General features: G+C 42.0%; 3 protein-coding genes and 3 pseudogenes across 3 annotated transcripts in view; 2 read left to right on the top strand and 4 right to left on the bottom strand.

Annotated features, from left to right (window-relative positions):
- Window positions 1-11,788, bottom strand: part of LOC118850943 — a 25,320-nt gene extending 13,532 nt beyond the window's left edge. The window contains exons 1-2 of the mRNA XM_036760556.1: window positions 11,656-11,788; window positions 11,243-11,324 (exon numbers count right to left, since the gene is read on the bottom strand). Of these exons, the coding sequence (XP_036616451.1) occupies window positions 11,243-11,324; window positions 11,656-11,788 (215 nt within the window). The remainder of the gene's footprint in view (window positions 1-11,242; window positions 11,325-11,655) is intronic.
- A 6,069-nt stretch (window positions 11,789-17,857) lies between these two features.
- Window positions 17,858-19,252, bottom strand: LOC118850942 (GTPase IMAP family member 4-like). Its single transcript, XM_036760555.1, has 2 exons — window positions 19,249-19,252; window positions 17,858-18,867 (listed from the first exon to the last, which is right to left on the bottom strand). The coding sequence occupies exons 1-2, from the start codon at window positions 19,250-19,252 to the stop codon at window positions 17,858-17,860; spliced, it is 1,014 nt and encodes a 337-aa protein (XP_036616450.1).
- A 3,677-nt stretch (window positions 19,253-22,929) lies between these two features.
- Window positions 22,930-50,939, bottom strand: LOC118850941 (stonustoxin subunit alpha-like). Its single transcript, XM_036760554.1, has 5 exons — window positions 50,838-50,939; window positions 48,871-48,935; window positions 29,158-29,282; window positions 25,157-27,196; window positions 22,930-22,934 (listed from the first exon to the last, which is right to left on the bottom strand). The coding sequence occupies exons 1-5, from the start codon at window positions 50,937-50,939 to the stop codon at window positions 22,930-22,932; spliced, it is 2,337 nt and encodes a 778-aa protein (XP_036616449.1).
- Window positions 50,940-51,879: 940 nt separating this feature from the next.
- On the top strand, window positions 51,880-59,122 carry LOC118850940 (annotated as a pseudogene).
- Window positions 59,123-60,616: 1,494 nt separating this feature from the next.
- Window positions 60,617-61,161, bottom strand: LOC118849742 (annotated as a pseudogene).
- A 2,704-nt stretch (window positions 61,162-63,865) lies between these two features.
- On the top strand, window positions 63,866-70,302 carry LOC118850939 (annotated as a pseudogene).
- The last annotated feature ends 1,352 nt before the right edge of the window (window positions 70,303-71,654 follow it).

Here is a 71,654-nt window from a genome sequence, read left to right as displayed (position 1 = left end):
GAGCTCAATAATAAAAGCTAGGTTTTTACCTGTACAACATCTGCCTCGTGGTAAATATGTATTTGACAGCAGTTGTCCACAACAGGAACTCAGAGAGCAGATATTTCTCCCATGACTCATCCCAATCTTATGAAGACTTTAGGAATTTAAGAGTAGGTTTGCAAGACTGTGTTCAAACGTTGCTTGACACCCGTGTATGTGTGCAACCAGCCTGCAGCAAATGGTGGTCTAGAAAGGTGCATGTTGTTAACTTGTACAAAAAATCAGACCAGCCAGTGATCAGTAAATAAGTGAGGCCTTTTATTCAGGGTGGAGGAAAAAGAATCAGGCAAAACTTTTCTCCTCATATGTCTCATCTTCCTGAAATTCTCTTCCTGGTAGGGCATTCTTTTGGGTTAAGCATGGCCTTCTCCCTGACTTCCTCTTTTAGAGAACAAATGATTTATGGGCAGGATGATAATACTGCAACACTGATACTTCTGTAGGAGTTACGGGTGAGCGTTTTAGATGACTTTATTTTCTGACTGTAGAAATGGGACAGCATTAGGACCCTGGGTTCCTGTTGAAGAAGGGATGCTTTCCTGGCCAAAGTTCATGGAGAAAAGGACAGAAAGAGGAGCTTGGGGGCACCAAAGGTAAATAACTCAGGTGTCAGTTTCACTGGGACAGTGACCGTGCTGGGGAGATGACACTGTATAGTCAGAGAATCCCCTTGGGCCCTACTTTCAAATCCCCAGGCATGAGGCCTATGCTGGTAAATGTTTCACAACCAGCTTTTCAGGAACGAAGTACCTTTGATAGACTTTTAAATTTAATCTACATTATTAACATTTTCTCCATGACTTTTAGAAGTCTATACAAACAACAAAACAATAAACCAAACCCAGAATTTTAGGGCTTCCTTGAAAAATTAACACCTGGCTCTGGGGAGCTGGCTCCAGCATGCACCTCTGCCAGGCACAAGGTAAACTCTTAATAAAAGTTTTATGTCCCTAAGTCAGTGTCTGAGAAACTAGTTCACACTAAAGAGTGAATGACTGGGAACGGTTTCCTGGAGGGTAATTCCCATTCTAGGGGAGGATTTGCTTTGCCTTCCTTTGGAGAAACCTTATTGCTTGAGGAGATTTTAAAAAGTACAATATTTGTGTGTGGGGGCGGGGGGAAAGGGGGGATGGAGAGCAATGGCCAGATCACCCACCAGGAAGGTGAGAGGAAGGGAGAGCAGCCTGAGCTGGCTTTCTGCTCTTCCTTTGGGGGGTTAAGTAAATCTTCCTTTAGGATGAGAATGTAGCCAGAAGATACCTGGAGGAAGCAGTGCTTACCACAAAGAAATGAATGTCTAATGATGAGATAGGGATTTAGAACAGGTATTTGGGGACAGGAAAAGGCAAAGGGGACCTTTTTGGGAAACATTCTGTACACCACCTTTTCTGACTAAGGGTGATGCTGGCTTCCCATTTTGGGGTCACGATTTTGTCTGTGGGTCCCTGTTCCCTTACTAGTGACCAAAACCTCAATCCATAATGATGCTGACCTGACTGTATGGGCAGGAGATTGGTTCGTTCCTTCCTTCAGATTTGCTGATCCAGCGCTCATTTCATCTTCTCTCACCCACCTCCCCTCAAGAACAGCCCTCACTCACAAATTAGGCAAAGTGTGAAAGGACAATCATTCACCTGAGGAAGGATTGTGCTCTAGGAGCCAAACCTGGGGCTCTTACAGGGAGTGTGGACTCAGCCAGCACACATATACTTCTCTCTGTCTCAACAGGAACCAAAGCTAAGGTTTTAAGCAAGCAGAGCAACAAAGCAGGCTGTGTGAGAGGGGCAGGTCAGCCACCTGGACAGTGCAGGGAGCCCACCCTCCCAGAGGCGCCACCAAACTCTTTACCTGACCAATCAAGGCACTGTGGCTTCTTCAAAATGCCCAGCCTTCTCCCTCCGCCTCACAGAGCTGAGCTTTAGGGTCAGTGTTGGCGTGGGGTGTGCCTGGAGTCTGGCTCTGTGTGAGCAGCAGAAGACAGATAAGAGAAACAAAATGACTGCTGGAAAATGAAAGTTATCTGAGCTAGGGACCCCCCCCCATTTCGTGAAAATGGGAAGATTTAGAGAAAGAGATGTCCAAGGTCACCTGACTGATCAAGTGATTGAATTAGCTTTGGTGTCAGAAAGATCTGGGTTTCAAGCCTATGTGTTGATGGTCAAAGACCCTTAACCTTTTTATTGTACTTACAACAAATCCTCAAATTATTGCTGTCTTTACCCTGGGATCTATGACCTTACAAGGTCTTTTTGAAAAAAGAATTTTATAATTGCAAATCAATATAATTGGTTTCTTTGGTAATTCTGCACTTTATTTTATACATTTAAAAACATTATTCTGCAAAGGGATCTATAGGCTTCACCATATTGCCAAGGGGTCCAGGGCACAAAAGACTCCTGCTCTTAACCATTAATTACAAAGGAGTTACTGCTCTCCACAGGAGGAGTTTCTATCACAAGAATTGCCCAAGAAATTGTGTTAATATTACTGGTCCAGACAAAAAGAAGCTTAATATGAAGTCAACTGTCCAAAAAAGTTAACAAAAATCTTAGGTTTCATCAGTAGGAGTGTGATGGTGTTATCATGAGAACTGACACTCTCATGGTACCTGAAACTAGTCAGATCCCATGTACAATCTAATGTTCTGTTTTAGGCCCTTTGTTTTCAGAAGTTTGGGTTTGGGAGTGAGGAAGAATTTGTAAGGTTATATAAGTCTACTCCCCTCATTAGATAAGAGAGGAAAATTAGCCCAATGGCGGTTAAATAACTTGCCCAAAGTCAGGAAGGCCAAAAGAAAGAGAACCAGGCTTTGACTCTACATCCTGCACTTTTAATTCTCATCTTGTTCTTCTGCAGGACCAGCTAGAGCTCATGCTGAGAAGGATGATGAGGATGGTGGAAGGTGTGGACATGCTGGCCTGGAAGGAAGAATTCAAAGAACAAGGGATGTTTAGGCTGGAGGAGAGAAGGCTTAGGAAGGGTATGGTCACTCTCATTGGATATATGGAGGGATGTCATACATGAAAGGAACTGAGTGCCTTCTTGTACCCAGAGAGCAAAGTTGGTGCCTATGGTGTCAATTACAATGAGAAAGATTTCAGCTCAATTAAAAGGAAGAATGTACTAACAATTAGAACTGTACCCACCATGGAATGAACTGGGAGAGAATGAGCTCACCATCATAGGAAGTGGCCACAGTTGTTAGAGATATTATAAAGGGGATTCATTTTTGAGGTAGAATGTTGGACTCTAAAGTTGCTTCCAAATCCTATGATTCTCTGAAGGCCTCAACTTAAAATGTGACTAATGTATGCTATAACATTAGAAATTGCTGCTTTTTTGTTAAGAGGAAGCCTGATTACACATTTTAATTGGGAAGTAGTACTGCTTTAAAATTTGCAAAGTGCTTTACAAATATTGTCTCTGTGGATCCTCACAGCAGTTCTGGGAGGTAGGTATTATTCTAATCATCTGAATTTTACAGATGAAAGAACTGAGGCAGGCAGAGGGTAAGAGACTTGCCCAGGGTCACACAGCTAGGAAGGGTCTGAAACTGCATTTGAATTTGGCTCTTCATCTCCAGGTCCATCTCTCTACCTAATGTGACACTTAGCTGCATCTAAGAAAACTTTGTCTGAGTGCCTCAAGCCCTTTGACCTGGAGAGAGGAATTTTCCAACAGGAGTATCCCTCTGGCCTCCACATAGTTATCGCTACATATGGAGAAGAGAAAGATATCTCAGGCTCCCTTCTTCATTGTGTTTTCCCCATAGACTCCCCTCATGCTGCACTAGCCTAAAAGCCCAATTGAGTCTAAAATTTTTATAACATTATGGAGTGTCCTGGTCGCCTCTGTAGTAAAATATCTTCCTACATATTACTTAATCGATTTTCTAGTTGGTAACACCAAATCTCTTGTGAGCCTGGTTAATAGGCCCTGAAACTCAGATTACACCTGGCTGAAATAATTCAAACCAATTTCTGAAAGTATAACGCTAAAGCCCTGAGTCTGGACTGGGTATTTTCCCTGTACAATGGAACTAGACCTTTTAAGACCTCATCAAAGTATTGTCAGCATCACGTTCTGAATACTACAAGTTAGATGTGAACATTTTACCTTGAAGTCCACCCATTAGTCACCCATATACCATCTGAAGGACCCTCTAAACCTTCAGACAAAATGTATTCATTGACCTAGAATGAGGATACCTTGATAACAGTCATCTAGCATCTCCAGTTGGAATAGTCCACCCAGAGCTGGCATCTTCCCCCTTTTCTCAGATACATACATTCTGGGCTCTTTCTTTTCTCTCTGGTGGTATTCTTCAGGAGGGAATTAGGGAACTCCTTGATACCATCACCACCCTACCCCCATGCCTAAGGAAAAGAGTTTCTTAGAGATCCTTCTAACCTGATTCTGCAACCCTGAGTCAAGTAGCCCATTGTGGACCCAGGTCCACAATGGTACCACTGCAAGGACTACCCCAGACTAAGTCTACACCTGTCCTTGCTAGACAGCAAAATCCACTCTAGGGTATGGGATGAGGTCGAGAGCGCTCCACACCTGTCAATCCAACTCATATGAATGATACGACTCCCACAAACTCTCATATCCCCACTACATATGATTGTGTGTTTTGACATGATTGTCAGTTACTGTACTGTCAAAGGCCCTGCTCAGATGGATGAGTACATAAAATACAAAAGGAGCTGCCAACTGGCCTATAGTCACTAGGAGTCTTCTCCGATATTGAAAACTCTTAGTTTAGTATTTTCTGGGATGCCAGAGATGGAATGGGCAGCTGGGATTTTGAGAGGATGGGTAACCCAGCACCCTCGACCCCACAAATAAATGGGACAGGATTGGAATAGGCAGAAAAGGGAAACCTCATCAGGAGTGGATAGCCTTCAGCTCAGGGAATCTAAATGACACACTCTTTTGGTGGGTATAATTTGCATTTATGGGAATGGTTCTGGCAAGCTTGGTCTCCAAGGGAGTGGGTTCAGGTCTGTCCTGCTGGGCCTCAGGCACAGGTCTTATTTTCTTAGTGTGTCATTCCTGGTCAGTACTTGTTTTCTGCAATAAAATGTTCAGGAGTATTTAGACTTCATGTGTTATATGTAAGGCTGAAAACTTTCCTCTCTTATGCAGAATCCAGTAGGGACCTGTGATCCCTGCAGGGGCTCAGTGGTCACTCACTGAGTTACCAAACTGCCATCTCTGAAACGGTCTGTTCCCTCCTCAAGTTACATCTACCTTAAAATTCCCAGGACCCTGGAGGACTTTATTTCCACAACAAAATGCTGCCTGATTTAACTAAGCTTTTAAGCTTTAGGGGTAGGGAAATGGAAAGAGAAAGAGACAAGCAGGCAGATAGAGTGTGGAGCAGAGAGAGTTGGAAGGGTGTGTTCAGACAGAACTTTGATCACCTGTGCCCCTCCCTGGCTCTAATCCTAAGTAGAGATCAGTGATTTTTATTGCAATGGATATTGTGAATGTTCAATAAATCTGGAAACAAATCATTTTGTTGATATCTCTTGTTTTTTTTTCCATCACAGTGGTTTCTGGATCTTATCCCCTCCCCACCAGGGAGTACTCCCTTATAACAAAGAAAGGAGTGAAAGGAAATTAGTTGAAACCATAACTTGGTCCAATGTGTTCATCCTTTTGCTCTCATAGTCTCTCTGTCGAGGGGAGGACTGCTTCTGTTCACTGGGAAACATGACTATGTTTTGCCGTTACCCAGAATTGTTTTCTTGTGGCCAAATTGACAAGTCGACAAGCATTTGCTAAGCACCTACTATGTGCCAGGTATTGCCTTCAGCCCTGAGGACACAAAAAAGTAAAACCATGTTCTCTCCCCAGAGGGCTCACCTTGTACTTGAGACTACAGTATGTAATGTATGTAAATAAATTAAATAGGAGGTAATTGGAGGAAGAGAGGGAGTGTGGTATAATAGAGAACAAAGCTCAAAGCCAGGGAGACCTGGATTCCAGTCATACCTCTGGTACTGGCTGACTTTGGGCGAGTTATTCTTTCTTCTTTTTTTTCTTTTTTAATTTATTTATTTAACATATTTAGTTTTCAGCATTGATTTTCACAGGAGTTTGAATTACAAATTTTCTCCCCATTTCTACCCTCCCCCCCCCACTCCAGGATGACATATATTCTGGTTGCCCTGTTCCCCATTCAGTCCTCCCTTCTGTCACCCCACTCCCCTCCCATCCCCTTTTCCCTTCCTTTCTTGTAGGGCAAGATAAATTTCTACACCCCATTGCCTCTGTATCTTATTTTCTAGTTGCATGCAAAAACTTTTTTTTTAAACATCTGTTTTTAAAACTTTGAGTTCCAAATTCTCTCCCCTCTTCCCTTCCCACCCACCCTCTCTAAGACTCCAAGCAATTCAACATAGGCCACATGTGTATCATTATGTCTAACCCTTCCACAATACTCATGTTGTGAAAGACTAACTATATTTTGCTCCTTCCCAACCCATCCCCCTTTATTGAATTTTCTCCCTTGACCCTGTCCCCTTTCGAAAGTGTTTGTTTTTGATTACCTCCACCCCCATCTGCCCTCTCCTCCATCATCCCCCCTTTTTTTATCTTCTTCCCTCTTCTTTCCTGTGGGGTAAGATACCCAATTGAGTATGTATGGTATTCCCTCCTCAGGCCAAATTTGATGAGAGCAAGATTCACTCATTCCCCCCTCACCCGCCATCTCCCCTCCTCCCACAGAACTGCTTCTTCTTGCCACCTTTATTCGAGATAATCCACCCCATTCTATCTTTCCCTATCTCCCTCTCTCAATATATTCCTCTCTCATCCCTTAATTTGATTTTATTTCTTTTAGATATCTTCCCTTCATCTTCAGCTCACCCTGTGTCTGCTCTCTCTCTCTCTCTCTCTCTCTCTCTCTCTCTATATATATATATATATATATATATATATATACATAGATATAGATATATACACATACATATATACATACATGCACATTCACTTATATATATATATACATAAACATATATATATGCATATTCCTTTCAGCTATTATGATATTGATGTCTCATGAATCATACACATCATCTTTCTATGTAGGAATGTAAACAAAACAGTTCAACTTTAGTAAGTCCCTTATGATTTCTCTTTCTTGTTTACCTTTTCATGCTTCTCTTGATTCTTGTGTTTGAAAGTCAAATTTTCTATTCAGCTCTGGTCTTTTCACTGAGAAAACTTGAAAGTCCTCTATTTTATTGAAAATCCATATTTTGCCTTGGAGCATGATACTCAGTTTTGCTGGGTAGGTGATTCTAGGTTTTAATCCTATCTCCATTGACCTCCGGAATATCGTATTCCAAGCCCTTCGATCTCTTAATGTAGAAGCTGCCAGATCTTAGGTTATTCTGATTATGTTTCCATAATACTCAAATTGTTTCTTTCTGGCTGCTTGCAATATTTTCTCCTTGATCTGAGAGCTCTGGAATTTGGTGACAATTTTCCTAGGGGATTTCTTTTTGGGATCTTTTTGAGGAGGCAATCGATGGATTCTTTCAATTTCTATTTTGCCCTGTGGCTCTAGAATATCAGGGCACTTCTCCTTGATAATTTCTTGAAAGATGCTATCTAGGCTCTTTTTTTGATCATGGCTTTCAGGTAGTCCAATAATTTTTAAATTATCTCTCCTGGATCTATTTTCCAGGTCAGTGGTTTTTCCAATGAGATATTTCACATTGTGTTCCATTTTTTCATTCCTTTGGGTCTGTTAGATAATATCTTGATTTCTCATCAAGTCACTAGCTTCCACTTGCTCCAATCTAATTTTTAAGGTAGTATTTTCTTCAGCGGTCTGTTGGACCTCCTTTTCCATTTGGCTAATTCTGCCTTTCAAGGCATTCTTCTCCTCATTGGCTTTTTGGAGCTCTTTTTTCATTTGAGTTAGTCTATTTTTTAAGGTGTTGTTTTTTTTAGTATTTTTTTCAGTATTTTTTTGGTTCTCCTTTAGCAAATCATTGACTTGTTTTTCATGGTTTTCTTGCATGCTTCTCATTTCTCTTCCCAATTTTTCCTCTACTTCTCTAACTTGCTTTTCCAAATCCTTTTTGAGCTCTTCCATGGCCTGAGACCAGTTTATGTTTTTCTTGGAGGCTTTTGGTATAGGCTCTTGCACTTCATTGACTTCTTTAGGCTGTATGTTTTGGTCTTCTTTGTCACCAAAGAAAGAATTCAAAGTCTGAGACTGAATCTGGGTGTGTTTTTGCTGCTTGGCCATATTCCCAACCAAATAACTTGACCCTTGAGTTTTTCAGCAGGGTATGACTGCTTGTAAACTAAAGAGTTCTATGTTCCACGTTTGGGGGGATGCGCTAGCTCTGCCACACCAGCACTCATCCTTCCCCAAGAACAGCCAACCAGGACCTGACACAAATCTTAAGCAGGCTGTGCACTCCTGCTCTGATCCGCCACTTAATTCCTCCCACCAGGTGGGCCTGGGGCCGGAAGCAACAGCAACTGTAGCTGCCCCACCTCCGCTATCCCGGGGGCGGTGGCCGAACCTTGAACTCCTTCCAGTCCCGCAGCTTTTCCCACTAACCTTCTCCGCTGTCTTTGGTGTTTGTGGGTTGAGAAGTCTGGTAACTGCCGCAGGTCACTGATTCAGGGCGCTAGGAACCGCTCCGCCCGGCTCCTGGTTGGGTTGGTCCGAGCCGCTCATGCTGGGCTCTGCTCTGCTCTGCTCCCAGCTCTCAGCTCCCAGCTCCCAGCTCCCAGCTCCGTGTGGGATAGACCTCACCCAGAGACCATCCAGGCTGTCCTGGGCTGGAGCCCTGCTTCCCTCTGCTGTTTTGTGGCTTCTGCAGTTCTAGAATTGGTTCAGAGCCATTTTTTATAGGTTTTTGGAGGGACTCAGCGGGGAGCTCACGCTAGTCCCTGCTTTCCAGCCGCCATCTTGGCTCCGCCCCGCAAGTTATTCTTTCAATAAGTGCTAGAGGATATTCTTTTTTGAATTCTTTTAAAAATATTTAAAAATGTTTAACACTAACTTTTAAATTTTTGAGTTATAAATTCTGTCCTTTCCTCCATTCCATATCCCACCCATTGAGAGAACAAGCAATAGAATACCCATTATGGATTCAAAGTCATGTAAAATATTTCCATATTAGCTTTGTTGCAAAAAAAAAAGCAAGAAAAAGAAAGTGACAAAAAAAGCTTCGATCTTTACTCAGAGTTCATCAGCTCTCTCTCCATGGTTGGATAGCATTTTTCATCATGAGTCCTTTGGAATTGTCATGGATTATTGTATTGATCAGAGTAGTTAAGTCTTTAGTACTTAAGTTACGTTTCAATAACCAGTGTTCTGCTGGTTCTGCTCACTTCGCTTTGCTTTAGTTCATATCAGTTCATAGGCTTCTTTCCAGCTATTTCTGAAACCATCTCCTTGTGAGAATTTATTATTGATGCAATATTTTATTTTGCTCTGTAATTGATTTTATTCTGCAACTGTTTTCTATGTAAGAAACCTCAGACTCTTCTTTGTCTTGAAGGGAAGAAACATGAGTTCAAGAGTTCAGTCTTCTTCCCTCACAGTTAGATGTCAAAGTTTATTCTTCTTATTGATTACTTTCAGTTAAAGGAAAACTCTGAGCTAAGTTTAGAAGTACAGTACTCTCATAAAACATTTTACGTCTAAGGAAACTGTTTTCCTAGCACTGCCTGCAATTCACTTTGCCAAGGAAGCTTGTTATCCCTGATAACTTCAGCTTACCTTAGAAACTCCATGACATCTGTGTGCTACCCTTGAGAATAGATAAGCTGACCTTATCTCATCTTAGCCTTATCATTGCCCAATTAAAAGTGGTCATATCTCATTCCCAGGTGCCACTGAGTCTACTAACTCTGGTCCACTATCAATGGCCTTGGGGTGAAGCTGAAGCCTTCATTTAAAAGATAGAAAAGTGGCCCTAGTCCTTTCTCTCTCTCTCTCTCTCTCTCTCTCTCTGTTTAAACTCTTTCCCTCAGTGTAACCAATCATGATTGTTCACATCTTTGAGGCTGACAACCCCATAAACAACTGTCTGATTTTCTCACCAGTTCTTTTCTGTTTTTTTTTCTGTGCCCATAAAAAGGAGTTGCATCTTTGATTCTTTGCCTCTGGCTAGAGACTGAGGCAAGACATTAGACCTGCTTTATTAAGAAGTAGCACCTCTGAGAATGAACTAGTATATTTATAAGAAAGAATTTGCATCAGTCTAGCTTTTGTTGAATTTCAATCATGACACCCTTCCTCCTTTCTGACAGCATAATATGCCACACCTTATTTAGCCATCCCCCAATTTCCAATTCTTGAGGCATGTAAGTTGTAGAAAAGTTGCCAGCCTGCATTGGCAGAGGGAGTTTACTTGTTGACACTTCCCCGTACCATGAAATCACCAGTTCAGTCCTTTTTGCTGTCCTTGAGGAAGGAGAAAACACTTACAGCTTTGAGGGAACAAGGAAGGCCACATGGAGAAAGTGTCACTTGAACTGAGCATTGAAGGAAGGTCAAAGGTGAGGAAGAAGTTTATGCCAGCTCTAGGGGATGACCTGTGCAAAGAAGGGTTTAGGGGGAGGAGCTGGAATGCCAACTTCAGAGGAGAGTAGGAAGGCCATTTGGGTGAAAGGTGGAGTAACTGGAGGGGAGTAACATGAAATACACATGTAACAATAAACTAGAGCAAGGTTATGAAGGACTTTACTATCCAGGGTGAGGAATTTGAATTTTCTCCTAGAGACAATGGGGAGGGTAAAAATTGTAATCTTTATATTGTTTGATGTTATAGTTATAATATGACATGATATGATATAATCTAATATGATATAATCTAACCCAATCTAACCTAATCTAATTATATATAATGTAATATGAAATAATACTATAATGCAGTAGTACATGTAATATGATATGACATAACAAACATAACATAACATTGCATAATGTAATGTAACACAACACAACATAAAATAATATAGTATAATAGAATAGAATATAGTATAATTAATATAATATAATGTAATATAGTGAAATGTAATATAATGTAATATAATACAACACAACACAACACAATACAACACAATCCACTATAATATAATAATAATTCTAGAACTCCAATTTGGAGTCACTTAGGCTAAGTGGTCCTAAGGCCCTAGTGGAAGTCAGATGTACTTCTCCACTGTTCTGAACTCTTGTAACCTTGTGTCAGGCACGCAGTACTCCAGGCTTCTGACTGGATGAAACTTCTGAGCAGCTGCAGCCATAGGAGGGTCTGGGTTCATTCTGGGGGATTTCTCCTGTGTCTGACTCTTTTCTCCCACTCAGAAAACTTGAGCACTGCACCATCTGATACCTCTCTGCAAACACATGCAAAACTCAAAGAAGGAAACATTTACAAGTTAAAGAGAACACATAGAACTTGTATCAGAGCTCACCAAAGAGGCTGCCCCCTGACAGTGGGCCCTTCCCCAGAGCCCTCAACAGCCTCAGCCGCTTACTGTCCTGTGGGGCTCCCAAGTGTGGAAGCTGCAGCTGCTGCTAAATGGAGTTAGGCAGAGGTCTTTGTTCTTCCCCTTGTCTGTTACCTGTGCAGGTCTTCTCAGCTTCCAGAAGCAGTAGCAGCAGCAGCAGCAGCAGCAGCAGCAGCAGCCCTTCCTGCAATTTTCTGTCCACCTTTGTTTTTTTCTGCAGCAACCAGCAGGTGATAAAACTACTCATTTCCCCCCTCTTACCCCTTGTGGGGGCATCTCTGTGCCCCTAGAGAGGCATATTTTAGAGCTTCTTTGCAGCATGAGGCACTGATTCCTGCCCTGCCCCCCCATGTTGCAGTTCAAATATAGCACAGACCCTAATACCTCTGTTCTAAAGCCTCTCACTTGCATTTGTGTGGGACAATAATTCCCCCCAAATGAAATAACAATCAAAGGTCTGTCAAGGTAAAGACAGAGGCTTTATTTGCAAGTCTTGTGCGAGAACTGGGCATCGCCTACTTGAGGGCGGAATGGGGTAGGGAGGCCAGTCATAGAGAGCAGACAGGCAGTTTATATACCACTCTGGACAATTCTAAGAAAGACCCCTAAAACCCCCTTCCAAAACAATTCAAAGAAAAACCCTAAAGTCTGGACATCTATCCCCATTGGTGGGGATAATTGGCCTCACATTCTTGAAACAAGGAAAGATTCTTAATCTAACACTTTAACCCCAAACTAAAAGACAGCAGTTACAGGCATGATGCAGGATGTGGATTTATGTGGTATATGTGCAAGTTTAAGCGGGGAGGGGGAGGGTTAACTCTAAACTTTATGATATAGCTCAGGCTTTGTGGAGGCTAAAATGTTAAGTATTCTTTTCCTTAAATGAGAGACTTTCAGCCATTCCACTCACATTGGTTCCTATATTCTCCCCTCTTTCGACACTTCTCTCCCACCCCCACACCTCACCATGAACTCTGGAGTCAGGAATACATCCTATGCTTTCAATTCCTGAACTGCATTCCACTCCACTTGATATTAAGATGGGACACTGACTCTTGTCCATTTCTCCTTAGGCATTCAATACCACCCCCACACTTCCTTGCCTTGAAGTCATTTCTTTATTTAGTTTTAAATAGTATTTTATTTTTCCAATTATATGTAAACACAAATTTAAACATTTATTTATAAATAGAATCTTGAGATCCTAATTTCTCCCTCTTCCCCCTCCCACCTCCCTAAGACGGTAAGCAACTTTATATAGTTTATGTGTGTGCAGTCATGTAACACATATTTCCATATAAGTCATGTTATGAAAGAAGAAACAGAAAAAAAGGAAAAAAAAGTAACATAGAATGAGAAAAATAGTGTGCTTAGATTTACATTCAGATTCCATTAGCTCTTCTCTGGATGTTGATATCAATTTCCATCATGAGTCTTTTTGAATCATCTTGGGTCATTGTATTGCTGAGAAGAGCTAAGTCAGCCAGTTGATCATTGCACATTGTTTCTATTACTGTTTACAATGGTCTCCTGGTTCTGCTGACTTTCCTTTGCATCAGTTCAGGTAAGTCCTTCTTGGTTTTTCTGAAATCATCCCACTCATCATTTCTTGTAGCACAATAGTATTCAATTACATTTGTATACCACAACTTGTTCATCCATTTACCCCATTTGATGGTCATCCCTTCCATTTCCGGTTCCTTGCCACCACAACAAAGGCTACTATAAATATTTTTGTACATGTATGTTCTTCCCCTCCTCCTCCACCACAACTGATCTCTATGATATACACCTAATAGTGGTAATCCTGGATCAAAGTTTTATAGTCCTGTGGCCATAGTTCCAAATTGCTCTCCAGAATGTTTGGATCAATTCAAAACTCCATCAATGGTGCATTAGCATGCCAATTTTCCCACATCCTCTCCAACATTTATCATTTTCCTTTTCTCTCATATTAGCCAATCTGATAAGTGTGAAGTGGTACTTCAGAACTTTTTTGACTTGTATTTCTCTAATCAGTAGTGATTTAGAGGATTTTTAAAAAATGACTATTGATAGCTTTAATTTCTTCATCTGAAAACTGTCTATTCATTTCATTGACAATTTTTCAATTGGGTAATGAATTGTTTTCTTTTTTATAAATTTGTATCAATTCTCTATATATTTGAGCAATGAGGTCTTCATCTGGGACATTTGCCGTGAAAATTGTTTCCCAGCTTTCTGCTTTCCTTCTAATCTTGGTTTCATCGGTTTTGTTAGTGTAAACTCTTTTAAATTTAACATAATTAAAACAACCCATTTATATTTCAAAATACTCTTTATCTTTTTTGGTCATAAATTCTTCTATTCTCCAACAATCTGACAGGTAAACTATTCCTTGCTCTCCTCATTTGTTTATGGTATCACCCTTTCTGTCTGAATCATGTCTCCATTTTGACCTTACCTTATTGGTAAGGTCAAAATTGGTAAGGTTCTTAAGGGGTAAGATGTTAGCCTACATCTAGTTTCTGCCATACAGTTTTTTTTATTTTTCCCAGCAGTTTTTGTCAAAGGTAGAGTTTTTATCCCTGAGGCTGGAGTCTTTGTTTTTAACAAACAGTAGTTTACTATGGTCATTTACTACTATGTCTTGTGTACCTAATCTTTTCCACTGATCCAGCACTCTATTTCTCAGCCAGTACCAGACAGTTTTGATGATTGACACTTTATAATGTAGTTTGATATCTGGTATGGCTAGGCTACCTTCTTTTGGTTTTTTTTCCCCATCAATTCCCTTGATATCCTTGACCTTCTGTTCTTCCAGATGAATTTTGTTATGTTTTTTTCTAGCTTTATAAAATAATTTTTGGGTAGTTTGATATGGCACTGAAGAAAAAAATTAATTTAGGTAGAATTGTCATTTTTATTCTATTGTCTCAGCCTAAACATGAGCAATTGATGTTTTCCTAATTCTTTAGATTTGACTTTACTTGTGTAAAAAATATTTTGTAATTGTGTTCATATAATTCTTGGGATTCTTTAAGCAGGCTGAATCCCAAGTATTGTACATTATCTACAATTATTTTAAATGAAATTTCTCTATCTATGTCTTGCTGCTGGACTTTGCTGGTAATATATAGAAAGGCTACTGCTTTACATGGGCTTATTTTATACCCTGCAACTTTGCTAAAATTTTTTATTTGACTCTTTAGGTGAGATTCTCTAAATATGCCATTATATCATCTGCGGAGAGTGATACTTTTGTTTCTTCATTGCCTATTCTAATCACTTCAATTTTCTTTCTTCTCTTGTTGGTGAAGCTAACAGTACAGTATTGAATAATAGTGGTGATAATAGGCATTCTTGGTTCACCTCTGATCTTACTGGGAAAGTTTCAAGCTTTTCCCCATTGCATAAGACACTTCCTGATGGCCTCTAAGCTGGGAATGGCTGGGGCCTAACAGAGCATGCTGGAACACTGTGTTAGGGGAGGCACAGTGCTTTGAAGCATGCAGAAAACAAACAAAAACAAAAATTGAAACAAGCAGAGGCACACAGCACGAAACTTATAGAGGCCAGTAGAAAACAGAGGTGTGCATAGTACATCCTTTCCAGAACTGAGTCAAGGGAGGGGCCCCTGAGTTTCCCTTATTAAGAAAGATGACCTCAATCAAGTCTGAGTTCAGGAGATTGGAGTAGGAACTAAAGGAGGAGGACTCAGGGAGGTTGGACCCTAGAGAAATCTCTGGTGGCACCTATTTCACTTCTACTATTATTAGAGAGTCCAATGTGCAAGTTCTGTGTCCAACCTCACTTCCGACATCAGTTAATGTTAAACAGACCAGAACCAGCCTCTAACCTGTGGGTGGTGGGAGTAACAAAAAGCAGGCCAGAGGCAGGAGAGTCAGGACCCAAATAGAAGTTTAATTTCAAAGTGAGGAAACTCTTACAAGCAGAAATCCTCCTGAGGAAGAGGGCTTCACATGTTTGGGCAAAGGCAGTGCTCACATACATGAAGGCTGCAAGTTCGCAAGTTGGGGTTGGGGAAGGGTTCGATTACAACACAATGATTCTTAGGTCTCCAGTAGCAGTTCCCATTGCAGGGTCATGCATGGACAATGCAAGTGTTCCTGGGTCCTGTGGGAACAGTCTCCAGGTTGATACTCTCACAGCAGGGTACAGAACCATTTAATGTGGTGGAGACAAGAGTGCAGTGCTTGGTTTAGTTTACTTAGCAATTACAAGAAACAGGGATTGGAGGTGTAATGGCTGGCTTTAGGCTGTGACACGTTGGTTCTCCTATTCCTGGGAAATAGGGTGCAGTGAACACCTGGTGATGGTCAAAGCAATATACTTTGCCAGAGGGTGAGATCATCCAGAGTGGGAAGGATTGTTGTTATTCCAAGCTCAGGGCACAGCCTGCTTGCTGGGCCTTAGCTCTGTGAAACAGGGTGTCTCCAAATATCTTGACAGGTTAAATTTTGTGCATGACTATAACAGAATGCTGTTAAAAGGGAAAATAATTTGTGTTGCACCACAAGGTTGTAAAACAGAAAAAGAACGCAATAGGGGTGTTGATAAAATGGCAGGATTGTTTGTATAGGAGACCTCATGTCTTTCTTGAAAACAGAACTTCTTCAGTGTTGGGGTCTCCTCTCCTCTGGGGGTCCTTGTCCACCAAGGACCTGTCTCGGCACGCAATGATGAGGTGGGAGTCAAGGTGGGAGGTACTCCGATTTATTGGGAGAAATCATCCAATTTTATAGGGTTTGCACTACATGAGCATAAGCCAGTGGCCAATGGGTATGAGGATGACAGCATGGGAAGGAACAGAAATGTTGCAGAGGGACAGGATAGAAATGTTGCAGTACGGGTATATTGCTGCACTTTCTTTCGGTATGGGTGTTGGTATAGGCATGGGAAAGATCTGGATTGTTGCAATGTATGGTGAAGTATGGTATCTACAAGGGTATGGAAAAGATCAGGACTGTTGCAAGGTGGTGTCTGTAGGGGTATGGGAATGAGGGGGGATGTTGCACTACAGTATCTACGAGGGCATGGGAATGCTCGGGCATGTTGCAAGATGGTATCAGAGCTGTGTGAGCTACGTGAGACACGAGGCAGGATGTCCCCGTAAAGTGTCAAAGATGTTCCGGTGAGTAAAGTAACAAAGCACTGCGTTAGGCAATGGTTCAAGAGCATTAGGTAATGGCCAGCTGGGTCCCTCCTTCTGGGCTTGTGTGTCCCTCGTGGACAGGCTCTGCCTGCATGTGGGGCTTCCCAAAGGTGGAGGCCCTCCCTCTGGGTTCCTGCTGTTCCACTCCTACTAAGCCTGTCTGGTTTACCTAGGAAACAGGCCAAGTGCTAGGGTCCCAACAGCCCCGGGGTCAGCACCAACCCCTTATACTTCAGGATAATCAAAGGACTTGCATCAATGTTATATCAAATGAGGAGCTATGTTTGGTAAAGAGAAGAAACCAGAGTTTGATCAAGAATATGAAAACTGGAGCTATTTAGGGGAATTTTGTATTCTCTCTCTTGGGTTACCTGCAGCTGTATATTCAACCTATACATGGATGCATTCTGGCTACTGCATGTGACAATCAGTAAACTCTTCACTAACTTGAGATTGTTTCTGCTTTCTGATTTTTACCACCCAACAACAGTAAATAAAAAGCATGGGCGGTGTGGGGAGGGTTTCTTATAAGGGTTGACAACTCAAGGAAAACCTTCAGCCTCCAGTATCCAAAGAGCTTACACTATGTTTATGAAAACAATATTTACTTCTGAGCCCAAATGGTAACAGTGACAAGATAACCTATGACCCACAATCTGGTGTTATTGAAGGCAGAGAACAGGCATCATTAGTGTGGAAAAGGATTATAGGTAGGGGAGGTTTGCAGAGAGGCCATGTGTTTGTAGCTGGCTCTTCAAAGGATGAGTATGATGGGAGTGATGGCTAAGAAAAGGGGAAATGCTTCATGGGGTAAAAAATACCCCAACACAGAATGGAGCTATTAGTTCCAAATTGTACACAATGAGTTTTCAATTCTTGCCTTCTCCTGGCTCTTCCTAGCTGCCTGTTCCCATAGCTGAACATAAGAAATTAGGAAGTTATATCTGCTACTGTAAAATACCAGGATACATTCTTCTGAAGGGCATTGCTCTTTAGCAAGCAGTGTGACGGACTAGAAAGAATATCAGACTTGTAGACAGGAGACTTGGGTTCAGCTAATGTCTGCATCCCTTATTAACCATGTGATTTCTCTCACTTCACCTCTCTTTGTATCACCAGCTCACATGGAGGAAACTAGATATGAAATGATTTTGGTTGTCAAAGGAGCTTCTTTAAAATTTGAGCCCCAAAAACCAACACAGGTAGTAGAACCTGTAGCAACTTTAAAACTATCCCAACTGTACTCTCATCATTCTCAGCCTCACTTCGGGCATGTTCACAATTTTCCTCATACTTCTTCCTTGCGTCTTCTTCCTCTTTTTTCTTCATATGCTCATAGAACTTCTTTTTCTTCTCCCATTCTTCTCTTCCCCTTTTTTCCTGTTCTTTTTCCTTTTTGAACTCTTCTTTTTCCTTCTTCAATTCTTCAAACACCTTCTTATATTTCCGTTCCAATTTTTCTCTCTCCCACTCAAACTGCTCCTTGTAGTGTTGTTGACGACCCTCTGTGTTCTTCTGGAGGATATCTTCCACAGATTTATATGTGTCGTTGGTGTAGTGGGTACCTCCGTTAGCTTGCACCATCTCCCCAATCATGGCCATAAGCTCTGAAACTTGGGCATCTCTCTGGACTCCACTAGCTTTATTGTTAAATGCACAGCATCGGTTTTCACACTTCTCCAACAGCTCCTTGAAATAAGAGTCATCAATGGTTCTTACATACTCCCCTACACTTTCTTCTCCCAGGTCTTCTTTACGAGTGAATAAAATGATTAGAAACTTCACTGCTTCTGCTCCAAGAATAAGATAAAGCCGTTCAATGGCTGCCTTCTCCTCCTGGGTGAAAGGACCCACTTTCAACACCAGGAGTATTGCATGTGGGCCTGGAGAGGATACTGTCATGAAGCGAGCTATTTCTTCCAAATTTTTTTTCTCCTCAGTCTCAGTGTCAAAAATGCCTGGAGTATCAACAACAGCAATGTCCCTCCCTTTCCATCTGGTTCTGGCTTTCTTGCAGACCTTGGTGACTGACCCTCCTGAAGCCTTGGACTCAAACTCTCTCCTGCCCAGGAGGGTGTTTCCTGTTGCACTTTTCCCAGCTCCTGTTTTCCCCACAAGGACAATTCTGAGTTCTGGCTCCCTTGAGCCTCCTCCACTCCTGTCTGGGTCTGTAGGAAACAGTAAGAAAGAAGAATGAATGACTGGGTTTTGTAGATGATTGTAATAAAGCCCTGCTCAGAAATCCCAGCATGACAATGAGGTGCCCTAGGCTTCTTGAAGGCTATGACAGTAGATCACTAGCTGAGAGGGTCCTGATAATCTGGACAAGTTTTGAGCATGGCTCTGTATCATCCTAGGGAAATTTACAGATATTTTTCAGCAGAAGGGAGGTTACCACCACCAGGTAACTGTTTTTTGAGGGGTATTAGGAGGTGGCATTTCTTAGATTTACATAACTGCAAATGCAACCCTTCTTCTGGGGCATAGAATGAATGAATTATTATTGCTTGTTGGAAAATACATGCATGTATGTACACAGTTATACATACCCATATTATACCCAACTATTTTAATAATTGAGGCCATTTCCCATGTTAGGATCTTTGTGTGATATTTAAGTTTATTCCTCTGTTCCCTAAAGAACCTGAATTCCTATTTCGTAGTGAGAATCCCAAAAAAGAAAAGCTAAAATCACCTCTGAATTCTGAGGACAGACAGAAGTAAATATTTTTTCAGTGAATCTTACTTTTGCTTTTTCTTTTTTGTTGTAACATGGCTAATACGGATATATGATTTTCGTGACTGCAAATGTATAAAGGGAGTCATATTGCTTGTCATTTCAATAGGTTAGGTGAGGGATGGAAGGAGGTCAAGTATTTGGAACTTGAAACAAAAAAAAAGAATTAAAAATCACAAATATAATTAGGAATTATTTAAGGAATACATACAATATAAAAAAGAAAGTTTATTTCCCATCCCTTCTAGACTCTGAATTAGCAATAAATATGTAGAATCCCAGAAAAATACAAACAAATGTGAGTACTTCTATAAATCTCTAATTCCTCACTTATGGGAACAACCCAAGGCCTTTCTTCTATCACTTGACAGATAATTGGCAAGTTTCCCTTAAGGATTGTCTATAAGTTTTTGCTATTGCCTCTAAAACCAGTCAAGAAGGTCTCTCCATCTTGTCCAATTAATGTCATTGATCAGTGCCCATCTTGACTTAGATGGCGCATATCACCAGACATCATAGATAAGTTTCTCTATAGCTTCCTTGTGAATCAATTTTGAATAAATCAAGGAATCTTTCAGTTTCCTATACTCTTCTCCTCAACCACTTTCTGTGCTCCTAGATTCCAAGACCCAATCCTGGAAACTGAGGTAGCAAATAACACCTTTATCCTCATCTTATAATCTCCACCTTCCTCTCAACTCACCTAAATTAGACTACTCTAGCTAAGATCAGAGCAGGGACTTTTCATATACAATAAAGGGAAAATGAAAAGTCTATTTTGGAGCCTCCACACTACTCCAATTCAGATGCACAACTTTCCTTTACAATGCATAGCCTTCCTGGACCTTGGGAAGCTATATAGGAGTAATTTTTAATAAATCATTTTTGGACATATAAATTTTATGGTTGGACTGTCTTTCCTAGTGTAGACACTTGAGTTACCATATAATCACAGACTAGGAGGGCCATTTAAAACCAAATCAAGGAAAGAAGTAGGGTACCTCACTTAAAAGAAAACAACAAAACACTTCTTCAAACTCAGGAATCCCTTGTTCTAATTGTTGCCACTGAGGAGCCCTAGTTTAGGTCTCCCTCTGTCTCCCCAATTAGGATTTTATGGATGAGTATCCCCATAAGCCCAAACAACTGTCTAGCACCTTGGATTCATAAATGTCAAATGCCACATGCCTTTTCTTAGCTGACCTCAAGCAAGTGAGGGCAACATTCCAGTCCTATACAGCAGGTCTCTTTCACCTATGACAGTGATCGAAGATCCCAGCATATAGATCTAGAAACAAAAGTAGCAGATAGCACCTTTTCTCCCATCAGTCACCACCCTGTAACTTTATCCCCGCCCCCCATCTCAAAAGGAGAGCACATCCCTTACATCCAACAGAAAAGGGATTTTCTTGTACAGAAGGGGAAAAATGGGAAGCTATCTTAGGAGGAACTGCCACTACTACAACTACCAATTTGGAAGCCAAGGTCTTCATTAGAATGTAAGATTTCCCCAGTAGAATATAAGCTCATTGAAAGTAGGAATTGCTTCTTTCTTTGTATTTCTATCACCCAGCACCAAGAACAGTGTTAGACACTTAGGAAGCACTTAGTAAATACTTCTCATTTTATTGGGTTAATTAGCTGCAACTCTCCTTCCCATCTCTAGCCAAAAGTAAAGAATATTACTTAATAGATCTGTTTTGGACACCTGAGTCTCCCATAGCTTTTTCTTCCTTTCTCTTCCTAGAATGGATGATACATTATCACACAATCACTGATTCAGAAAGGCCTTTTCTTCCTGGTGTAATCACTGAAATAGGTTTGAAGAACTGACCAAGCGTCTTCACTTCTAACCCACCTGAACTCAGACAAAGAGCCTTCACTTGGGCTTCTGCAGTGAGTGGCCTGAATTCAGGTCCACAGCAAGTGCAGGTTAGGGCAAGAACATCACCCAGGGGTTGTTGGGGGTCAGAGTAGAGCCATGGACATGGAAGAACAGGGGTGTGTATGTTTCTGGGAAAATAATGGGATTCAGGCGGCAGGAGAGGCCATTCTCCTAGATTCATGGTATCCTCTTTCCAGAAAACAGTTCTCCTTCTTCTGTTAAAATGTCGGGCCACTAGGCAGAAAGAGCCTTGGGCCAAGTCAGAGGGCCCAGAGTTTTGGTGTAGAGGCGGAGGTGGGGCTAGGGAACAGGGCTCCAGCAGATAGAATACATGCTGAGGGTCCCAAAAATCCTAGTGCAGTTTTAAGGGTTGGGCCCAGTCAGAGCATCCAGGGTGGTGGTTGAGTATTGGGAGCATAGAGTGGGAGGGAGGAGGGAAATAGGGCTCCAGTCAACAGAAAAGAACAGACAAAGAACATCTGGACAAATTTAATTCCTGAAATTTGATCGATCATCAGGCTTAAAGGAGAAACAAAGACAAAAATTAGTCTCTGTCCTCAGGGAGAATTCTACCAGATGCAAACAGAGAAATGACAGTTAAGATTAGAGAACTGTTCACAGCTCAGAAGTTTTAGTGGGCTGCCCACTTTGGACCTGAATGAGGCATCAAGAGAACATGTCAGCTGAAACCTTCATGGAATGTTAGGTTACTTAAATAGAATCATAGAGGCCTAGGTTTCTTACCCAAGACATTAATTCTGTGCTATACAGGGTCTTTAGTGATATGAGGTATTAAGTAAGACCTGGTGCTTACAAACTGTCTAGGAACTGGAGGGATAATGTGGGATAGTTTGGGATAATGGGTGGCAGGCCTGCCTTGGAGTCTGGAAGATCTGAGTTCAGGTCCATTTGAGAATGGGTAAAGTCCCTTAAACCTCGGTGTACTTCCAACAAATCTCTCAATTGTAGATGTCTTTACCTGGGATCCATGAACTTGTAGTGTTGTTTTCAAATATACATATTTTGATAATTGCATTTGAATAGAAGTGGTTTCTTTTGTGATCCCCTATTTTATTTTATTCTTTTAAAAACATTATTCTACAGAGGGCATCTAGGGAACCTTCATAATATTGCTCAGGGATCCAAACTCTTAAGAAATAAAATAGTATGAGCTCCTGCTCTGCACAGAAGGAGTTTCCATCGTGGGATTTTTCCATGAAACTGTGAAGATATTACAGTTCTTGGTTGAAGAAAAAAATCTTAATATGAGGTCAGCTGTTCAAAAAGCTAACACAATCTTAGACAAAAGCAGAAGGAGTACAAGGATTTTATTCTGGGAGGTGACAGCCCTATTGTACCTCAAACTAGTCAGGTCCCATGTTCCAATTTAGGCACCACATTTGCAGATGTTTGCCTCCTGGGTTTGGCAGCTAGGAGGAAACTGTAAGGTTGTGTAAGTCCAACCCCTTCATTTGACAAATGAGGAAACAAAGTCCCATGGTGGTTATATGACTTGCTCAAAGTTGTGAAGGCCAAAAGAGAGAGACAAGATTTGACTCGGGATCCTCTTGTTTCTATTCCCTCTCCTCCTACATGACCAGCTGGAGCTTATGCTGAGGAGGACAGTGAGGAAGGTGGAAGGTGTGGAGAGCATGGTCCAGAAGGAAGAATTCAAGGAATAGGGGGTGTTTAGACTAGAGGAGAGAAGCCTTGGATAGGACATGGTCAGTGCCCTCAGGTATCTGGAAGGATGTCATAAAGAAAAAGGATTAGTCATCATGCTTGGCACCAGAGAGCAAAGCTGGTACCAAAGTGTAGGTTATAAGAAGAAAGATTTCAGCTCCTTTAAAAAGGAAGAATGTCTTAACAATTTGAGCTCCCCCCCACCATGGAATGGGCTGGGAGAAAGTGAGCTCACCTGTTACGGGCTGAGTTAGAGCTGAGCCCTGTCCTCCTCGGACCTCCAGGCCCAGGGGCCTGCTGAGATAGACTCAGGGCTTTGGGATGTGGGTGGAGCCAGGAGGAGGGGTCTCACCTTTGTTGCCTCCCTGGCAATTCCAGGTCGGACCTGCCTGACCACGTGGAACTTCCGGCTCTCTGGCAGAGCATGTGGAACTTGGACCACGTGGAGTTTCCGGTCTTTGCCTGGACTGCCTGCCCGCAGGGAGCTTTGGGTAGTGCAGGAAGAGAAGGGGAGGAGAGTAGGCGGAGTCAGGGCGGTCCTAGGACCCAGGTGTATTAGCTTTACCTGTCTTTCATCCACGTAACCAAAGAATGTACCTACGTCACTAAAGGTATAAATGTGCTGCTTGCTGAAATAATAAACGGAGTCATTCACCATCTTGTTCGGCTCCTGCCCTGTACATTGTCCGCGAGATCAGGCCCTTTGCTTAGGCAGAGGCCTGGGGCTTGGGGGGAACCCCGAGCGTAGTCACGAGGCTTTGGAAGTCCGTGACACTCACCATCACTGCAAGTAGCACAATTGTTAGCCATATAATAAAGGCAATTTGCGTTTCTAGTAGGATGTTGGACTCTAAAGTGGCTTCCAACTCCCATGATTCCACGAAGGGTTCAACTTAGCATGTTACTAATATCAGCTATACCTTTAGAAATTGCTGCTTTCCTGACAGGAGGAAGCCTGACTACACATTTTAATGAGAGAAAAAGATGATGGGGAAGTTGTACTGCTTTAAGTTTCACAAAGTGATTTACAACTATTATCTCTATGGATCCTCACAGCAGTTCTGGAAGATAGGTACTATTATGAGCTCCATTTTACAGATGAAAAACTGAGGCAGACTGACGTTGAGACTTGCCCAGGAACACACAGATAGTAAGGGTCTGAAGCTAAATTTCATAATAAGCCTTTTCATCTCCAGGTAAAGCTCTCTATTCACTGCAAGACCCAGTTGTCTCTGGGAAAAATCTGTGTGGGAGCCCAGAGCCCTGTGCACAGGAGAAAGGAATATTTTAAAGGAGTATTTCCTATTGCCTCCAAGCAGCTAATCCTGTGTGTGGAGAAGAGAAAGATGTCTCAGGCTCCCCAAGGAAATATTATAGAGATGAAGTTTGATGCAGCCAGAGGTCAGAAGAGGTGAGGCTCTATGACTCTTTTCAACTCTAGAATATTTGTGTTACACTGAATAGTGTCTTCAAATTCTCAAGTAAAACAACTTAAGCTGACTTTCCTTATAAAAATAAATATACATCAAAGATCACTTTTCATATACTTGGAATAAAAACCATAGCTCATAAAAATGTGGAGAATTACTCTCAAGTGGGTATGATTTTCAACACTAATCATTTCAGGCACTAAATTGAATAATTTGAATTAGTAGATTTCTTATCTACCTGACATTTTATTGGAAGAGTGAGGAAATAATTTCATTGACCAGAGGTGTCTGGATCAACCCCCTCCTACAATAAATGGACCCTTACAGCCTCTCAGAGTCTGACCCCCTGTAATTTCATTGTGTGGCTTGTCATTGGTTGGAGAAGAGGACCATGACATCATGGAGACATGACTTGCAGTTGATGTCATTTGAGTGAGGGAGAGCTATGTAAAGTCACCAGCTTGACTTTTTCCTCCAGGGCCACCTCGGTCCAGTGGTCAGATATATAGATCAGGATGACTAGAGATGGCCCAGGGTGCAGGCGGGGACACCACAGCCTTTTTAAGCTCAGCTCTTTCCAGAGTTCTCACTTGGAGTGAAGCCACACCCATTTGAGTGGATTGTGAAATCAAGGCAAGTCCCCTGATCAACCCCTGAAACACTTCAAATATTCCAGTAATGAGAAACATCGTCACGGATTTTAGTTACTAAAAGGACCTTACCAGAGGTCGTAGCTTCCTCTGTGTAAGAGAGGGTCCTCACTGGGCCACTCTTGTCACTGCTCTCACTGGTCCAGCCTCCATCATACACAGCAGAAACTCGGAACCTGTACACAGTCTGGGGTGTCAGTCCATCAATGTCACAGTACATCTCGTTATTTCCTGTGCTGTGTTCATGCCATTCTCCTTCCTCCTCCTCCTCAGCCTCAGTCTCCTCTCTGTACCCTATTCTATACTCTTTGATCTTGACTCCTGCTCCAACAACACTTGGACCTTCCCAGTGCAGGGTCACAGACTGTGGTCCTACCACAACAGCTTCTGGCTTCCCAGGAGGGCAGCTTGGGGGAAGTGTCCTCACAGCAAGGCTCATATCACTGCTCTCACTGAGCCCTAGCTCCCACACCTCAGCAAACCTGAACACATACTCTGTGCAAGGCTCAAGGCCACTCACTTTGAATACCTCTGGCTTTCCAGACACAGGGATGGTGGTCCAGTCCTCTTCCCCTACAACCTGGTACTCTATCTGATAGCCAGTGATCCTCTCTTTCTTCCCAGATGCTGGGATCAGTGTGAGGTCTACACAGTCATGTGTGACCCCAGCAATCTGGGGAGGGGGAGGTTTGACTGGTAGCTCAAAGTTGGTGCTGACCAGCAGTCCCTTTTCATAGAGGTAAATAGAGACCCCCTTGCTCTCCACATCTGGGACAGATGCCACAATGAATTGTGTTTTCTCAGTGGAATGATTGGCCTTGGCAAATGTTGAAAAGGATTTAGCCATTTGTATTGCTTTTCTTCTTGTCTCTGGGTCCTTGACCCAGGAGGAATAGGTCTTTTGCTCACAGTCAGGACTGAATAATTCTGGATTCCATAGCCACTGTTTCCAATCTGCTAAGTAGGGTTCCTCCTGCAAGGAGGTGAATGCAAACACCAGGACAAATCTGTGGGTAAAGCCTAGTACCACATTGTCCACCTCGTTCTGGTCAGTTATGACCAGCACCTCCTTCAGAATGGTGAGGTAGGAATTGACCACCTTCATCTCCTGCAGCTTCTGATCCAGGAACTCAGAGAGCCTCCTCGTGCTGAATGGGGATTGGCTTTCCCTGATTAAAATCCTGGTTAGCTCATCTTCCTCTGCTCTGCCTGCTCGGATCAGGGGTAAAGCCTTGGCTATTTCCTTCTGTAAAAGCTTTCTGTGCTGCCTATTTAGTTCCTGGAATAGCCTTACCTTTTCCCTCATTGTAGAAAAGACTGAGAATCCTGGTGCCTCCAGCATGTCATTACACCTCTTGTCACACTCAGATAACTTCTCCAGAGTGTCTTGGGTATCCCACACCAAGCTAATGCTAATCCCTTGAGCCAGCTTGGCAGCCTTGGGGCTCAGATTCTCCAGAGGGTACAACCAGACTTGGAGGGGCACCCCACGGCCCCTAAGCAGCTTAGGAAGGGAGGCATAGACTTTTACTGCATCTTCATAAGTCACTGGAGTGGTCTCAAGGACAAAATCCCCATAAAACTTACACCTGAATTCCTTGGTTGATTTTTTCACACTGTCCTCTATTTTCACCTCTCCCCCTACTTTTCCTGACATTAGGGGAATCTTCTTTATTTCAGCCTCCAACCTTCCTTCTATATTCTTGACATTTTCATTGTTGGAAACTTTCTGATCAAACACAAAGAAAGCCTGGGCCCCATAGAGCACTGCAGTGACCACATGGGTGGCTGTTCCATTATCAAACACGTCATGGTAAGCAATATTCTGATATCCCAGGTGGTTCATCGTGAGGTGGGAATACCGTGTAGTCATACTGTACTTGAGGGTGACCCGAGCTTGCTGTTGGGATGTCTTGGTGTCATTTAAATACTTGCCAGAACCTCCTATTTCAACCAGTCCCCCCAGGACACTTGCTTTCAGCTCTGCAGGGATATTCATGGCATTGGTCTTCTCATCAATAGAGTCAGAGGTGATGATGTCAAAGTCAGTCTTGCACTGCCCTTCTGTGGTCACATTTCTTTCGAGGGTCTCCTTGTCCCATAAAGTGATGCCTAGAATGGGACAGAGACATTAGGGAGTAAATGGCAGATTGCAGAGGGACCAGAGAATAGGAGAAGTTATGCCTCTGAAGAAGTATAGCTCCTTCTGTGTTGTCTTGGCCAGGCCCCTTGTTTTGAGACATTTCATGCTGCTAGCTAATAATAACATTACTCCCTAGCATTAATATAGCACTTTAATATTTGCAGAGTATTGGGGAGTGGCTGTAGTATATGATTGTGATGGTATACTACTATAACACAAGATATGAGGAGTGTGATGCTTTCAGAAAAGCCTGGAAAGTCTTACATGAGCTGAGACAAAGTGAAGTGAGCAAAACCAAGAGACCACTGTACACAGTAACAGCAGTATTGCACAATAATCACCTATGAATGACTTAGCTGTTCCAAGCAATACGGTGATCTAAGACAACTTTGAAGTACTTTTGGTGGAAAATGCTCTCCAGCTCTAGAGAAATCACTGACAAAGTATAAAGGAAAGAAATCTTTTATTTTTTAACTATTTTTATTGTATTTTTGTCTGTTTTCTTTCACAACATGACTAATACAAATATATGTTTTCCATGACTGTACATATATAATCTAGGTAAAATTTCTTATTTTTTCTATAAGGAGAGAGGGGAGAGAGGAAGAGATCTTGGACTCAAAAATTTTTTTAAAAAAATGAATGTTAAAAGTTTGTTTTAAAATGAATATTTTATATGTGATTGAAAAAAATAAAATAAAAGTAATAAATATTTTCAAAATATTTTGCAGTATTATCTCATTTGATCCTCAGAACAATCCTGATAGGTAGGTGCTATTAGTATCATTCCAATTTTTTGGGTGAGGAAACTAAGGCAGACAGGGTTAAGTGACTTGCCTAAGGACTTACATAGAGCTTGGATGTGCCTAAGCCAGGATTTGTACTCAAGTCTTGCTGATTTCAGATCTAGTCCATTTGGTTCCATCCATTTCAGCACCCAGCTGCAAACTGCTAGCTGACTCCTGGGAGGTGACTCAGGAAGGCAGTAAGTGGGAGAGAATTAAGTGGCTCTTCTAGATCTTTGTTGTTGTTCAGCAGTTTCTGACTCTTCCTGACACATGAACCATAACTGTGCATGGGGTTTTCTTGGCAAACATACTGGAGTGCTTGCCACTTACTTTTTCAGTGGATCCAGTGGATCCTTTTGTCAGGCAATCAGAGGTTAAGTGACTTGCCCAGGGTCAGACAGCTAGGAAGTGTCTGAGGCTGAATTTGAACTCAGGTCTTCCTGACTCCAGGTCCAGTGCTCTATCCACTGAACCACCAGCTTCTTCTATTCTAGGTGCTGGTAAAGATCAAAATCCAATGTATATTCAAAACAACCTGCAGTGCTTGCCATTCTCAAGGAAAAGTGATAAGACTGCTGCCCTTCCACCTTTCCCCAATCCTTCATTCTGAACCATCAGGTCTACCATTGTACTTCAAGTCTGCCTTTCAACTTAATTTTAACTAGATTGGTTAATACGCACAAACAACTCAGATGTGTGTGTGTGTGTGTGTGTGTGTGTGTGTGTGTGTGTGTGACAATATGCATTCCCCACCTCCCAACACTGTATCTGATGCAATTAAGACTCAACCCCTCTCTGGCTAAAGGTGTTTTGTTTTTTTAAAGCTCAGTCTTCTTCTTGTTTGGTCTTTGGAAGATTACTTCTTTTCTGACCTCCACCCTTCCAGGATGAATGAGCCCCTCTCATCAGACATCTCTCATCACTCCTGGCTAGGGTGTGCCATCACATGGCATCTCCCATCAGAGCAAAGTGATCCTGGTGGGCTCTAACTGGGAGAAAAAAGGTGAGACCCTCTAATCCCTGAGACTTTGTCTGAATCTGACTTTCTCACACTGATCATTTTTCACCTAGAAAGAAGTCTTTTCTAAAACTGCCCTCTCCTGACATCTGGAACAAGGCCACACATTCAAGAGAGTAATTACCAGGGATGGAGGTATCTGAGCGACAGTCATACAGTGTCCCCAGATATAAGGGTCGACCAAGAGCTGGGATCTCCACTGGGGTCTTCAAGGTCAGGCGGCTTGGAAGTTCTTTCTCTGCTGTTTCCCTGAGGAAAGAAAATTGAGGCATAGGGCAGTTATCAGGGAACTCACTTTCCAGGAGGCTCCAACCATAAATGCTCCATTGCTTAGGGACCAAGATTCCCCAATCTCTGTTAGCCTGGAATCCTGCAGAAGGTAGTGACTGTCCTGGGATGGAAAGACATCATTCTTGTATGGAGGACACAAAGGAGCAAGACATCATGGAGTGAGCTGCTCAGCTTAGAGAGAATCTGAGGAATGAGTAGTCAGAGGGCAGAGGCAGAGCTAGAGAGGAGCCCAAAGGACCAGTTTGGTTGAGGGGAATATATACGTATGTGTCACTAGAAGGTTTGCAGAACACTTTACAAATATTATCTCAGTGGGTCCTCACAACAACCCTGAGAGGTGGGTGCTGTTATCATCCCCATTTGATAGTTGAGGGAGCTGAGGCAAACGGAGGGCACATGACTTGGGTCACACAGCTAGGTAGTGTCTGAGCTTGAATTTGAACCCAGGTCTTCCTGACTCCAGGCTCAGCCCTCTAACCACTGTACCACCCAGCTGCTTCTAATGTGAGAGGAGATAAAAAGGCTGAGTTGGGTTCACTTTAAGAGGGGAAGAAGGCTATCTTTGGTGGAGTCAGACTTGAACCCTGGCCTTGCCTTAGTGCCCAAGGCATCAAGTCCCTAGGGTATGGGGAGCTGGTAGAGATAGTCATACTATTGTGTGAGCAGCAGTTCTTGGCCCTTATTAATGGTTTATGAAAAGCTGATCATCAGCATAAGCAAAATGCAAATAGTCCCCAAAGCCTTTGGTTCTTCCAAGCCACCCAATCTTTGCATTCAGACTCTGGAGCCATGGAATTCTGGGATGAGTACTCTAGGCTGGGTACCAGGATTCCCTGTAGCCTCAGATTGTTCTGACTGATGCCCTGAGGATCCATCTACACAAGCCATTGTGGTTTATGGAGGGGAATGGAGGGATCAGTAGATGAGGGCCTGCTAGGCATCTGAATTGGAGCTGCTACCTCTGAAAGATCATTATGACATGATTCCAAGTGATTGTCAACCTGCCTCTGATTAGCAAACCAATGACCTTGGCCTTCTTCCTCCACCTCAAAGCAAGACATGTGCCTAGCAGCAAGGGATTCTTCTTCATTATGTGGCTTTGTGATGTCAATGATGAGACCCCCTGGGGCATCCACCTTCCAAGCCCTGACAGCAGGGTCTTTTTCCTTTTGGGTCCTACTGGACCATTGCTTCTGAGCAGCCCACTCATTTGATTGCAAAGCAGGTCAGACCCTTTCTAAGGGTTTGGTTCAATTATCCTGGGGGAAAGGAATCCTAACATTTAAGAGGGTCCTGAACCACTTCCTAGACCCTTCTGAGGGAGCAAAACCCTTTCAAGGCCCAGGAGGCAGCCTATAGGGAATGGAATAAGGGAGGGCTGCAGAAGGTCAACAACGCCTAATTCTAATAATTGACTCACTGTCATCATATTCCCTGGGCTCTCCCTCTCCTGTCCTTCCCTTGGGCAGCTGGCACCGTTGAATGCTGGAAGGGCCTTTTAAAGCATCATTTCCATCATCATCCCCATGACAATCAGCATTATGTGTCCCAGCTTTGAGAAGCTGTATCTTTGATAAATCAGCACTGCCCTAAGTATGGGGTGGGCTCTCCTTTGTAGCACCATCTTAGATCTGGCCTCCATGAACTCTCCCTCCTTTAGGACACATGGACGATGTTTAGAGTTAGGCCAGTTGACCTTCTGCAGCCCTCCCTTATTCCATGCCCTGTAGGCGGTCTCCTGGGCCTTGAGGTTTCGGCTCCCTCAGAAAGGTGTATATAATCCAGGAAAATGGTTCAGGCCCCCCTTAAAGGTTAGGATTCCTTTCCCCAAGAATGACTCAGCCGGCTGTTTCTTAGAAAGGTTTGAGGGACCAAGGTGTAGACATGTTAGGAAATGTTTTGCTTTTTAATGCTATGGCAGAAGGGAAACCCTTTTTATTCAATTATGGGCAAAGTCAATTCATATGAAATGAAGTGGCTTTCTTAGGTAGAATGGTGGCAATGCTGCATCTCTGAGTGCAGGTAAGAGGGAGCTTTCATCAAGTGTCCAGAGCAGAAGGGGGCAGCCTTTCAGTAAAGCCCTCTATACTGGGGCAAAAATGGGGTATCATTGCCCTGTTGGGGCTTCTAGGGAGACAGGAATGTTAGATGCTCGGCCAGGAATCACTGAGTGAGAGGTGTCAGAAGGTGAGATTGGAATAAGCCTAAACAGGGCAGTTGCTACTGGAATGTCCTTCCTCTCCTCTCTTTATGCTGTTATTGTTCAAGGGTATCTGTGTCTTCATGACTCTATTTGGGATTTTCTTGGCAGACTAAGGAATGCTTTGTCATTTCCTTCTCTAGCTCATTTTACAGATGAGGAAACCGAAGCCAACAGAGAGAACTGACTTGTTCAGGGTTACACAGCTAGTAAATGGCTGAGGCCAGATTTGTACTCAGAAAGCTGAGTCTTCCTGACTGCAGTCCTGGCACTGTAACCACTGCACCACTGCCTCTCTTTTTAGAGCCCTCCAAAGTTTTCCCCTGGGTTCAGTATCTCTACTGGAGTGATTACTCCCCTGGCCTCACACAGTCTCCCCTTCCTCACCATCTCACTCTTCACACTCACCTTCAGTTGGTAACTGGTTCTTGTTTCTGCTGGCAGAGACCCCACTCCTTGAAGCTGTTTGTACTCTGGATCTATGGCTTCTCTCTATTTCTCCCTGGAAAGTCTGTGTCTCTGTTCCCTCAAATGTCTCTGGAATTCTCTTGAACTGACTCTCCAGCTGCTGGGGGGTGTGTCTACTGCTCTATAATGTACAACTTGGGCAAATGTGGCCGGGGTGGGGGGGAGGAGGGTGGGGTTGTGAGTTGTAGGCGTGAATCTTTGCTCTCTTCAGGGGTCATATTGCAAGAAGTGACCTCAGACAGGCCTGGCTCCTGCTGCCTTGACTGTTGGCACTCTTAGCAATTTAATACTGGAAGGACCAGGTGTATCTCCTGATTGACACAGGGATTTTCAAATAAATTTTTATTGTTTTGCTAAATTTCTCCTACATTTCCAAAAGGACTTAAAATATTGACTAGCAGAAATTATGGTTTTACTGCAAAATTTAAAGGTCTACCCTCCTATCTCTGTCTTATTCACGTTAGGGATAAACAATAAATACCTTTCATGAATTGAGGAAGGTGAGTTCTTCCTTCCCTCCCTGTAATTCCTGCAGAAAAAGGCTTTTACACTCCTTAAAGAAATAATCCCAGAGGGTATAATGTCTTAACTGCTTCTTAACACATACCTAATCATCTGTGACTCTATCCAGTGACTATCTCCACAGAACTGAGGATGGAGGAAGCGAAGCCTCCGTCTCTTACATCTACAAAACCCCATCAGGTAAGGCAGATTGGGGAGGTAGAGAGTTGACTGAACAGTCAGCTGGGTCTGGGTACAAGTGTTCTCACCATCTGATATTTAGCCACCTCCTCCAGACCATGTCCTGGGTTCATTCCCTTCTCTCCTCTGTACCTGCCCAAGGGTCAAGATTGGCCTGCCATATGCTGCTGCTGAGCCTCTGGCCAGCCCTGAGTGCCCTATTCTGCTTCCCCCTCCCACAATGTAGAAGAAGGGATAGACTGAGATTTTAAGCCCCTCAGTACTTTAACTTTTTGTTCAATTTCTGTCCTAGGAAATAGATCTGGGTTTGTTGTTGTTCATCCTTTTTTCTCACAGAGGACCAATGGCATCATGAGGTGTCTTGAGATGGTCTGGCACTTAACCACCTTCTTCTTGTATTTTTTTAAACTAGATCAATGGTTTCCATTGAGGTTAGAGATTTCCAATGTGGAATCTCCTTCTCCCAGTAAAAGTCAGCACCTGCTCTGCAATTCATAGCTTCAGCACATTTCCTGGGGCACTGAGAAGTTAAGTCACTTACCCAGGGTCCCTCTGTCAGTACATGTCAGAGATGGGTCTTGTGTGCTTCTGCTAGAATTCCTTGTGTCCTTGTTCCCTTGTTCCCTATCTGTGAGGCCAGCTCTCTACTCACTATTCTACACTGCCTTTCATTTCCCTCTTTTGAGTAAGGCTACGTATAAAATGGCACTCATTGTTCATAGATAGTACAGTGTTCTAAGACCAAAACATATAGATTTGTGACAAATAATTTTGTTCAACTTTTACAAGATTGAAGGAAGTACAGGATTAGGAATATGTCTTCTTTCCTTTTTATGCCCCAAGAGGAATGTCCCAGATTACAGTATGTAACAGAATTATTCCTCGATCAGCCTGACATAATTTTGTCTATAAGAAGTCTTATTAGAGTCCTAATAGGGGCTCAGGGATTCTTTGAGGCCTGAACATATGCTTGAGCTTAATAATAAAAGCTAGGTTTTTACCTGTACAACATCTGCCTTGTGGTAAATATGTATTTGACAGCAGTTGTCCACAACAGGAACTCAGAGAGCAAATGTTTCTCCCATGACTTATCCCAATCTTATGAAGACTTTGGGAATTTAAGAGTAGGTTTGCAAGACCATGTTCAAACGTTGCTTGACACCCGTGTATGTGTGCAACCAGCCTGCAGCAAACGGTGGTCTAGAAAAGTGCATGTTGTTAACTTGTACAAAAAATCAGACCAGCCAGTGATCAGTAAATAAGTGAGGCCTTTTATTCAGGGTGGATGAAAAAGAATCAGGCAAAACTTTTCTCCTCACATGTCTCCCTTCCTCTTCCTGAAATTCTCTTCCTGGTAGGGCATTCTTTTGGGTTAAACATGGCCTTCTCCCTGACATCCTCTTTTAGATGACAAATGATTTATGGGCAGGATGATAATACTGCAACACTGATACTTCTGGAGGAGTTACGGGTGAGCGTTTTAGATGACTTTATTTTCTGACTGTAGAAATGCGACAGCATTAGGACCATGGGTTCCTGTTGAAGAAGGGATGCTTTCCTGGCCAAAGTTCATGGAGAAAAGGACAGACAGAGGAGCTTGGGGGCACCAAAGGTAAACAACTCAGGTGTCAGTTTCACTGGGACAGTGACCGTGCTGGGGAGATGACACTGTATAGTCAGAGAATCCCCTTGGGCCCTACTTTCAAATCCTCAGGCATGAGGCCTATGCTGGTAAATGTTTCACAACCAGCTTTTCAGGAATAAAGTACCTTTGATAGACTTTTAAATTTAATCTACATTATTAACATTTTCTCCATGACTTTTAGAAGTCTATACAAACAACAAAACAATAAATCAAACCCAGACTTTTAGGGCTTTTTAAAAAAATTAACACCTGGCTCTGGGGAGCTGGTGAGACCTGGCTCCAGGATGTATCTCTGCCAGGCACAAGGTAAACTCTTAGGAAAAGTTTTATCTCCCTACGTCAGTGTCTGATAAACTAGTTCACACTAAAGAGTGAATGACTGGGAACAGTTTCCTGGAGAGAGAGATGTCCAAGGTCACCTGACTGATGGACTGACTGGGTCCAAGGTGACTAACCAGGAAAAAGGGATCTTAATTGGGCAGAAATCACTCCTGTGGACTAACATGTAACCAGCTCTTAATTACTGGATCTTTGGATTAACTAGACCTTTGCTCACTCTATCTCTCTCTGTCTCCCTTGGTACTTACCTCCCTTTGCACCAATTTCCTCCTTGCTCCCCTGACCATTATATCCAAGCTCCTCCTTCCCCTTCCACTAAATCCTTCTCATAAGTGAGTCTTCCTGTTTCTCTCACCTTGTAAGCTGCACTGAACCTTTAAGGCCCTTTTCACATGGAGCAGTTTGGTGATGAAAAGAAAGTAAAGGAATTTGTGTGTAAAAGAGAAGACTTAACTGTTAAGGGAGGTAAGATATTGCCAGTGTTAACAGATGAAACTTTGGATACCCAAAAGGAATATGAAAAGAACTTTGTTTTATTTAATAAAAACTCTTGGAGAATGCACATGTGAAGGAATTGCTTTCACATGGAATTTGAGCAGTTTCAGGTAGAAAGTTAACTGTGGCATCCATGTAAAGTTCTCCAAAGTCTCACTGGATCCTGCCATCCCAACTAGCTCTCTTCTACCTGGTGGCTGAAATTCTTGAAAGACTTTGTTCCAATCAGTGTCTCCACTTCCTTTTTTCCTATTCTATTCTTTTTTAGCATGTAAATTTTTTTTACCTTGAACTCAAGTACTAAAAAGAGGAGCATTTCAATATATGCAGCAAAAAAAAAAGAGACCCTTGGATCTGGAATTGTGAATGTCCATTTTATACTGCTATTTTTAGGAGTACACACAGTTCTCACTTTGTGTAAATTTGCATTGACTTCATTTAAAGAATTCTTTTTATAACACCGTGGAGTGTCCTTGTCATCTCTGCAGTAAAATCTCTAATTACTTATTCATTAATTGACCTTGTAGTTGATAACATGAAGGCTCTTGTGAGCCTGGTTAATATTGACCAGGCCATGAAACTTGGATTACACCTGGCTGAAATAATTCAAACCAGTTTCTGAAAATGTACTGCTAAGGCCCAGCCTCTGGGCAGAGTATTTTCTCCCTGCAAGCAGACCAGAGCTTTTGAGATCTCATCACATATCATCATTATCCTTTTTTGAATACTGCAAATTAGATGTGAAGTCTACCATTAGTCACCCTGATAGGATCTGAAGGATCCTCTAAGTCTCATACCCAATGTGGGTATTGACCTGAATGAGGGGACCTTGGCAGCAGTCATCCATCATCCCCAGTTGGAACAGCCTGCACAGAGCTGGCTCTTCACCCTTTTCCTAGACTCAGACAATCTGGGCTCTTTCCTGTTTCTCTGATGGTATTCTTCAGGGGAGAAATAGGGAACTCCCTAATACCATCTCCTCCTTCCCTCCAAAGTTGAATATTTTCTCCAGGCAAGAAAAGAGCTTCTAATGATCCTCCTGGCCTGATTCTGTAACCCTGAATCAAGCAGCCCATTCAGAGGACACCCATGTCCAAAATGCTTCCAGTGTAAGGTCATCCCAGACTGAGTTTACACCTGGCCTTCCTAGACAGCTAAATACACTCTAGGTTATGGGATGAGGTCAGGAGCACCCCACACCTGGAAGGTCCTGTCAACCCAACTCATATGAATGATACAACTCCTACCAAATGTCACTTCCCCACTTCAGATGTTTGTGGGTATTGACATGATTTTAGCTGCAGTCCTGCAACCCTGCTCAGATGGATGAGTAGGTAAAATACAACAGGAACTCCCAACTGGCCCATAGTCATTGGTAATCTCAGATACTGAAAACTCTTAGGTTAGTATTTTCTGGGATGGCAGAGAGGGAGTGGGGCAGCTGGGATTTTGAGGGGATGGGTAACCACCAACCTCCTCCCCACAAGAAAACAGTCCAGGATTGGAATAGTCAGAGGAGGGAAACCTCATCAGGAGTGGACAGCCTTCAGTTCAGGGAATCTGAGAGATACATACATTTGTTGGATATAGTTTGCATTCAAGGCAATGGTTCTGGCAAGCTTGGTCTCTGAGGGACTGGGTTCAAGTCTATCCTGCTGGTCCTCAGGCACAGGCCTTCTTTCCTCAGTGTGCCATTCCTGGTCAGTGCTTGTTTTCTGCAATAAAAATGTTTAGGAATATTTAGGCTTCATGTGTCATGTGTAAGGCTAACTCTTCTCTCTTACCCAGAATCCAGTATGGACCTGTGTTTCCTGCGGGGGCTCAGTGGTCACTCACTGAGTTCCCAAACTGTCCTCTCTGAAACTGTCTGTCCCCTGCTCAAATTACATCCCCCTTGAGATTCCCAGGAGCCTGGAAGGCATTATCTCTACAATAAAATGCTTCTTCTATCCTCATGATTTAATGAAGCTCTTACGCTTCAAGGGTAGGGAAATGCAAAGAAAAAGAGACAGATGGAAAGATAAGAGTCAAAGGCTCATAGATCTAGAGGGACCTAGGAGGTCACATGGTCCAACTTTATTTAACTGTTAAGGAAACTGAGATCCAGAGAAGTTAGGTTACTTGTCCATGCTCACACAGCTAGTAAATATCACACAGGTTTTTCCATTTCCTCCACAATTCTTCTCTCTCTGAGTTTCAGATCAAATAACATAATGTCTATGAAATTGATTTGTAAACTTGTAAAGCCTTTATAAATACCAGCTGTTATTAGCAAGAGAAAGTGTGCTGTGGCCTCCAAATGTCTTCCCCACTGGCCTGCCTTGGCCTCGTCTTCTCCTCATGTCTGATGCAAAATCCCCAAATCACTTTATTTCTCTGGGTCTTAGGTTCCTCACCTATGACAGGACGGGTTTGAACCGGACAACCTGACTCCCCCTAACCATCCATCATGTGCTACAGGCAGCTCAAACGTGCTCAGGAGAGGTGACTATTGGACTTTTAGTATGAGCATCCCTCCCTCTCAGACTCCCTGCCCTTGGCTCCTGGGTCTGTCTCTGTTCTGAGGGTGAGTTACCTGCATTCACCTCCCCTTTTGTTTAGTGATCTAAGATTGGTGAACAAGTCAAAGTGTTTGATTGAAGCTTCCTAACCCCTGTTGGACTTTGCTCTCCTAGCCCCTGTTTTCTCCCTAGCTTTCTGGTGTGGGCTGAAGGGAAGGGAAACATCCTGGGAGCTGGAACTGAGGCTTAACACTGCAGCCAAGAGTGGGTAGGAGGTGGGTGAGTGGAAACAGCAGCAGCAGCTGGTATGGCAGCAACTACCCAGTGGCTACACATTCAGACCCAAGGAGATGAACCTGTTTCTTTCCTGTCCCTGTCCCAGTCCCAGGTGTAGGCCCTGTCCTTCCTTCTCCTCCCCAGCAGCTCCAGGCAGAGGGCAGGAGCAGAGAGTTGGAAGGGTGTGTTCAGACAGAGCTTTAATCACCTGTGGCTGTCTTGTACTCAGCAGAAATCAGGGATTCTTATTGCAATGGATGCTGTGAATGTTCAATAAATCTGCACACAAATCATTTTACTGATACCTTTTGTTTTTTCCATCACAGTGATTTCTGGATCTTATCCCCTCCCCCAACAGGGAGCAATCCCTTGTAACAAAGAAAAGAGGGAAAGGAAATAATTCGAAACAGTAACTTTGTCCAGTATGTGCATCCTTTTGCCTTACTGTATGTCTGTCAAGGGGAGAAATGCATCTGTTCACTGGGAAACATGACTATGTTTTGCAGTTCCTCAGAAGTGTTTCCTTCTGGCCAAATCAAAACTACATAAGCATTTGCTAAGGGTCGACTATGTGCCAGGTACTGCACTAAGCCCTGAGGACACAAAGAGAAGCAAAACATCCCCTGTCCTCAAAAGGCTTACCTTCTACTTGTGGCTAGAGTATGTGCATAAATAACTAAATAGGAGGTAATTAGAGGAAGAGAGGGAGTGTGGTGGAATGGAGATCAAGGTTCAAAGCCAGGAAGACCTGGATTTCCATCCTACTTCTGATACTAGCTGACACTGGGCAAATTACCGACTCAGTCAGTGCTCTGGGATACTCTTTTGTTCCATTCTTTTTTCCATATTTAAAAAATTTTTAACACTAGCTTTCAAAATTTGAGTCCCAAGTTCTCTCCTTTCCTTTGTACTGTAACCCACCCATTGAGAGGGCAAGCAGTAGGATGCCCATTATACACGCAAAGTCATGTAAAACATTCCCATATTAGGCAAGAAAAATAGAGTGAAAACAAAAAGCTTCAATACTTACTCAGAGTTCATCAGTTCTCTCTCTGGGGTTGGACAGCATTTTTCATCATGAGTCCTTTGGAATTGTCATGGATTATTGTATTGATTAGAGTTGGTAAGTCTTTTACACTTGATTTTGTGCCCGAAGTGGCATGAATATACGATGAAGTAATGGACACAAGAAGGCAAAGACATAGGGCGAGGCGAGTCGTATAGTCAAGCTATAGACCGATTTTAATGGAGTTACTGACAGTATTTTATACAGTTTAATTGCTGAGTCATCCAGACTTCAAAGAAGAGTACAATAAAGCATTGGTTAAGTTTTTTATCTCTTTGGTCTTGGGAGTGAGAAACTATTTTTTCCTCAAGGCTAACTAAATTGAAACATTTATGTCTGTTGCATATAGATAACCAGACTGAAACATTTCTGTCATCACCCATGTGGGTAATCAGCTACAAAGGCATGTTTTCTTTGCCAAGTCTTCTTATCCTAAAACTGGCCTTGCTGTGCATAGGTCCATTTTCAATTGACCCTGCCTTGCAGAGGTCTAAGAGGCCTAAACAGGATATAACTGGCTCCCCACATCTCCCCCCTTTTTATTCTGTAATTTTAAGTGGCTCAAACATTGCGTTTATAATCCTAAGGACACAAGGGAGACAAAAAATCAATATGACCAGACAAAGAATGTAAGGTAGTGTATGGAAAATAGTCAAAAATACATTATTAAATGGGTTAAATTTTTTGAAAATATCGATAATTGTTTTTGCTGCCACCTCTGGATCAATACTAGGAAGAGGGGCATTTCACTATTTCACCATTCCAATCAATCCCCCCCCCCGCCCTTTCTCTTTTGTAGACACTTCACCCTTATAGATACATGTGAATTCTTCCCCTTAACCATCACCCATTTAAGTAAATATGGGAAGGATTGATTGATGCATTGACAAATCAAAGGGGGCAGTCCCCTGTATGAATATAGATACATAGACTCAAAAAGAAATAAAAAATGCAATTGTCTCTTTAAGATTCAAAAAGTCTTTTCTTATGCAGCTGTCTGGCCAGGAACACCTTCAATGAAATCCTCTGGTCCTTGGTATCTGTTCTGGCCATCTCCAGCACAATATCTTCTTCTTCTTGTCTTCTTATAGGAATCAGCTTTCTGTCCATTCTCCTACAAGAGTCATCTTAGCACAATTTTAAATTACCATTTCTAATCTTTATAACCCTGATCATTTTTACAAACTCAAAATTTGAACCATGGCCAATTGTTGTATTTAAGAAATTCACATCAAAACCCAGTGTCTTATACTTCACATACATCCAATATTAATTTCCTCACTAGGAGGATGAGATGTCACTTGAGTTAATAACAGGCTTCTGTACACACATCAATACATTAAATTGTCATTTTCTAACACAATGCATATAGAATCTTAACTTGTTAGTCATGCCATGTTTCTTTGGTGGCATTTACAAAGTAAACCACAAACCGCTCCTTTTTTTTAGCATCATTAGTTGTAACAAAACTTTAGACAAGCATGATATTAGTCAAATAACAAAATAGCATTCTCACATTGCTTAAAGAACATTTACAAAGTGAGCCCTGCGTGGCTCCCGTGCATTTCTATCCTTGTTGATAAAACTTTACTAAGTTAGTACAAAAGTCCTTGAGTAACACTAATTCCAGAGTATTGTCATAAACAAAGTTTCTAGTTATTGCAGAATTCTTAGATATCACAAAGTTTCTTAGTCAAAAAGGTGTTGTAACAGAATCTCACATTGTTAGCAGTAAGAGACTGATCACAGGAAAAATACTACTACTCTTAGAATCCTTTTTATTTATTGCACATAAACTTGCAATTTCTCAGCAAGCCAAGTTCATTATTTAGAATTTACATAAATCAAACAAGTTCTTTTCCAGGGCTGATGAACTAGCCCACAGGGGTCTTGGAAATTTTACAAAATGAGGAGAAGTACCATGGATCTTAGGAAGGGGTTAATAGAAAAACCTTGGGCCTGTCTGCTATCATTTGCCTTTTCTCTGAGCACACTTATTCAAGGTCCAAGCTTTCTAAAAATCATGCAAAGGATTTTACAAAACTTTTCTTCATAAACTTATTTCCCTTTCTCAGAAACAGCTTACAATTTATTCTGATATTATTATTAATTTCTAAGTACTAAACAATTCTTAAATTTGATCACAAAACCTTTTCCACATAATTGAAGAGAAAAAAGAAAAAGAGAAAACTAAACATATTTTTGTAAATACTAGACTTAAGCTTAATTAACAATCTCACAAATTCCCTAAATGATAGCAAAACAATTAAAGATAAAATTTGGTAATTTATGATTTCCTAAATTACAACACTACAAAATATTATAATACATGGTCAATCAGAATGATTTAAAAGTTTTCTAACTCAGTACAATTCTTAGCTTAACAACATTTAGATTATAAAAGAAATTCCTTTTCTGATAACACAGTCTCAAATTTTATACATATATATTACTAGTATTTACATTAGTGATAATAGTCATGGTCTCAATCAGTAAATCACAAGAATTATGTCACAACCAATAAATCGCAATAGTTCTGTCACAATCAGTAAGTCTATAGGTATGTCACAATCGGTAAGTCTCAATAGTTATCCAATATTAACACAATAGAATTTTCTTGGAGCTATATAGTTAATAAATTTCTCAATGCCAAATAACAATATGCACCCCCTTTCTTTTGTTTTTCAATGTCTGTTTTTAAAACTTTGAGTTCCAAATGCTCTCCCCTCTTCCCTTCTCACCCACCCTCCCTAAGAAGGCAAGCAATTCAACATAGGCCACATGCGTATCATTATGTAAAACCCTTCCACAATACTCATGTTGTGAAAGATTAACTATGTTTCGCTCCTTCCTAACCTATCCCCCTTTTTTGAATTTTCTGCCTTGACCCTGGCCCTTTTCAAAAGTGTTTGCTTTTGATTACCTCCTCCCCTTGTCTACCCTCCCTTCTATCATACCCCCCTTTTTTATCTTCTTCCTCCTTCTTTCCTGTGGGGTAAGATACCCAATTGAGTGTGTATGGTATTCCCTCCTCAGGTCAAATCCGATGAGAGCAAGATTTACTCATTCCTCCTCACCTACCCCCTCTTTTCTTCCTAGAGAACCACTTTTTCTTGCCACTTTTATGCGAGATAATTTACCCCATTCTATCTCTCCTTTTCTCCCTCTCTCAATATATTCCTCTCTTATCCCTTATCCCTTAATATGATTTCTTTTTTTAGATATCATCCCTCCATATTCAACTTGCCCTGTGCCCTCTGTATGTATATGTATATATGTACATATATACATACATTGACACACACATATGTGTATACACACGCACACACAAACACACACACATATGCATATTCCTTTCAGCTACTATGATACTGAGGTCTCATGAATCATACGCATCATCTTTCCATATAGGAATGTAAAAAAACAGTTCAATTTTAGTAAGTGCCTTATGAATTCTCTTTCTTGTTTACCTTTTCATGCTTCTCTTGATTCTTGTGTTTGAAAGTCAAATTTTCTATTCAGCTCTGGTCTTTTCACTGAGAAAGCTTGAAAGTCCCGTATTTTGTTGAAAGTCCATATTTTGCCTTGGAGCATGATACTCAGTTTTGCTGGGTAGGTGATTCTTGGTTTTAATCCTAGCTCTATTGACCTCCAGAATATCATATTCCAAGCCCTTCGGTCCCTTAATGTGGCAGCTTCTAGATCCTGTATTATCCTGATTGTTTTTCCACAATACTCAAATTGTTTCTTTCTGGCTGCTTGCAGTATTTTCTCCTTGACCGGGGAGCTCTGGAATTTGGCAACAATATTCCTAGGAGTTTTCTTTTTAGGATCTTTTTGAGGAGGTGATCTGTGGATTCTTTCAATTTCTATTTTGCCCTGTGGCTCTAGAATATCAGGGCAGTTCTTCTTGACAATTTCTTGAAAGATGATATCTAGGCTCTTTTTTTGATCATGGCTTTCAGGTAGTCCAATAATTTTTAAATGATCTCTCCTGGATCTATTTTCCAGGTCAGTGGTTTTTCCAATGAGATATTTGACATTGTCTTCCACTTTTTCATTCCTTTGGTTCTGTTTTATAATATCTTGATTTCTCATCAAGTCACTAGCTTCCACTTGCTCCAATCTAATTTTTAAGGTAGTATTTTCTTCAGTGGTCTTTTGGACCTCCTTTTCCATTTGGCTAACTCTGCCTTTCAAGGCATTCTTCTCCTTATTGGCTTTTTGGAGCTCTTTTGCCATTTGAGTTAGTCTGTTTTTTAAGGTGTTGTTTTCTTCAGTGTATTTTTCAGTATTTTTGGGGTGTCCCTTTAGCAAGTCATTGACTTGTTTTTCATGGTTTTCTCGCATCCTTCTCATTTCTCTTCCCAATTTTTCCTCTATTTCTCTAACTTGCTTTTCCAAATCCTTTTTGAGCTCTTCCATGGACTGAGACCAGTTCATGTTTTTCTTGGAGGCTTTTGATGGAGGCTCTTTGACTTTGTTGACTTCTTGCTGTATGTTTTGGTCTTCTTTGTCACCAAAGAAAGATTCCAAAGTCTGAGACTGAATCTGTGTGCATTTTTGCTGCCTGGCCATATTCCCAACCAACTTACTTGACCCTTGAGTTTTTCAGCAGGGTATGACTGCTTGTAGTGTAAAGAGTACTTTGTTCTAAGTTTGAGGGGATGCACCATTGATTTCAGAGCAATTTCTATACAGCCAGCTCTGCCACACCAGCACTCCTCCTTCCTCAATAACCACCAACCCAGACCTGATGAAAATCTTGAGCAGGCTGTGCACTCCTGCTCTGATCCGCCACTTAATTCCTCCCAACAGGTGGGCTTGGGGCCGGAAGTAACTGCAGCTGTAGTTCTGTAGCTGCGCCTTCCCCCGCTGCCCCCGAGGGCAGTGGCTGAACTGCAAACTCTTTCCACTCTATCCCCCGAAGCTTTTCCCACTAACCTTCTCTGTTGTCTTTGGTGTTTGTGGGTTGAGAAGTCTGGTAACTGCCACAGCTCACTGATTCAGGGCGCTAGGGCCCATTGTGCCCTGTTCCTGGTCTGGTTGGTCCTGCCGCTGCCAGGTACTGAGCTCCGCTCCCCTCCACTCTGTGCATGATAGACCTCATCCAGTGACCATCCAGGCTGTCCTGGGCTGGATCCCTGCTTCCCTCTGCTATTTTGTGGGTTCTGCCGTTCTAGAATTTGTTCAGAGCCATTTTTTATAGGTTTTTGGAGGGACCTGGCAGGGAGCTCACGCAAGTCCCTGCTTTTCAGCCACCATCTTGGCTCCACCCCTTATGCACTCCTTTTTAAAATTATTCAAATATACATTTTTAAGTTCCATTCACATTTTTCTTGGGAAAGTTTTACACAGTTTGGAATCACCTATTATAATCAGGTTGGTTTAAAATGTGCTGGGCCAGTATTCTAACTGCCTCTTTTGGCCCAGGTAAAAAGGAAGCCTAAGGAATTTGAATCATTCCTGACAAGGTATAGTCAGTTTCCCCTCCAGGCAGAGGGGGTTGACAGTTAGTTGAACAGTAATAATAATAATAACTCACAATAACCAATATCTTTATCATAGCTAATATCCATATTAGACTTAATAGAACCTACCCATGAATCTAGCCTGAAAGGTGGGAGGACATAATTCCTTCTCTCTCTCTAGAACTTTATTGGTTTTTAACATTAAAACAGTAATCCCAAAAAACCTAGTTAACAATCTTACAAGTTTCGTAAGTCCTGGCTGAATCGTTTTAGCTGTGACCTTCTATTACCTAAAGGTAAAGGTAGGAATACCTGGTTTTCTAAATGGCAATTGTAAAACGTGACAGGGTTAGCAAGGCTGAGAAAGTAACTTAATCAGTTTTACACAATTGTTTTCATTTTTTAGTTTCAACAAAATTCAGATTAAAAATTTCTTTGTTAACACTATTTTTAGCTCACAGCATTCACTCAAGTTTTACAATATAGGAGAATTTTACTACAATTTAGAAGTACAATAATAGTACAAACAGAAAAATTTCAGATGGCATTAATTGCATTCCCAAATCATTACATATATTAAGCTGATCACGCATAGAGGCTTTTCTTCTCACCCCACAGTTGCACAGCTTGGCTGTGGACTGGGGGTGGTCGAGCCAGGGATTTGGGAAAGGGGAGGGGGACTAAGGACAGGGGAGGGCTGGGAAGGTGTAGAGTCCAGCTCCTGAATTAAAGGTCTGAGGAGTCATTCAGGAGGGTCCCCAAGGAACCTTTGCTTCGTAATAGGGGTTGCTGGGCTTTGGGAAACTTGGAGCACAAATTCCAGGTTCCAGTGGTGTGGGAACGAGGACTTGGGGGCTTGAGAGGAGAGGTTCCTCTGCTTACCTAGAAGTGTGGGTGTCAGGGCCTCCAGGGGTCCAGGGCTGTTTTCAGTGGGGTATGAGAGGGCAACAAAGTAGCAAAGTAGAGAACAGGGAGTCGAGCTTTTGTTGCAGCATGTATTTTAATTTTTGCAGTTTCAATGTTATTATAATTTAATTTACATTGAGACTTTAGGTGAAAAAGCATCAAAATAAAGGGTCTAAATAAGAAAAAGCAGCTAGCAAACAGGGCAATTATTTTGAAAAGGAGCCAACTCTTTATTGTATATTCACAGCCAAATCATTCTTTAAACTTTCCAGGTAGCAAACTTAGGAAGATCATAGCAACCTAGAAATATATGTATCTATTGAGATAATTCCTATTCTAAGAAGTATTTTTTGTTTCTGAGGAATATAGTAAGTAACAGTCTTTCTGGTCAAATATGTTCAGGTTGGCTCTCATTCTCTGCTTTTTATTTCTCTATTTTGGAAGCTTTAAGCCACTTGTTTCAAACTCAAGTATGAATGAAGGTCACTAAATTGCACATAAGGGTCTCTGTAGTTGTATTTAAAAAAACTACTTATTAATTCTATTGATTTATTTAATACCTTTATGTTATTAAATATTTTCCAATTCTGTTTATAGGATCATTACTAAAGTTCTTGATTCTAAAAATTGGGAAAGCACATTCTAGGCTTTTTTAAAGTCCTTTTTCCAGATTTTTATTTATACTTGTCTCGTGGTGATTCTTATTAACCACACATGAATTAAAACATCTTTGTAAATACTTCTGACATTGAGCTGGAATTCCTAAACCCCCAAGGAGTCTACAGATAGATTGGACGGGGATATAGAAAAAATATATATCTTTTGTCATTTAAACAGATTGTTCTTCCCATTCATAAGTGTATTATTATTTTGAAAAAGGTTTCAGAGGCTTCACCAGATTTTCTATGGTTAACAGAATCTGCTAAAGAATTTTTAGCTGCTCTAACTTTTATTGCAGTTCTGGCTCAGTCTGAGACAGGTGAAAAGATCTTAGCAGTTCTAATTTTTTCTCTAGGAAATTGTACTTCTGTGTTCATTCCTTAAAAACTTTTTTGAAAGTGAGAACCTTGAATCCTCCATCCAAGGTGAGTGGACTCTGGAAAAGATTCAGTGGTGCCTTGTCCCTTCTCCCCCACACTGGGAAACTCAAAGTGTCTCTTTTTCAGATCTATGCATTTTTGGAAATTGCCTTAGTGCTAAATAGCATAATAAATTCTGACTTTTTATCTTAAACATCAAATTTAGGAGTAACAAATTTCACTGAACTCTAAGGGGAAAAGATCCCCATTTTCTTTCTTACCTTTCTTCATTTTCCAAATGTGGCCAGAATTGGAATGAATGGAGAAAGAAAGAGCATTTTCTTATTTCAACAACTTTAACAACAAAGGGTCAGATAACATACTCTCTTCACACAGAGACACATAATACAAAACAGACACAGACAGAAAATGACAGGACACACAAAAAGGAGTTCTAGAAATCCAGCATTTTTCTTTTCCCTTTCTACTTTGGTAACTCCCAATTAGCTAGTCTACCCCCTAGTGTGTTATTGTCATCCATCCCTGGGCTGAGGCTCACAAGATCTCTCCCCAACCCCAATATCATGCTTAATTGTTCCTTGTACCATAGAATCTTTTCCTTCTGGAGTAAGACCTATTTGTAAAATGTTCCATATGGAAAAGGCTGACATTGGGAAGTGTTCTGGTCCATCTTTCCTTAATCTTTTACTCATTTATTGTCTGATAATTTCCCATCTTTCTGAATCAATTGTACCTTCTTGTTTTTGCTCTTCTGTTATACAAAAACCTCTTTTTGTTACAGTTTTTCTTAATACTTGCAGATGCAGATTCCTATCCTTTATCTGCCCCATAATTAAATTTTCTAAATCTACTTTTCTAACTCTCTAAATCCCTAAAATTTCTACAATCTCCCAGTAAGCCTAGTGATAATTAATCCTCTTACCCCTTACTTGAATCTGCTCTGGAGCCTGTATTGGTAAGACGTTACTTTATCCGGACTTCAGGTCCCGGACTTGTGGTCCCTGTTACGAGTGCCAACTGTGCCCGCAGTGGCGTGAATATATGATGAAGTAATTGATACAAAAAGACAAAGACGTGAGGCTAGGCGAGTCATATAGTCAAGCTATAGACTGATTTTAATGGAGTTACTGACAGTATTTTATACAAGTTAATTGCTGAGTCGTCCAGAATTCAAAGAAGAGTACAATAAAGCATTGGTTAAGTTTTTTATCTCCTTGTTCCTGGGAGGGAGACACTATTTTTCCTCAAGGCTGACCAAATTGAAACATTTATGTTCTCTCCTATATAGATAACCAGACTGAAACATTTCTGTCATCTCCCATATAGATAATCAGCTACAAAGGCAGGTTTTCTTTGCCAAGTCTTACCCTAAAACTGGCCTTGCTGTGCGTAGACCCATTCTCAATTGACCCGGCCTTGCAGAGGTCTAAGAGGCCTAAACAGGATATAGCTGGCTCCCCACACAGATCTCTTTCCTAGGCCAGAGATTAAACAAAGAGTTAAAATACTGAGGGGTTTAAAATCTCACTCTACTCCTTCCTCTAAGTTGGGGGAGGGAGAACCAGAGGCAGGGCACTCAGGACTGGCCAGAGGCTCAGCAGCAGCCCTTGGCAGGCCAATCCTGACCCTTGAGCAGGTAAATGTCATGTGGTGGGAACACTTGAACCCAGCCCCAGCTGACTGCTCAGCTAGCTCTCTACCTCCCCAGTCTGCCTTACCTGATGGGATTTTGTAGATCTAAGAGAGGGAGGCTCTACCCTCAGCTCAGTGGAGGTAATCACTGAACAGAATCACAGATGATTAGGTATCAATGTATTAAAAAAATTAGTTAATATATTATGCTTACAGCATTATTTCTTTTTTTAATTTCTTTTTAATTTTTAGTTTACAACACTCAGTTCCACAAGTTTTTGAGTTCCAAATTTTCGATTATTTCAAGAAGTGTAAACATCTTTTATTGCTGAAATTAGAGGGAGGGAAGGAAGGACTAAGATTCCTCAATAGAGGAAGTGCATTTTTTTATCCCTAAGACAAATAAAATAGAGATACAAGAATGAGCATCTTTATTTCATAGTAAAACTATAATATCTGCTTGTTAACATTTTAAGTGGACATGTAGGAGATATTTTAGTAAAATAATAAAAATTGTTTGAAAATCCTTGTGTCAATCAGGAGACACACCTGGTCCTTCCAGTGTTAAATCGATAAGACTGCGAACAGTGGATGCAGCAGGAGGCAGGCCTGTCAGAGGTCACTTCCTAGAGTATGACCCCTGAAGGGAGGAAAGATTAATCTCAACAGCTCACGAGCCCACCCTCCTCCTCCCCACCCCTGACCACCTTTTCCTTTGTAGAGCAGCTGACACTTTATCCAGCAGCTGGAGAGTCCGTTCAAGAGAATTCCAGAGACATTTGAGGGAGCATAGATACAGACTCACCACAGAGACATAGACAAAGTGAAGCCATTGACCCAGGGCAAAAACAGCTTCAAGGAGTGGGATCTCTGCCAGCAGAAAGAAGAACCAGCTACCAACTCAAGGGGAATGTCCAGAGTGGGATGGTGAGTAAGGGGAGACTGTGTGAAGCCAGGGGAGTAATCACTCAACCAGAGATGCTGAACCCAGGGGAAAACTTTGGAAGAGCTCTATAAAGAGAGGCACAGGCAGCTGGGCAGTGCAGCGGCTATGGTGCAAGGCCTGGAGTCAGGGAGACTCACCTACCTGAGTTCAAATCTGGCCTCAGACACTTACTAACTGTGTGACCCTGGGCAAGTCACTTCACCCTGTTGGCCTCAGTTTCCTCATCTGTAAAATTAGCTGAAAAAAGAAATGGCAAGCTACCCCCGTATCTGCCAAGAAAACCCAAATTGGGTCATGAAGACTCAGACACCATTGAACAACTCAGATACCTATTGAGGCTTTTTCCAGTCTCACCTTCTAACATCACTCACTCAGTGATTCCTGGCCAACCATCTGGAATCCCTGTCTCCCTAGAAGCCTCAGCAGGGCAACTATACCACATTTTTGCCCCAGTATAGAAGACTTTCCTGGGGAACTGCCCCCATCTTCTCTGGAGCATTGATGAAAACCCTTTCTTACTTGCACCCAGGGATGCAGCATTGCCACCATTTTAGCTAAGGGAGCTCCTTTATTTCAGGTGAATTGACTTTGTCATCAATTGAATAAAAAGAGTTTCCCTTCTGCCGTAGCATTAAAAAGGAAAACATTCCCCAACATGTCTACACCTTGGTCCCTCAAACCCTTCTATGAAGCAGCTGGCTGAGTTATCCTCGGGGAAAGAAATACTAACATTTAAGAGGGACCTGAACCACTTTCTTGGGTTGTATAGACCCTTAGATAAAACAAACCTCAAGGCCTAGAAGGCTGCCTACAGGGTGTGGAATAAGGGAGGGCTGCAGAAGGTCAACTAGGCCTACCTCTAAAAATGGTGCACCTGTTCATGGAGGCCAGATAAATGATGCTGCTACAATGGAGCAGTGCTGATTAAAGCAGTGCCGATTCATCAAAGACACAGCTTCTCAAAGCTGGGACAAATAATGCTGATGAGTGTCATGGCAATGATGATGGAAGTGATGCTTTAAAAGTCCAATCTAATGTGCATACACTTTGACCCAGCAATACCACTTCTAGGGCTGCAACCCAAAGAGATCATACAAGTGGGAAAGGGACCCATATGTACAAAAATTTTTACAGCAGCTCTTTTTGTGGTAGCAAAGAACTGGAAATCAAGGGAATGCCCATCCATTGGGAATGGCTAAACAAGTTGTGGTATATGAATGTAATGGAATACTGTTGTGCTATGAGAAATGAGGAACATGCAGACTTCATAACAACCTGGAAAGACCTACATGATGTGATGCTGAGTGAGGGGAGCAGAACCAGGAGGACATTGTACACAACCACAGACATATTGCTTCTGTGATGACTAACTGTGATAGACTTAGCTCTTCTCAGCAATACAAGGTGCAAAGACAACTCCAAAGGACTCATGATGGAAAAAGCTATCTATATCCAGAGAAGGAAGCATGGTGTCTGAATGCAGATTGAGGCAAACTATCTGCTCTTTCTCTTTTTTCACTTTTTTTTTGGTTTTGCTTCTTCTTTCTCATGATTAATTCCATTGGTCATAATTTTTCTTTACAAGTTGACTATTATGTAAATAAGTTCAATGAGAAGGTATATGTAGAACATGTATCAGATTCCATGCTGTCTTGGGGGGGGCGGAGAGGAGGGAGGGGAAGAAAATTTGGAACTCAAAAACTTATGGAACTGAGTGTTGCAAACTAAAAATTAAAAATCTAAATTTTTTTAGAAAGTCCATTCCAACATTCAACAGTGCCAGCTGCCCAAGGGTAGGACAGGAGTGGAAGAGCCCAGTCTCCAACGTGCTCTGCAATCACATCAATGGCCTGCTCGGAAGCAATGGTCCAGCAGGACCCATAAGGACGCAGAGCCTGGTTAGATGGTGGCTGTCCCAGGGGACTCATCCTGCACATCACAAGGACACATCTTGAGGAAGAATCCCTTGCTGCTGGGACAAATCTCTTACTTTGAGGTAGGGGAAGTGTAATAGCAATTGAGATGTGAAGATCTTTCCCACCCATGAATAGGCCATGTGACCGGCTTACGTCACAGGAAGCCTAAGTCACATGTGGTGGGAGGAGCTTCCTGACAGGAAAAGGAAGTTATGTCACAGGAAATGTTGAGAGAGAGAGAGAGAGGGAGAGGAAGAGAGAGAGAGAGAGAGAGAGAGAGAGAGAGAGAGAGAGAGACAGAGAGAGGGGGGAGAGAGAGGAGAGAGAGAGAGAGAGAGAGAGAGGGAGAGAGAGGGAGAGAGAGAGAGGGAGAGGGAGAGAGAGAGAGAGAGAGAGAGAGAGAGAGAGAGAGAGGGAGAGAGACAGAGAGAGGTGGGGGAGAAAGAGAGGGAGAGGAGAGAAGAGAGGAGGAGAGAAGAGAGAGAGAGAGAGGGAGAGAAAGAGAGAGAGGGAGAGAGAGAGAGGGAGAGAGGAGAGAAGAGGAGAGAGGAAGAGAGAGGGAGAGAGAGAGAGAGAGGGAGAGAGGAGAGAGGGACGAGAGAGAGAGAGAGAGGGAGAGAGAGAGAGAGGAGAAGAGAGAGGGAGAGAGAGAGAGAGAGGGAGAGGAGGAGAGAAAGAGAGAGAGGGAGAGAGAGAGAAGAGAGAGAGACAGAGAGGAGAGAGAGAGAGAGGGAGAGGGAGAGAAAGAGAGAGAGAGAGCAGTTATGGCTGCTAATGGCCACCGTCATAGAGCTGAACAGGCTGACTTAGCTGTCCTGTGAGTTTGTTTCTGAGGAAGACCCCAGCAGGGGCTGGCGAGGCTCCATGTTGTAATCTAGTGTGTGGGATGTTTTACTGCTCTGACAGACTGGATACATGGCTTGTGGGATCTGGATCCCTGGTGTCTGAATCGATGGTTTACTTCTTCTACGTCTATGTGGAGAGCCTCGTTTACTTTGCGATACAGAACCACAAAGGCATATTGACGATTATCACCTACGTCATCACTATTGCCTTACTGACACAGGAAGAAGGCCAAGGTCATCAGTTTGCTCGTCAGAGGCAGGTTGACAATCACTTGGAATCATGTCATACTGAACTTTCAAAGGCAGCTGCTCCTATTAAGATGCCTAGCGGCCCCTCATCTACTAATCCCTCCATTCTCTGTGGCTTGTGTAGATGGACCCTCAGGGCAGCACTCAGAACAGCCAGAGCCTTCAGGGAACCCTGGCTCTCAGCCTAGACCAAGTCATCCCAGAATTCTGTGGCTCCAGAGTCTGGATGCAAAGATTGGGGTGATTTGGAAGAACTGAGTGTTTGGGGCTGTTTGCATTTTGCTTATGCCTATGATCAGCTTTTCACAAACCATTATTAAAGCCACAAACCCCTGCTCACACATTACTAGGACTGTCTCTGGAAACTCCACTTAGACTGGGGTCTTGGTGTGTCAGGCACTAAGCCAAGGCCAGGGTTCAAGGCAGATTCCACCAAACATAGCTTCTACCTTCTCTTAAAGTAAACCCAACTCAGCCTTTGGATCTCCCCTCACACTAGAAACAGCTAGGTGGTACAGTGGCTAGAGGGCTGAGCCTGGAGTCAGGAAGACCTGAGTTCAAATTCAACCTCAGATACCACCTAGCTGTGTGAGCTCAGCCAAGTCATTCGCCCTCTGTTTGCCTCAGCTGTCTCACAGCACCTACCTTCAGGGTGGCTGCTTGGTGACACATAAATACTTGTTCCCCTCAATCAAACTAGTCCTTCTGCTTCCTCTCTAGCTCTGCCTCTGCCCTCTGACCCTGCTTGTTCCTAAGATTCTCTCTAAGCTGAGCAGCTCACTCCATGGTGTCTGGCTGCTTTGTGGCCTCCATACAAGAATGATGTCTTTCTATTCCAGGACAGTCACTACCTTCTGCAGGATTCCAGGCTAACAGAGATTGGGGGAGCTTGGTCCCTGAGCAATGGGGCATTTATGGTTAGAGCCTACTCGAAAGTGAGTTCCCTCATAACTGCTCTATGCCTCAATTTCCTTTCCTTAGGGAAATGGCAGGGAAAGAACTTCCAAGCATCCTGACCTTGAAGACCCCAGTGGAGATCCCAGCTCTTGGGTGACCCTTACATCTGGGGACACTGTATGACTGTCGCTCAGATACCTCCATCCCTGGTTATTACTCTCTTGAATGCAAGGCCTTGTTCCAGTTGTCAGGAGAGGGCAGTGTTAGAAAAGACTTCTTTCTAGGTGAAAAATGATCAGTGTAAGAAAGTCAGATTCAGACAAAGTCTCAGGGATTAGAGGGTCTCACCTTTTTTCTCCCAGTTAGAACCCACCAGGATCACTTTGCTCTGATGGGAGATGCTATGTGATAGCAAATCCCAGGCAGGAGTGATGAGAGATGCTTGAAGAGGTCAGGGTAAAGAGGGATTCATTCATACTGGAAGAGTGGAGGTCAGAAAGAGACATAATCTTCCAAAGACCAAATAAGGAGCCTAAGCTTTTTTTTTATACCTTTACCTAGGGAGGGGGCCAAACCTTAATTACAGTTCTGGGAGGTGGGGAAGGAAGATTGTCACACATATAAACACACACACACACACACACACACACACACACACACACACGTGCATATTAACCAATCTGGATAAAATTAAGTTGAAAGAGAGCCTTGAAGGAGAAAGGGAGGCCCAATGGTTCAGAATGAGGGAGTGGGGGGAAGGTGGAAGGGCATGCAGTCCCATCACTTTCCCTTGAGAAGGGTAGGGCTACAGGCTGTTTGAACATACATTGGCTTTTGATCCTTACCAGCATCTAGAAGAGAGGCAGCTGGTGCCTCAGTGGATAGAGCACTGGATCTGGAGTCAGGAAGACCTGAGTTTCCAATTCAGCCTCAGATACCTCCTAGCTGTGTGACCCTGGGCAAGTCACTTAACCTCTGACAAAAGGATCCACTGGAAAAGGAAGTGGCAACCACTCCAGTATGTTTGCTAAGGAAGCCCTATGCACAGTTATGGTCCATGGGTCATGAAGAGTCACAGGCTACTGAGCAGCATCAAGGATCTGGAAGAGCCACTTAATTCTCTCGTACTTGCTGCCTTCCTGAGTCAAATCCTAGAAGCCTGCTAGTAGTATGCAGCTAGGTGGTGCAAAGGATGGGCCTGAATGGATTGGACCTGAAATCAGGAAGACTTGAGTCCAAATACAGGCTTAGGTATATCCTAGCTATGAGTCCCTGCGCTAGTCACTTAACCCTGTCTGCCTTAGTTTCCTCACCCAAAGAAGTGGGAATGATAATAATATCAGCATTGTTCTGAGGATCAAATGAGATAATATAGCAAGGTATTTTGAAAATATTTAATTATTACTTGTAATTTTATTTTTGTCAACCACATGTAAAAGCATACATTTTTAAATGAATTTTTAACATTCATTTTTTTAAAGAAAAATTTTGAAGTCCAAATTCTCTTCCTCTCTCCCCTCTGTCTTTATGGAAAATATAAGAAATTTTACCTAGATTATATATGTGCAGTCATAGAAAACATGTCTGTATTAGTCATGTTTTGAAAGAAAACAGGCAAAAATACAACAAAAATATTCAAAAAATAAAAGAATTCTTTGCACTCATACTTTGTCAGTTCTTTCTCTAGAGGCAATAGCATTTTCCACAAAAGTCCTTCAGAATTGTCTTAGATCATTGTATTGCTTGGAAGAGCTAAGTCACTCACAGGTGATCATTGTACCATATTGCTGTCACTGTGTACAGTGGTCTCTTGGTTCTGCTCACTTCACTTTGCCTCAGCTCATGTAACCCTATCCAGACTTTTCTTAAAGCAGCCTGCTCCTCATTTCTTATAGCACAATAGTATACCATCACAATCATGTAATACAGCTTGCTCAGTCACTCCCCAATACTCCGCAAATATTAAAGTGCTATGTTAATGCTAGGGAGTAACGTCATTATTGGCTAGCAGCACCAAATGTCTCAAAACAAGGGGCCTGGCCAAGACAACCCAGATGGAGCAATACTTCTTCAGAGGCATAACTACTCCTTTTCTGTCTCAGAGAGTGTTCCAAAGGTCATATCCTCAGCTAACACTGCCAAACCTGCTATATACATGCAACATTCCTCTTCCACCCTCCAGGCACAGACCTCGCTCTGGGTCACCTCCTGTTCTCTACCTAGGCCAGGCAGTGTAGTAGGCTACTTTTGGAGTCAAAGACCAGGGCTCCACCTCGACACTTACTAGCTGCATGTTCTCCAAAATGTTAACCAACATCTCTCTGAGTCTCAGCTTATTTTTCTGGAAAATGGGGATGACGATAGCACTCCTCACCTCATAGAACTGTTGGGAGGAAAGTGCTTTGTACACCCTGTGAAACCTTTATCACCAGGGTCAGTTCGTAGGATGCAGTTCCCAGGCTGGGAAGAGGAGAGGCTTCCCTTCCTGTGGAAAGAACGGAGGGGCTCAGAGGAGGGAGGTGTGTACTGGAGCTATGGGGTTGGAAGAATGACCAGATTCAGGGGTTCAGAGTAGGAAGCAGCTTTGTAAGGGTTCCCCCTATCCTTCATAGAAGGCTCAGTGTAACAATGTATCTGCAGAGGCCTAGAGAAGTTCCTTCCAGGTGAAGAGTTGGATTTTCTCTACCTCTGGCTTCTCTGACTCTTGCCCTGCCTACCCTCCTTCCACAAGCTAACTCCCAGGCCCAGCTGTATCTGCTGGAAAGCACACCCTAGAGTGACAGACTGAGGTCCTTCTGCAATCTGCCATTTACTCCCTAATGTCTCTGTCCCATTCTATGCTTCACTTTGTGGAACAGGAAGACTCTGGAGAGAAATGGGACCACAGAAGAGCAGTGCAAGACTGATTTTGATATCATCACCTCTGCCTTTATTGTTGAAAAGGCTAATGCCATGAATATCCCTGTAGACCTGAAAGCAAGTGTCCTGGGGGGAGGGGGGGTGGGTGGTGCTGGTTACAATGGAAGGCTCTGCCAAGTATTTATGTGACACCAAGACATCCCAACAGCAAGTTCGGGTCACTCTCAAGTACAGTATGACTACACAGTATTCCCACCTCACGATGAACCACCTGGGATATCAGAATATTGCTTACCATGATGTGTTTGATAATGGAACAGCCACCCATGTGGTCACTGCAGTGCTCTATGGGGCCCAGGCTTTCTTTGTGTTTGATTAGAAAGTTTACAACAATGAAAATGTCAGGGATATAGAAGAAACATGAAGGCTAAAGTAAAGAACATTGCACAAGTATCAGGAAAAGTAGGTGGAGAGGTGAGAAGGGAAAATAGCAGAGAAAATCAACCGAGGAATTCAGGCATAAATTTTATGGGGATTTTGTCCTTGAGATCAATCCAGTGACTTATGAAGATGCAGTGAGAGTCTATGCCTCCCTTCCGAAGCTGCTTAGGAGCCACGGAGTGCCCCTCCAAGTCTGGCTGTATGTCTGGAGAAGCTGAGCTCCAAGGCTGCCAGGCTGGTTCGAGGGATCAGCATTAGCTTGGTGTGGGATGCCCAGGACACTCTGGAGAAGTTATCTGAGTGTGACAAGAGATGTAATGACATGGTGGAGGCACCAGGACTCTCAGTCTTTGCTGCAACCAAGGAAAAGGTCAGGCTATTCCAGGAGCTAAATAGGCAGCAGAGAAAGCTTTTACAGAAGGAAATAGCGAAAGCCTTACCTGAGATCCGGGCAGGCAGAGCAGAGGAAGATGAGCTAACCAGGATTTTAACCAGGGAAAGCCAGTCCCGATTCAGCACTAGGAGACTCTCTGAGTTCCTGGATCAGAAGCTCCAGCAAAAGATATATTCCTCATGGGTCGAGGACAGAGAGACAAGGAGAAAAGCAATGAAACTGGCAGAATCCTTTACAGTGTTTGCCAAGTCCAATCATTCCATTTAGACTCAATTCATTGTGGCATCTGTCGCAGACCAAGAGACCAAGTGGGTCTCCATTTACCTCTATGAAAAGGGAGCTGCCAGTCAAACCTCCCGCTCCCCAGACTGGTGAGGTCACACATGACTGTGTAGACCTCACACTGACCCCAGCATCTGGGAAGGAGGAAAGGATCACTGACTATCAGGTAGAATACCAGGCTGTAGGGAAAGAGGACTGGACCACCATCCCTGTGTCTGGAAAGCCAGAAGTATTCAAAGTGAATGACAGACTAGCAAAGAGTATGTGTTCAGGTTTGCTGAGGTATGTAAGCCAGGACTCAGCGAGAGCAATGATGTGAGCCTTGTTGTGAGGATACTTCCTCTAAGCTGCTCTCCTGGGGAGCCAGAAGCTGTTGCAGTGGGACCACAGTTTCTGACCCTGCACTGGCAAGGTCCCAGTGGTGTTGGAACAGGAAAAAAGGTTAAAGAATATAGAATAGAGTACAGAATGGAGACTGAGGTTGAGGAGGAGGAAATAGAATGGCATGAACATGGCACAGAAAATAAGGAGATGTCCTGCGACATTGATGGACTGACACCTCAGACTGTGTACAGGTACCGAGTTTCTGCTGTGTATGAGGAAGACTGGACCAGTGACAGCTGTGATAAGAGTGGCCCAGTGAGGACCCTCTGTATCACAGAGGAACCTGCAATCTCTGGTAAGGGGCTTTTAGCAACTAAAATCCATAAAAATGTTCCTTATTACTGGAATATTTGAAGTGTTGCAGGCGTTGATCAGAGGACTCTACTTTATTTCTCAATCTACCTGGATGGGCGTTGCCTCATTCAAAGTGAGAACTAGGGAAAAACCTGAGCTTAAAAAGGCCAAGGGTCCCCACTGCATTCTGGGCCATCTCTAGTTTTCTTGATCTATATCTGGCCACTAGACCCAAATGGTTCTGGAGGAGAAAGTGAGGCTGGTGAGTTTCAACAGCCCTCCCTCCCTCAAATCAAAATCAATTGCAAGTGATGTCATCATCTCCCTGATGACATGCACGATGAAATTACAGTGTCAGACTCTGATAGACTTATTTGTAGTTTGTAAGGGTCCATTTATTTTGGGAGGGTGTTGATCAAGGCACCTCTAATCAATCAAATTCTCTCCTCTCCCTCCCAAGAGAATGTCAGGTAGATAAGATATCTACTAATTCAAAGTATTCAATTTTGTTCCTGAAATTATTACCATTGAAAGTAATACCCACTTGACAATAATTCCCCACATTTTTCTGAGCTATCGTTTTTATTCCATGTATATAAAGAGTGATCTTTGACATTTTTATTTTCAAAATGAAAGTCAGTTTAAATTGCTTTAACTGGGAATTTCAAAACACTCCTTAGTATAATACAAATATTCTAGAGTTGAAAGGAGTCATAGAGCCTCACCTCTTCTGACCTCTGGCTACATCAAACTTCATCTCTACAACATTTCCTTGGGGAGCCTGAGACATCTTTCTCTTCTCCACATATAGGATTAACTCTTTGGAGGCAATTGGAATACTCCCATTAAAATATTCCTCTCTCCTGTGCACTGGGCTCTGAACACCCATGCAGATTTTTCCCAGCGGCAGCTGGGTCTTGCAGTGGATAGAGAGCTGGATCTGGAGGGCAAAAGGCTTATTATGAAATCCAGCTTCAGACCCTTACTACCTGGTGACCATGGGCAAGTCTCAACCTGAGTCTGCCTCAGTTTTTCATCTGTAAAATGGAGCTCATAATAGTGCTTACCTTCAAGAACTGCTATGAGGATCCAAGGAGATAATATTTGTAAAGCCCTTTTGAAACTTATAGCAGTTTAATTTCTCAATTATCTTCTTCTCTCATTAAAATGTGTAGTCAGGCTTCCTCCTGACAGGAAAGCAGCAATTTCTAATTGTATAGTGGATGTTACTCACATTCAAAGTTGAGGCCTTCTGAGAATTGGAATTGGAAGGAGGTAATTGGAAGCAACTTTAGAGTCCAACAACCTCCCAGAAAAACAAATCCCCTTTATGATATGGCTAACAACTGTGGTCACTTTCAGTGATGGTGAGCTCACTCTTTCCCAGGCCATTCCATGGTGGGGGCAGCTCCAATTGTTAAGACATTATTCCTCTTAAAAGGAACTGAAATCTTTCTCCTCGTAACTTATACCTTGGTACCAGCTTTCCACTCTGAGGCTAAGCAAGATGGCTAATCCCTTTTCTTTATGACATCCCTCCAGATCCCTGAGGGCAGCACTGACCATGCCCTATCCAAGGCTTCTCTCCTCTAGTCTAAACATCCCCTATTGCTTGAATTCTTCCTTCTGGGCCATCATCTCCACACCTTCCACCTTCTTTACTGTCCTCCTGAGCAAGAGCTCCAGCTGGTCCTGTAGGAGGAGAGAGAATAGAAACTAGAGGACCTCGAGTCAAATGCTGACTCTCTGTCTTTTGGCCTTCATTACTTTGGGCAAGTCACTTAATTGCTGTGAGACTTAGTTTCCTCATTTGTCAAATGAAGGCCTTTGACTTATAGAACCTTAGTTTGCTCCTAACTCCCAAACTTCTGCAAATGTGGTGCCCAAATTTTAACATGCTGTTGCACATGGGACCTGACTAGTTTGAGGTACAGAGGGACCGTCATTTCCCAGGATAAAATCTTTGTACTCCTTCTGCTATTGTCTAAGATTTTGTTAGCTTTTTTGACAGCTGACCTCACATTATGCTTTTTTTTTAACCTAGAAGTATAATGTCATCACAATTTCATGAAAAAATCCCAAGATAGAAATTCCTTCTGTGCAGAGCAGGAACTCATAGTATTTTATGGCTTAAGAGCAGGAGTCCTTGCTGTTATTTCTGTCTTGGATCCCTTAGCAATGTAGTGAAGCCTATAGATGCCCTCTACAGAATGTTTTTAAAAGAATAAAAAAAATTGGGGATTACAAAAGAAACCAATTATATTCAAATGCAATTATGAAAACATCTATTTTAAAACAACTCTACAAGTTCATGGATTCCAGGTAAAGATACGTACAATTGAGGGATTTGTTGGAAGTGCACTGAGGTTTAAGGGACTTTACCCATCCTCACATGGGACAAGAACCCAGTTCTTCCAGACTCCAGGCCAACCTGCTACCCATTATCCCACACTATCCCACATTATCCCTCAAGCTTCTAGACAATTTAAAACCCCAGGTGTTTTTTTTCAGAGTTTTTAAAAAGTTTATTAAATTTCATCACCTATTCTGCTGCAAGGTTGAAGCTTCATCTGTATAAAAGAGCTTCAGCCAAGCAGTTTATTAAAAAATTAAGTTGGTATTGTACCGCACCGAACACCAGCCAGCTAACCAATCTCAGTAAATTATTCCCATGGACAGAAAACCAAATGTATTTCAAACAATACTGGGGATGGATGGAGTTGGCTATTACATTACTGATTGAAAGCTTTTTACAGGTAAAATTCTAGCTCTGAAGTACATGGTCTTAAAATTAAGTTTTAACACACATGATGCAATGAATTCAGAACTAGACAGACACTAACTTTAAATTACAAGAAGCTGTGCAAATGGTGCAAATAGTAAAAAGCATTTTTATCCAGTCATTTCTGAGTAGTTAAGATTTTTTTCCATGCCCTGGTGTTGTTTCAGAAATGTTAAAGTTACTAACCCTCCATGTACCACTAATTTAGGACAAAACTAGAATGGGCTGTATTCTTATGCTAATTTATTTGGGGATCCAGCATTCAATCCTCAATAGATTTTATGTATCTCTCTTACACATCCTCACTAGTCAGCTCATCAAGTTCTGATGGCTTTCTTGGTCATCTTGATCAGCCAACCATGTTCATAACAAGATTTGTTGACAAGTCCTGGGTCTTCTGTAGGAGCTACATTAATCTCAGTTACTTCTCTTGTTAGTGGAGAATAGAGTTCACTGGCAGCTTTCAGACTTTCCAAAGCTCCAAACATCCTCTTTGTTCAATTTTGTTCCAACTTCCGGAAGACTACAGTAAGCTCCATCTCCCAGTGCTTCCTGTGAAAAACTGCTGATTCCCACTGTTCCAATGCCATTTTCAGTTAATATCCATTCATTCTTGTCTGTGAATTTTCAAAGGGTGAGTCTTAGGGCAGCGGTGGATTGGAAGAGAGAGAAGCCTGGGCCAGGGTGGGCCTGGAGGCCTGTGGGGGTGGCTTTGATCGAGGCCAGGGACCTGGGGGTCTCAGCCCCGGCCACTGCCCACAGGGACGAGGCCACTACCTGCACACTCCTGGCCACTTGCTGCGCCATCTTCTTCTAAACCCCAGGTCTTACTCAATGCCTCATATCTCTAAAGACACTGTGTGGCACAGAATTGAAGTCTTGGGTGAGAAACTTAGGACTCTATGATTCTATTTAAGTAACCTAATATTCCATGAGGGTTTCAACTACCAGGTCACCTTGATGCCCTATTCAAGGCTCATGTTGGGCAGACACTAAAACTTCTAGGCTGTGAACAGTTTTCTAGTCTTAAACTTTTTATTCTATGTTTGCATCTGGTAGAATTCTCCCTGAGGACAGTGTGTTGGTAACCAAAAATGGGCTCCTTAGCACGTAGTCAACAAGTGCCCTTGACTAGTTTGGCTTTTTCCCCTGAACTGAGTACTGTTTGTATGCTGGATTGGAGTAAGCTTGTCGGCCCCTTCACCTTGCTTCCCTTGCTTAAGCTGATTGAAAGAACCTGTGCTTTCCTGGTCAACCCCATTCAACTTGCTTAAGCAGATCGAAAGAACCTGTGCTTTCCCCGGTGTACCTTACACCCCCACAGAAGCCGGATGGTTAAAAACAGCTTCTGTTGGAGCCAGAGACTGCTATAGCTACAGCCACAGCTGAAGCAGGAGCTGCCAGTAGCAGAGCTGACCTACGGGATGAAGCTGAACAAGGACTTGAGGCCAGTGGGTAATCTTTTTACCATAGAGGGGAAGCATGTATATGATTTTGCTTTACACCATCATGCTTCTCTGTGGCCTCCTGGTTACTCTTGTGAGGTGGACTTATTGGGCCTGGAAGCTTTTGATCAATATGTCAAAATGGGGTTGCTGGTTCATGGGTTGGTTACTGTGGAGCCTAAATATATGCTTTGATTCTTCTGCCTCCTACTTTGAGAGTTTCTTATATCCAGCAGTTCCGAACCTTTCAGACATATGTATGATCTTCTTTGAAATTATAAACTCTGCCCTCCTAATACAGACAGAGACTAACGTTTGTCTTTGTTTCTCCTTTAAGCCTAGTGCTTGATCAAATTTCAGGAATTAAACTTGTTCAGTTGTTTGTTTTTTTCTGTTGGCTGCAGACTTATTTCCCTTCCCCCCTCCCTCCCCATTCCCAAAATGCTCCCTCACCACCCCGGTCCCTCTGACTGTGGTAAAAGCTTAAAACTGCACTAAGCTTTTTGGGACCCTCTGTATGTATTCTGACTCCTGGAGCCTTTTTTCCCTAGTCCCTCACTGCACTTCTCCACTACCACCCTGGGCCCTCTGACTGGACCCAAGTTTCTTTCTGCCTTGTGGCTCAACATTTAACAGAGGAAGGAGATCTGTGTTCTGGAAAGAGGATTCCATGAACCTAGGAGGATGGCATCTCCTGCCATCAAAATCCTGTTATTTTCACAGAAATATACAGCCCTCTGTTCCTCCCTCTTCATGGCTCCACTCCCACCCCCAACAACCCCTGGGTGATGCTCTTGCCCTACCCTGCCCTTACCATGGACCTGAAGTCAGGACACTAACTGCAGAAGCCTGAATGAAGGCTCTAGCTGAGTTCAGGGGGGTTAGAAGTAAGGGCACTTAGTCAGTTCCTCAAACCCATTTCAATAATTACACCAGGAAGAAAAGGCCTTTTCACATCAGTGATTATGTGATAATGTAGCATCTATACTAGGAAGAGAAAGGAAGAAAAACCCATGGGAGACTTAGGTGTCTAAAAGAGATCCATTAAAGGATGTTCTTTACAGCTGGCTAGGGACAGGAAAGAGATGCCACAGTTAATTAACCCAATCAAATGAGAAGTATTTACTAAGTATAAGTACCTAACTCTGTGCTTGGTGCTGAGGGTGATTAAAAAAAAACAGAGAAAGAAGCAATTCTTGCTCTCTAGGCATTTACATTCTATTGGGGAAAACTTACATTCTAATGAAGGCATTGGCTTTCAGCTTGGGGTGCTGGTGGGAGGTTCCTCCTAAGTTGGCTTCCCAGCTTCCCCCTTCTGTACAAGAAAATCCCTTTTCTGATGGGTGTAAGGGATGCTCTCTTCTTTTGAGATGGGGGAGGGGAGAAAGTTACAGGGTGATGACTGATGGGAGAAAAGGAACTATCTGCTACTTTCGCTTCCAGATCTGGGTGCTGGGATCTTTGATCACTCTGATAAGTGGGAGAGAATTGCATTATAGGACTGGAATGTTGCCCCCTCCTACTTGAGGCCAGCTAAGGAAAGGCATGTGGAATTTCACATTTATGATTCCAGGTGCTAGACAGTTGGTTTGACTCAGGTGGACACTTATCTGAAAAATCCTAATTGGGGAGACAGAGGGAGACCTCAACTAAGGTGCCTCACTGGCAACAATAAGAACCAGGGATTTCTGAGTTTGAGGAAGTTTTTTGTTTTGTTGTGTTGTATTTTTTTAAGGAAGAAGACTTATTCAAGGTACCCTCCCTGCTTCTTTCATTTGGCGAAGTGATTATGGGGTAACTCAAGAGTCTACACCAGGAAGGGGGGAAAGACAATCCAACCATAAGATTTATATGTTCAAAAATGATTAATTAAAAGTCACTCCTATATGGCTTCCCAAGGCCCAGCAGGACTGTAGATCAGAATGCTCCAAATCTTCATCTGGAATTGGGGTAGTACGGCATTTCCAAAAATGATTTTTCAGTTTCCCTTTATTGTATATGAAAAATCCCTTCTCTGATAGTCTAGTCTAATTTGGGTTTGGGCAGGAGGTGGAGATTCCAAGCTGATGACGCATGAGGATAAAGATGTTATTTGCTACCTCAGTGTCCAGGTCTGGGTTATGGAATGTAGGAGCACAGAAACTGGTTGAGAAGAAGAGCATAAGGAACTGAAAGATTCCCCAACTTACTCAAGAATGGGTGACAATGGAGCTATAGAAAAACTCATCTGTGCTGTCAGGTGATATGGCTCATCTAAGCCAAGATGGGTACTCATCAATGAAGTTCATTGGACAAGATAGAGAGACTTTTTTGACTGGTTTTAGAGACAATAGCAAAAACTCATAGAAAATCTTTAAAGGAAACTTGCCAATTATCTGTCAAGTGGTAGGAGAATGGCCTTGGGTTGTTCTCCTAAGTGAGGAATCAGAGATTTATAGAGGTGCTCACATTTTTTTTGTAGTTTTTTTTTCTAGGATTGAGCCTGTGAAGTGCTAATTCAGAATCTAGAGGAAATGGGAAATAACCTTTCTTATTTATATTTTATTTATTTTGTTGAGTATTTCCTAATTACATTTGTCCTTTTTAATTCAATTTTATTTATATTCAGTCCCAAATATTCTCTCTCCATCCACCCCTTACACAACCCATTGAAAAGACCCATTATACACTTAAAGTCATGCCAATCATATATCCATATTTGCCATGTTGCAAAAAAAGAAAATATAAAGCAAGATAAATGAAGTGAAAAAATATGTACTTTTATCTGCACTCAGAGTTCAAAAGTGATTATAGCTTTTCTCTTTTGGGATTCTCACTATGAAATAGTCATTCAGATTCTTTAGAGAAAGGAGGAATAAACTTCCATATGACAGAAAGATTCTAATATGGGATGAATAGAGAGCCAGCCATGCTCAAAACTTGTCCAGATTATTAGGACCCTTCTCAGCTTGTGCCCTAGTGGCATAGACTTCAAAACATAAGGGTCACCTTCTTGTCATGCTGGGATTTCTGAGTAGGGCTTTATTACAATTATCAAAACCCAGTCATTCATTCTCGTTTCTTACTTCTTTCCCACAGACCCAGAAAACGTTGGAAGAGTCTCAAGGCAGCCAGAACTCAGAATTGTCCTTGTGGGAAAAATAGGGGCTGGGAAAAGTGCAAGAGGAAACACCCTCCTGAGCAGGAGAGAGTTTAAGTCCAAGGCTTCAGGAGGGTCAGTCACCAAATCTGCAGGAAAGCCAGGACCAGATGGAAAGGGAGGGACATTGCTGTTGTTGATACTCCAGGCATTTTTGACACTGAGACTGAGGAGAAAGACAATTTAAAAGAAATAGCTTGCTTCATGACAGTATTCTCTCCAGGCCCACATGCTCTACTCCTGGTGTTGCAACTGGGTCATTTCACCCAGGAGGAGAAGGCAGCCATTGAACAGCTTTATCTTCTTCTAGGAGCTGAAGCAGTGGAGTTTTGGATCATTGTATTCACTCGGAAAGAAGACCTGGGAGAAGAAAGTGTAGGGGATTATGTAAGAAGCATTGATGGACTCCTATTTCAAGGAGTTGTTGGAGAAGTGTGAAAACCGATGCTGTGCATTTAACAATGATGCTAGTGGAGTCCAGACAGATCCCTAGGTTTCAAAGCTTATGGCCATGATTGGGGTGATGATGCAAAATAATGGGTGCACCCACTACACCAACTCCTCCAGAAAGACACATTGGCTTGTCAGCAACACAACAAGGAGCAGTTTGAAAGTGAGAGAGAAGAATTATGAGAAGACATTTTTTTTTATTTTTAGTTTACCACACACGGTTCTACATAATTTTGAGTTCCGGAATTTCTCCCCTCCCTACCCAAGACGGCATGGAATCTCATTTAACTACCATGTATAACTTCGCATTGAATTAATTTATACACTAGTCAAGCTGTGGAGAAGAATTATGACCAATGGAATGAATCATGAGAAAGAAGAAACAGAACCAAAAAAAAAAAAACCAACCCAAAAACAAAAACTAGAGAGAAGCAAAAACGGCGAGCATGTAGTGCACCTCGATCTGTATTCAAACTTCACAGTTCTTTCTCTGGATGAAGACAGCATTCTCCATCGTGAGCCCCCTGGAGTTGTCCTTGCACCTTACATTGCTGAGAAGAGCGAAGTATGTCAGGGTTGGTCCTCATGGAATCCATATCTGTGGTTGTGTACAATGTTCTCCTGGCTCTGCTCCACTCACTCAGCATTATGTCGTGTAGGTTTTTCCAGGTTGTTACGAAGTCTGTATCATCCACAGCTTGTTCAGCCATTCCCCAATTGATGGGCATCCCTTTGATTTCCAATTCTTGGCTACCACAAAAAGAGCCGCTATAAATATCCTTGTACATATGGGTCCTTTTCCCGCTTGTGTGATTTCTTTGGGATACAACCCTAGAAGTGGTATTGCTGGGTCAAAGGGTATGAACATTTTTATAGCCCTTTGGGCATAGTTCCAAATTGCTCTCCAAAATGGCTGGATCAGCTCACAACTCTACCAGCAAATCAAGTCCCTAAAGAATAAGATTGGTGAAATGGCTACGGAGATACAGAATCTAAAGAGAGAAAATGACACCCTGAGAGGTAAAATCAACCAACTGGAAAAGGAGACTCAAAAGCAAAATGAAAACACTAACTCACTAAAAATTAGAGTTAAGCAAGTGGAAGCTAATGAATCTATGAGGCACCAAGAAGTAGTAAAACAAAACGTAAAGAATGAAAAAATAGAAAAAAATGTGAAATATCTGATTGGCAAAACAACTGACCTGGAAAATAGATCCAGGAGAGACAATTTAAGAGTTATTGGTCTACTGGAAATCCACAATGAAAAAAAGAGCCTTGACAGTATCTTCAAAGAAATTATCAAAGACAACTGCCCAGAGGTCCTAGAACCAGAGGGCAAAATAGTCATTGAAAGAATTCACCGATCACCCCCTGAAAGAGATCCCAAACTGAAAACACCAAGAAATATTATAGCCAAATTTCAGAACTATAAACTCAAGGAGAAAATACTGCAAGCAGCCAAAAAGAAGCAATTCAAATATCGTGGAACTACAGTCAGGATCATGCAGGATCTCTCAGCTTCCACATTAAAAGACAGGAGAAATTGGAATCTGATATTCCGAAGGGCAAAGGAGCTGGGACTACAACCAAGGATCAACTACCCAGCAAAACTAAGCATAATTTTTCAGGCAAGGCGATGGACAATCAATGAAATAAGGGAATTCCAGACCTTCCTGATGAAAAGGCCAGAACTCAATGGAAAATTTGATCTCCAAATACAAAACTCAGAGACATAAAAAGGTAACCAGGGGGAAAAACCCCACAAACCTTATTAACCAATAAGGGCAGGTTGTTTACATCTTTATGTGGGATTATATCATCTTAAGTATGTTTTATATATATATACATATATAAGTCAGTCTTGAGGATGGTACAGCTATTATGACAATTGAAAGGGATATACATAGGTTGTGAATGCCTGTATAAATTAACTGATGTAAAGATATAAAATCTAAGTAAGAGATATAAAGGCAGGGCTATGAGAGAAGTGCTAAGGAGGTAGGAGAAAAGGGTAAATTACACCAAATGAAGTGGCACAAAAACATATTATAGTAGAGGGAAAGAAGGGAGGGAGAAGAGCAGTATTTGAGCTTTACTGTCACCTGATCTAGTTCAAGAAGGGAATAACATACCCTGATAAGTTTAGAAATCTAACTTGTCCTACGGGAAGTAGGAGGGGAAGGGGGGAAAAAGGGAGGGGGGTGGTCAGAAGGGAGAGGAGAAGTAGCAAGTGGGAAATGGTAAGATAAAGGAGGGGAATAAAGAGGGAGGGTAAACTGAGGAAGGCGGCGGTCAAAAGCAAAATTTTGTTGAGGAGGAGAAGGGGAAAGGGAGAAATAAAAGCATAAACAGGGGGAATTAGGATGGAGAAAAAGACACAGTTAGAAATCATAACTCTGAACATGCAGGGGATGAACATTCTCATAAAACAGAGGCAGATAGCAGAATGGATTAAAAACCATAATCCTACAATATGCTGTTTACAAGAAACGCATTTGAAACAGGGGGATACACATAGGGTAAAGGTAAAAGGCTGGAGTAAAATATATTGTGCCTCAGCTAAAGTAAAAAAAGCAGGTGTAGCAATCCTAATCTCAGACAAAGCAAAAGTAAAGATAGATTTAATTAAAAGAGATAAGGAAGGACATTATATCCTGCTAAAAGGCACCATAAACAATGAAGCAATATCATTGCTTAACATATATGCACCAAGTGATAAGGCATACAAATTCTTAGAGGAGAGGTTAAGGGAGTTACAGGAAGAAATAGACAGCAAAACTATAATATTGGGAGACCTCAACCTCCCCCTTTCTGAACTTGATAAATCTAACCTCAAATAAGAAAAAAGTTAAGGAGGTAAACAGAATTTTAGAAAAGGCACATATGATAGACCTCTGGAGAAAACTGAATGGGGATAAAAAGGAATATACTTTCTTCTCAAAAGTACATGGCACATACTCAAAAATTGACCATGTACTAGGGCATAAAAACCTCACAATCCAGTGCAGAAAAGCAGAAGTAGTGGAAGCATCCTTTTCAGATCATGGTGCAATAAGAATCATTTTTAATAAAGAACCATGGAAAAATAAGCTAAAAACTAATTGGAAACTAAATAATTTAATTCTAAAGAATGAGTGGGCCAAGGAACAAATCAGAGAAACAATTAATAACTTCATTCAAGAGAATGACAATAATGAAACAACATACCAAAACTTATGGGATGCAGCTAAAGCAGTTCTTAGGGGAAGTTTTATATCCCTAAATGCCTACATGAATAAAATAGGGGAAAAGGAGATCAATGATCTGGGCATACAGCTGAAAAAGCTAGAAAAAGAGCAAATTGAAAACCCCCAATTAAATACCAAATTAGAAATACTGAAAATCAAAGAACAGATTAATAAAATTGAAACCAAGAAAACTATTGAATTAATAAATAAAACAAAGAGCTGGTTTTATGAAAAAACCAAGAAATTGATAAACTTTTGGCCAATTTGATTAAAAAAAAGAAAGAAGAAAATCAAATTACCAGTATCAAAAATGAAAAGGGTGAGGCCACCTCTAATGAAGAGGAAATCAAAACAATAATTAGGAATTATTTTGCCCAACTGTATGCCCATAAATTTGACAACCTTAGAGATATGGATGAATATCTACAAAAACATAAACTGCCCAGGCTAACGGAAAAGGAAGTGAAATTTCTTAATAACCTCATATCAGAAAAAGAAATTGAGCATGCCATCAATGAACTCCCTAGGAAAAAATCTCCAGGGCCAGATGGTTTTACATGTGAATTCTATCAAACATTTAAAGAACAACTAATTCCAATACTTTGTAGACTATTTGGGAAAATAGGTGAAGAAGGAGCCCTACCAAATTTTTTTATGACACAAATATGGTACTAATACCCAAACCAGGTAGAGTCAAAACAGAGAAAGAAAATTATAGACCAATTTCTCTAATGAATATTGATGCAAAAATTTTAAATAAAATATTAGCAAAAAGATTGCAGCAACTCATCACGAGAATAATACACTATGACCAGGTAGGATTTATTCCAGGAATGCAAGGCTGGTTCAATATCAGGAAAACTATTAGCATAATTGACCATATCAACAACAAAACTAGCAGAAACCATATGATCATCTCAATAGACGCAGAAAAAGCCTTTGACAAACTACAACACCCATTCCTATGAGAAGACATTTGATGAATTTGAGAAGGAAAAGGAAACATGGAAAGAAGAAAAGGAACAGGATAAGATGCAAAAGGAAGAATTTGAGAAGAAAATCAAGACTTTTGAAGAAGAGCAGTTTAAGAAAAAACAGGAAAACTCCCAAATGGAGGCTGAGAATGATGAAAGCATACTTAGCAAAATTGTTATCATTGTTGTGAGATTTATTCTGTCATGGTTTACTATGAAGTTTACTACCAGAATTATTTCATATCTAGTTTCTACTGTGTGAACTGCTGACACAAAGTGAGGTTAAGTAACAGAGGTCACATGGTTAATAAGGGATTCAGACATTAGTTGAACCCAAGTCTCCTGTTTGCCAAAGAGTAATGCTTTTCAGAAGAATGTATCCTGATATTTTACAGTACCAGATATAATTTTCTAATTTCTCATTTCAGATTATGGGAACAGGCAGCCAGGAACAGCCAGGAGAAGGCAAGAATTCAAAACTCATTTTGTACTGTTAGGAGTTCATTTACAGCTCCACTCTGGGCACTTTTCCATCTGAAAGAATTTCCCATTTTCTTGGCCATCACTCTCATCATACTCATCCTTTAAGAACTGGCTAAAAACATATGGCCTCTCCCCAAACCTTCCCTACCTATGATTCTTTTCCAGTCTGATGATGCCTGTTCCAGAGAGCCAATGTGCTGCAGGATAAGGCCATCCATTACACCTCTTGACATGCTCACAATCCCTGTTTCTTGTAACTTCAAAGTAAACCAAGCAAAGTACAGCATTACTGTTCTCACCACACTAACTGACTCTGTACCCTGCTGTGAAACAGTCAACTTGGAGACTATTCCAACAGGAGCCAGGAACACTTGCATTGTCCATCCATGAGCCTGCAGTGGGAGCTGCTACTCAAGACCCAAGATTGATTATGTTGTGATCAATCCCTTCCCCCATTAATGCCCCCCACCCAGGCTTTATCTATAGAAGTATTGCTTTTCCCTCAACATGTGAATCTGTCATTCTCAGGAGGATTTCTGGTTGTAAGAGTTGCCTCACTTCAAAATTAAACTTCTATCTGTTTCCTAACTCTCCTGCCTCTGACCTGCTTTCTGTGGCTCCTGCTACCCAAGGTTAGAGGGAGCTTCCAGTCTGATTAACACTAATTGGTGTCAGAAATGTGTTTGGACATGGAACTGGGTCATTGGACTCTATAGTACCAATGGGAGTAAACTAGGTGCCTACAGAGATTTCTCCAGAGTCCATCATACCCCCAGCCCCAATCCAGTGAGTCCTCTTCCCTTTGTTCCTGCTGAATCTCCCAAACTCATTCTTGACTGAGCTCATCTTTCTTTATGAGGAAAATTTTGGGGTGCCCCCCTTGACTCAGTTCTGTAAAGGACATCCTGTGTACACTCCTGTTTTCTGTCTGCCTATATAAATTTGCTGCTGTGTGCCTCTCATTTTTTTCCTGCATTTTCAAAGCCCTGTGCCTCCCCTAGACAACTGTTCTAGTCTATTCTGTTAGGCTCCAGTTATTCCCAGGTTAGAGGCCATTGGGAAGCATTACATGTAATGAGGATAAGCTAGAAGCTTTCCCAATAAGGTCGGGGGTGAATCAAGGATGTCTATTATCCCCACTATTATTCAATATTGTACTAGAAATGTTACCTTTACTAATAAGAGAAGAAAAAGAAGTTGAAGGAATTAGAACAGGCAAGGAGGAAACAAAACTATCACCCTTTGCAGATGATATAATGATATATTTAGAGAATCCTAGAAAATCAACTAAAAAAACTTTAGCAAAGTTGAAGGATATAAAATATACCCCCCAAAGCATCAGCATTTCTATATATTGTCAGCAAAGTCCAGCAGCAAGAGATAGAAAGAGAAATTCCATTTCAAATAACTGTAGACCATATAAAATACTTGGAAGTCAATCTGACAAGAAAATCCCAGGAATTACATGAACACAATTACAAAATACTTTTTCCACAAATAAAGTCAGATTTAAACAATTGGAAACATGTCAATTGTTCATGGTTAAGCTGACACAATAAAACAAAAATGACAGTTCTACCTA

Source organism: Trichosurus vulpecula, chromosome 5, assembly GCF_011100635.1.
Source record: "Trichosurus vulpecula isolate mTriVul1 chromosome 5, mTriVul1.pri, whole genome shotgun sequence".
NCBI lineage: Eukaryota > Metazoa > Chordata > Mammalia > Diprotodontia > Phalangeridae > Trichosurus > Trichosurus vulpecula.
Note: the sequence above shows the minus strand (reverse complement) of the source record. Positions and strands in the feature narration are given on the sequence as shown.

Excerpts from the sequence above, each read along its gene's own strand:
- LOC118850941 (XM_036760554.1), bottom strand. The coding sequence starts at position 50,939 with ATGAGTCCCCTGGGACAGCCACCATCTAACCAGGCTCTGCGTCCTTAT. Across the intron at positions 48,936-50,837 it reads TTGATGTGATTGCAGAGCAC|AGATCCCACTCCTTGAAGCT; the intron begins GTTGGAGACTGG and ends TTCTGCTGGCAG. Across the intron at positions 27,197-29,157 it reads CTCAGATACCTCCATCCCTG|GCATCACTTTATGGGACAAG; the intron begins GTAATTACTCTC and ends GTCCCATTCTAG.